The sequence below is a fragment of the Haliotis rubra genome, unplaced genomic scaffold (genome assembly GCF_003918875.1).
Source record: "Haliotis rubra isolate DU_JTF1 unplaced genomic scaffold, ASM391887v1 Scf1781, whole genome shotgun sequence".
Lineage (NCBI taxonomy): Eukaryota > Metazoa > Mollusca > Gastropoda > Lepetellida > Haliotidae > Haliotis > Haliotis rubra.
The window spans coordinates 1-72,089 of record NW_025765760.1 but is presented as its reverse complement, the minus strand read 5'-3'; the positions used below and the strand labels follow the sequence as shown (position 1 = coordinate 72,089).

At 45.7% G+C, this 72,089-nt stretch overlaps 2 protein-coding genes and 1 long non-coding RNA gene across 3 annotated transcripts; all 3 read left to right on the top strand.

Annotated features, from left to right (window-relative positions):
* Nucleotides 1-19,653: 19,653 nt before the first annotated feature.
* On the top strand, nt 19,654-28,529 carry LOC124273234 (ankyrin-2-like). Its single transcript, XM_046708448.1, has 3 exons — nt 19,654-19,732; nt 21,983-23,993; nt 27,154-28,529. Exons 2-3 carry the CDS (start codon nt 22,198-22,200, stop codon nt 27,470-27,472), a joined length of 2,115 nt encoding a protein of 704 aa, XP_046564404.1. The 5' UTR covers nt 19,654-19,732; nt 21,983-22,197; the 3' UTR covers nt 27,473-28,529.
* A 7,272-nt stretch (nt 28,530-35,801) lies between these two features.
* LOC124273233 lies at nt 35,802-57,269 on the top strand. The gene is made up of 3 exons (XR_006897582.1): nt 35,802-35,890; nt 56,681-56,739; nt 56,968-57,269. It is a non-coding gene; the product is annotated as an uncharacterized LOC124273233 (long non-coding RNA).
* Nucleotides 57,270-57,335: 66 nt separating this feature from the next.
* Nucleotides 57,336-61,221, top strand: LOC124273231 (scavenger receptor class F member 1-like). The gene is made up of 3 exons (XM_046708446.1): nt 57,336-57,873; nt 57,993-58,113; nt 60,063-61,221. Exons 1-3 carry the CDS (start codon nt 57,336-57,338, stop codon nt 60,220-60,222), a joined length of 819 nt encoding a protein of 272 aa, XP_046564402.1. The 3' UTR covers nt 60,223-61,221.
* The last annotated feature ends 10,868 nt before the right edge of the window (nt 61,222-72,089 follow it).

The window sequence follows — 72,089 nt, the reverse complement described above, 5'->3', positions numbered from 1 at the left end:
GCAGTAATGAAGATTGCCGGTAAGGCTCATAATGATGTATGTGACACTTGTGCTAAGGGAAAGATGTTCCAGTGGATAGATAGGAAACCTGACAAACGAGCAACTAAGACACTTGAGATGGTTCATTGTGACTTAGCGGGACCCATTGAGCCATCAGCTCGTGGTGGTTTTAGATATGTTCTATCATTTGTGGATGATTACTCAAGTACTGTTACCTTGTATCTCCTGAAACAGAAAAGTGACACACCAGCAGCTACAGAGAAATTTTAGCAGATGTGGCACCATTTGGAAAAGTGGTCACCTTGAGGACTGACAAAGGGACAGATTTCACCAGCGATAAATTAGGAACATTCTCATCAAGAACAAATACGTCACCAGAGGGCAGCACCGTACTCACCCCATCAGAACGGAACAGTAGAAAGGGCATGGCGTTCTCTATTCGACTTGGCGAGATTTCTCATCATTGAAGCCAAGTTACCCAAGACTCTGTGGTCATATGCTATCATGATTTCAGCATACATTCGAAACCGGTGTTACAACAAGAGACTGAACAAGACACCATTTGAGGCTATGACAGGTCAGAAACCAAATCTGTCAAATATGCATGTTTTCGGCAGAGCTTGCTTTGCTTATGTTCAAGGGACGAAGAAACTGGACAATCGCAGCGAAAAAGGTGTTTTCTTTGGATATAATCGTGAAAGCCCAGCCTACCTGGTCTACTTCCCTCAACAGGATGAAGTCAGAAGAATAAGATGTGTGAGATTCACAGAAATATTTGCAGAGACTGTTTATGAACCTGACTATGAGGAAGAACAGGAAATGTACAAGAGACCTGAGGCTGAAGAAACTAAAGAACAGGAGAAAGAAGAAACTCAACATGAAGAGAATAAAGGTCCAACGACAGAAGAAAACCAAAAGCAACAAGAAGTCGAGCCAACGACTGTTGCTTCAATGCCTTCACAGTAGAAGACGATTTTGCTTTAATTATTTGGATTAGATAACTACCTTCAAATTCAGTTACCGCCCTTAGGTATAGAAAATTACTGCTAAGGGGCGTAACTCTTAATGTATAGACAAATACTATGACTTGAATAAGCTACGTATTACAAGCTCCATGCATTGATTTAGGCACCGCACTGGATGTTGGAAAGCGTGCATAGCGATGTGAGGATTACGAATGCCGATTCATTGCTAGAAAATGCAAAAACAAGTTGAAAATATTGGGAAGTTTATGTATGATTGTTATGAGTCACTTTATCTGTATGGTGCGCCAACTGGACCCACCAAGTCAAGGAATTGTGCGTCATTTTGTACTTCTATGCACCAATGCCGCAAGGGCGCGGTCTAAAATAGACTCTAAAATACTTTTGAACTACTGAACTATTGAAGCCAGTTCTGTTTGCAAATCCATCCTATGAACCGAATTGTTTTGAAACTTTCCCTGTTGTCCCTGTAGATTGGGAAAGTTGACTGTGTGATAGCCACTGTCTTTCCATGTCATGCCAAAGTAGAGAGCAGTAAGCCTGACTCTAGAGTATTGTATCCACATTCCGTTATGATAAATAATGTGAACAATTCGCCACCCTAGCTTCATGTCAGAAGTAGAGTCCCATCTATAACTCAAATGTTTCACAGAATGTCTCAAGTTGATGGGCTTGAATTCTACAACCAGTGAAATGCTATCCAAGCATATAAGTGTCACAAATGGAATTTTAGCTGATAAAGATGTATTCCTGACTGTATTCCTAAAGTATTCACATGTCAATGACGTCACTTAAGAACACTTCCGCATCTTGCTACTGATGTGTACATACTAACATAGTTATCACAGCTTGCTTCTTTGATGTTAGGTGTGACTGTTGTTTAGGTTTGATTGGATGTTGGGTACACCTACAGAATACCGGATACCTACCAGTACCAGCCATATTGTTTAGTGTCACGTTGCCCTCACCCTAACCAAAAGTAGACTCCCGTGCTTTCAAAGATTGCGGAAAGTATCCCGTATTCTGTAATCTTACCGGGTATTGATCTGTTAGAAAACATTCAGACTTGGATGTAATAATGGCAATCACATGTATGTGAAGTAAGTCGAACGTCAAAAGTTTGACGAGTGTTGTCATTATTGTTTCCTTCCAATCACCCACACACAACCAATACACAATACTAAATGGGAATTATCCTTTGAAAATATAGTATGTAAACAATCGATGACATGATCGCACATGTCACAATTCAAGTTACTGTAGTGAATGTCGATTTCGTTACATCGGCAATCTCCGGAAACCCTCGGCGGCTTCCGCGAGGGTCGACCTACATCCGGGTGTGCTGACTTTGTGTAACTGAACCAAGAAGATCTGTTGTCACACCATTATAGCCATGGTACTCGGTGGCGCTATGTACCATTAACACGATTTACAATATTAGTTATACATTGGATTTGACAAAATCAACGCTAACCGCAGAATTCATCTGTCTCTTGATCGACATGCACTCTCCAATCATCCACACACAACCCATACACGATACTAAATGGGAATATTCCATGGAAAATATAATATGTAAACAATCGATGACATGATCGCACATGTCACAATTCAATACACTATTATACAGTGACCAAGTTACATTTTCCAGTTTTGACAGAATCACGGGTGCTTTTGCAACATACAGTTGAGCAACAGTAGACAAAAGTTACATACGTTTGCAAAATAATGGAAATAATAGTGGAAGGCAAAATATCAGAAACCAGTGATTACCTTAGCGACAGACTCATCCTAACTGTTCGGGCTCTAATGTTCAAGTTGATACTTGCGCGCCGCCAAAAAACAGTTCATTAAGAGCCGTATCGCCGTATCCAAGGTAATTTCTAAAAGCTGGATTTGTAAGTGAATCGCGGTTATCCATGATTTTTGTAACTTTGCTCAGGAAACTAGACAAGAATACTGTAGTATATTTTAGGTTAATATTTATATATTAACTTTTTAAATAAACCAGACAAAACAACATCTGGTATGGGACTGACAAAATGCACAAATTGATTTATTCTCTCTACATCTACTTACAAGCAGACTCTATTTTGTGTCCTTTGAAATGTATGGACATGTTTCCCATGCTACGACAGAGCGGCTTAGGAAAAACGACTTCTGGTTCCTAGGTTTAGTACTAGACTGGTTTGTCCGCCAAAGAGCGTTTGCGCTCTTCGCCGCAGCCGTTAAGAAGCGAATGGAAGGATACTAGTCTGGTTGAATACTTTCGTTTCTAATTGACATTTTAACATTTACAAACACCCCAAACATTTGTCTATTTATCTTTCGCAATTTAGGATGAAAAAATACTATAAGATTTATGGCACAGTTAATTTTATATCACGGTCGATATTCTGTCTTCGGAACTGTCCGAATGCCCATGGTACGACACAGCGGCTGTCAGTATGACTTCCGGTGGGATGATGGAAATTCAATCCCTTTTCCATTTAAATGCCATTTCAACCTTTGTATGTTACCTAACATACTATGTTAAGTTATTTGACAGTGGGTGAGATAAACTTACAAAGTGGTGTTAAATGCAGTAGTAGTAGGAGTAATAGCGGTTCTGGATCAAGTCCAACAAAAGCCTCTGCAAAGCCTTATTTCCCAAATAAGGCTTTGGTCGGACCCTTAGCTCTTGCTACCATTACCCCTACTGCTTAAAAGTAGTAAAATGTCCCCGGCAGCCACAATTCCCCAAGGGAGAAATAGAAATGTATTGCGCTTCCTCCCAAGGGGAATTGTGTCTCTCACCGTGAGAGAACCTCACATCACACAAAGTTGTGACGGCGGGATACGAACCCCACATGTACAGCTTGCTCAGACTATACATAATCTCACCACTCAACCGACTGAGCTACCGCGGACTTAACTGTAAGTAGGTCAGTTTAACGCGTAGATCACGCGCACCCACGCATCACGTGACACTATGCCGTGTTGACAGGAATCAATAATTCCTGTCTAACGAGTCTTCTGCCTGGCCCATCCCTCAAGTAGTACAAGGTAGGTTCGTCTGTTTTCATGTTCACTTTATTTATGTTGTATAGCTCCACGTGCCGTTATGACACTATGTTACGTTGACCTCGACAAAACAGTTTAATGTGAATCGCCTAGGATCTCTTTGGTGTTCGTAATAAAGGCTTGCCAGGCTTTTTGTATCCCCTGTTCTATGTACTTTTTTTTCTCATCCTCGCTCACTCACTGTGTTCAGCTTTGCTTTGGCCAGAACTCTGATCTCGTCGTGTTTCAACGCTTTACGATGCAGTCTGCGTGATACAAATTTAAGCACCAACCTTAACACCCCTGTCACCCCAGCTGTTATTTCAATACCTAGCACTATAGGTGCAGCCACGATGGTGGCTAACAATCCAACACCTGCTGCCCCTAGTCCCATGCCGGTTACCATAAGGGTAGTATCAGTCCCGTCCACGGCATTGAAAGCTCTATGGTACTTCTTATATAGTGCTTTCTGCGTGTTGCGGTCTTGTTCTAGTTGACGTTTTACATCACATAACTGTCTCAAGCGGAACCTGCTACGGTTTCCAGGGTCTTCGCTACTTCATCTACGCCTGGGTATAGCCCCATTCTGTGCCTATAATATATCTGATAAAATATTTTTTAATTGGGCATCAGTTAATAACCGATCAACGTACTTGAAGTTTATAAGGCCTACGTTCTCAGGTATCTCAATAGAGGAAAGGTCAATAGGTAAAATTGGGGAACTTCTAAATACACAGGAGCTGTAAAAGGGGGGCAGCAACCCCTCACCAGGCCCCGAGTCCTGTCGTATAACGAGACTACAATAGCTGTCTTTAGTGGCCTGAATAGATGGGGTTATTAGCACCCCAGATAAAAGGTACCATGAGGACCCACGGGTATTTTTTAAAAAGAGTGTTATGATTAATGTGGAGCCTGGAGGCATAAGCCTAGGCAATGGTGGTAGGTTAGAGTATATATTAAATGATAACCGTGCATTCCCCCCGGTTGCATCTAACATGTAAACCGGGTGATCTAGGATTTGGGAAATTCTAATTTTTTGAGGGCCGCTGGATATAAACACCCCGATCAAGATACCGCTGTTCTCTATTTCATCGATATCCCTAGATCCATGATTACGAAAAGAAACGTAAGGTGTGGTGAGTGTTATATCAAGCAACCATTTTGGTTCCCTAAAGTGTTTGTGTAGGAGCCAATCGTCTATTTTCATCGGCGTATACACGTTGTCTCTCAAGCGTAGGACGTACGAGGTGCCATTCTCGCCAGGTTGATCGAATCCCTCTACGCCTCCTAGATCCCCGAGGGTGATTTTGGGTAGATGATCGGTCATTGCCGCCCGCCTATACACGTTGTCTTTCAAGTGTAGGACGTATGAGCCACCTTCCTCACCAGGCCGATCGAACCCATCCATGTCCCCAAGGTCGTTAAGCGTGGTGTTGGGTCGATGACTGGTCATTGCTATAATACTATTACGATATAATTTCCAACTAGTGTTCTGGTAATAGTTCAGGGGTATAGCTCAACCCTATAATATATTTTAATTGGGTTTCATTTAACCTTCGATTAATGTACTTAAAGCTGATAATACTTACTTCAGTGTCCGTGTAAAAAAGTGGGGTCTTAGCTCTACGTCCATTAAAGAGACGAACCCCCTCAACACTTGCTAAAGGTTTGCTTCCCGAAACCTTAATAATACGGCAACGTTGGTTATTACATCTGTCTTCCCAACGCATAATCATATCGTCTATAACATTAAAATAATTATCACTAAAACTAAAATGTCCGAGATAGACGTCTATGATGAATGTGAAGTTTTCCGCGACATTTCTAAAAACCTCTTGGTAATCGAGTAATTTGATCTCTGTCTTCACCTTCCCACTGGAAGCTAACATGTTACCCGAGTGGTCTGGTATTGGTACGACTTGTACACTAGATTCCGGAACGAACGATCCTATAATCATGCCGTTGTTCCTAATCTCGGAGATAGTATTATTTTGTTTCAGGGAGATATAAGGTTGGGTGAGGGTTAAGTTGAGTAACCATTCAGGCTCTTTTAAATCTGATAACGACACCCGCCTATACACGTTGTCTTTGAAGTGCAGGATGTATAAGGTGTCTTCCTCACCAGATTGATCGAATCCCTCCGTGTCCCCTAAGTCGTTAAGCGTAGCGTTGGGGTGAAGCCAAGACATTGCTATAATACTATTACGATATAATTTCCAACTGGTTTTCTGATAATAGTTCAGGGGTGCACTTCACCCCCATTAAGTGTATGTTGTCGGGTAGGAAGATCTTGGTTAGTGATATAATGTCTTCCACGATCACGGTGACACCCTGCAGACTGGTTTTGGAGTCGACACCCATCCGCACGTAAACGTTGCAAACGTGATACTGGTGTTGTTTCCCCCACCGGAGTTTGACCCCCTTCACGATTTCGACATCATCCCGCGATGGTTCCCCTAGGTAGACTTGGATGATCAGTGTTGAGTTCGCCGGTAGACTCTCCAGGATGGTGACCACGCCTTCGAATTCAGACACCAACTGCAATACCACGTTTTGCATCCCGGTTTTACCCGATAGCATGTGGGCTGCCATACTGGAGAGTGGGCTGATGACTACGCTACGTCTCTGAGTCGGGACGTAAGCCACAAGCAGGATTCCATTGTTCACGACTTTGTTTAGGTAGTTGTCTTTGTTATCCGTGAACACGTAGAGGGGGAGCCGAGCCTAATGTTGAGAAACCAGTCGACTTTATCGGGTAATAACACCCACTTGTCTTCATCGGTGAAGACGAGCGTATATGGCTTGTTTCGGGCGACGGTAGTGCTCTCAACATCGTCTAAGTCGAACAGTTTGCCCCCGAACGATGGGTATATTATCCAGTTATCATCACCGATGTTGACAAGGGTGTACTTAGTGTTGACGACCGCTCCTGAGGTATCTACCATATCACTTAGATTGCTAGTACCATTGGAGGGGACTTCAACGCGTTTGTAAATGCTGTTTTTCAGTTGCAAGGCGTACAATTTACCATCCACTCCGGGGTCGTCGAATCCGCGTGTGTCCCCGAGGTTGGAGATCCCCACATTGGTGCATTTTTTTCAACTTCATTCCAGGACCTTGTGCGCTGGTCATTTTATGTGCAGCGTTATGCTGAGGTATCCTATATTCACGAGATTATGATTTATATCTAACACCAATATTATCAACTCAGGGATGTTGCCCTGGGTTAACCTCTTATACTGCCTCGGTGAAAACGACTCGGTTCTACCGTCGTTGTATTTCTCCGTTTTCACCGGTACGGCTCTCATTATAGTGGAAGGGTGACCCCCTTGAATGTTGTCCGTTGTGCTAACCTGGCTGAGATGAATGCACAGCTCTCGGTACGGTACTAGGTCGGGTAACTTCATGCCTGTGACGGTAGTTGTTGGTTTTACCTCGTCAGGCTGCATACCGAGTGTCCTCGCCAATGGTCGGCCGAGCCTCAAGGAGTTTCTTCCGTTGTTGATTAACACCACTGTGCCGTTTGAGTCGTTCATCTTGAGTTCGGCTCCCAGGGGTTTGAAGACCTTGTCGCTTAGAGAGCACACGCTGTAGTAGCCGTCAGTTATCTGGTTGCGAGCGCCACCTACGAACAGCTTATTGTTGCTAGCGTTGATGTTAGTCCATCATGGTAGGTAGGTGATATCGCACAGTGCGACTTCGAGTTGACCCGACGTGTTATCGATCGCTTGCGTCAGCTGAACGGCCTCACCGCTAGTTATTCCTGGAAGTGTTATGTACATGTTAGAGTATATAAACTCATTATATAATAGTTTTAAAATGTACTCCTCTGGGGTGTTTTACCCTAAACTGGACGTAGATTTCCCCCACATGAAGATTGTGGTTGACGCTGCTGGGTTGTATTTCAACACCCAGTTTATAGATGTGTTCGAAAAGGTATAAGCTTTCGGTGACTAACGTCAAGGCAGTACACGCTTGGTTCAACAACCCTATGCAGTTCTGGCAGAATCAACTCAACTTCGCCGTGTAGTGTGCTACAACGGGGTGTGGTGTGACATTGACTGACACTAGGCGTGGACCGCTGAGCCAGTCTGTGTTCATGTTTCACGTGTACTACCAGGTCAGACGTATCCTCAAAGAGATCAGCGCTCCGCTCCCACAGGACAAAGCATGGGACGCAGTAAACAACCAGTACGATAGACAGGCCTACGAACGTATTTGTAACGAATTCGAACTAAACCCGAAGACGGATTGGCGTTTGCCGGGGTCGAACCATGGGTTGGGTATTCCATATGATGGGGGGGCGACCCGTGAAAGAAGTCAGTGATGATTTACTGAAACGAGATGTACTACGTCAGGACTTTGCTTTGTTGAGTAATGAATGGAGGGATGACCGTATGAACTTTAAAGGTGGTGTTGCTTTCACCGTCCAGAAAGTGGAGCAGTCAACCGCAGACGGTTGGAAAATGTTCATGCTGGACATGTCGAGAGGGTTCACTCGTGCCGGGGTAATCAGGTTAAACGACTCGATTCGAACGTGCGTGTGGGCGCTGTTGGGTGCGCAGACGCAAACGCGTTCCAACATCCTCGGTAAGGGGACTGCTTACGACGCTCAGAAACAGTTCGTTGTTAACGTTGAGGATGCTATCAATGCTCCAGTTGATCTCCCGAGTGCCATCAAACGCTACCAAGACGTGTTGGAATATGCCAGGTCGAAAGTCGACTACGTGTTCGACATGGGGTTGTACATGGCTCCGAGCGATATGCAACTGAGAGTAAAAAAAGTGGTGGGCTACAACAACGAAATAGTCATAGCCACGGCGGACCAAAAGTTGGGCGTCAACCTCGATGTCAACATCCCCCACGTCCCACCACCCACGACCGGTGAAACGGGTATAGTGGCGCCACCCCCGGAGCCTAGGGTTCAACCAACACCCCTTTGGGGTCACACACACACCCCCACACGTTCAGCATCACATCGATCGTCAAACAGCCCTGGTGGTTGGTGGGGTAGCTTTGGGACTTATTTGGTTAAAAATTCCTTAGCCGCTACGTTCACCAGACCCGCTACGGCGACGATGGCTGCCCACAGGTTTTGACTAAGCCACGTGGCAGTTTTAGCCAAAGCACCCAGCAACCACGAGACGATGCTACCCAGGATGCCGGGCAGGGCTTCGGCAGCCTTACCAGCCAGTTTAGCCAGGGCTTCCCCTAGGGATTTCAGGTGTTTTTTTATCCATGTCTTTGACACCCCACCACTTGGTGTTGCAGGCGTGGGGGTACCCCACCAGTGCCACCACCAGGCGTGATATGATGAACCAATGCAGTCAGGCTTGATATGGTGAAGCCTTGCTCCCGCAGTCAGAATCCTGGCGATGGTGATCCCTTTCTTCATTTAGGACAGGATCCAAATTTCTGTCAGCTGATCTGGGATCGGTCTTCATTTAGGAGGAAGCGGATCGATGGTTTCCGTCCATCTCTCGTCTTCCAAGTTTTATTCTCTCCTCAATACACCGTTTCATATCATCGTCTTCAGTTTCGGTGAGTTTTATTTTCTCGCGAGCGATGCACTCGTCGATTTCGTTCAGTTTCCCCATGCTGTTCACTAGTTCTCCGCGCACATGTTTCAAGGCTTCGTCTAGACCGTACAGTTCCCTCAGGGGAAATTCGAGCCCCGGCAAGGGTTTGTTATGGTACGTAGCCAATATTTTTTCGATACTGTCCGATGTTTCTTTAGCACGTTGGGGTATATCGCCTTCATCGCCTTTGGGCCTGGCTGCTTGCAGATCTTGGACGACCTTCGGGGGAAGCTTAGATCGTGCGCCACCGTAATCTATGAAGCCTAGTTCCTCACGGAGCAGTTGACTCCCACCAGGTCGACTGGTGAGTGTTGACAAAGCATATGGCTTCCCGTCTTTTTTTATGATATCGACCTCCGGGTGAGCCTTCAATCGCAGCGTGCCCTTCTTATCGACGATAAACTTGGAATAGTCCCTCCCCAACGGCATGATGCTGTCTTTATTTTCAACTGCGTTGTAATAATCGTCGACGGCCGACTGTACAAGTTCAGTACTTAAGGGGAAAGAGGTTTCATCCTCGAATGAGGTTTCATCCTGGGCACTATCATCCCACATATCATCCATAGGTATGTACTCGGCCATTATTTAGTATTAAAACTTATATATTTCATTTATATAACAATGTACGGTAGAAAACTAGATCCTTTCAGAAGATCAAGAGAGCCCCTAGGCATCAAAGCCGTGCGCCAGTCGGTGACCATCACCAACAATCCCAGCAAGATAGACCAGAATCAAACGCTGCTGGTTAGATTTCCAAACCTTGGCGTGAATGACCTCATTGTACCAGGCACTGTTCGACTGGCGTTCAACCTCACATTGACCTCCACCAACGACAAACGCGAGCTAGTGCGGAACGTAGGTCGAGCCATCATCAAGAAAACCACCATCAAGATCACCGGTAACGAGGTGCTGAGCATCGACGACAGCGACGTGTTTCACTGCTACAAGGACCTCTGGAAAAGCGAGGGAGAACGCGTCAATGATGTGTATCAGGGCATCAGCAAATCGACCAGGTCGCGCATTGGGTATGCCTTCACGGCAGACCACTTAGACAAGATCACGGACGGTGAAAAGGCAATCGCTCAAGCGTATGGGAACTGGTTCTGCGTGCCGCTCGACTTCGAGTTGCTCACGGAACACGCACCGTTTTACCAGGCCGCGCTGGGTGATAGGCTTGAATACGAGCTCACGTTTAACGACTACAGCAAAGTAGTGCGTACGCCGAACGGCGATGAGGCCAGTTACACCATAGACAACATCTCTCTGGAGTTCGACATGGTCACTAGCCCGGAGCTGGCCAGGCAGGTTCGAAGCCGGTACTCGAGGAATGTGGCCATCCTGTACAATCGCATACTGAGGCATAGATCTATCGTGCGGGATAAGAGCGACACTGTGTGGAATATCAACCTGAACGTGCCGGCGCGATCGATGAAAGGCATCCTGGTCGTCCCCGTGGAGGATTACGAGCCGTTCCGGAGGGACAGCGAAGTTTTTCAACCCCGATTGAAAAGGTGGAAGTGACCATCGAGGGCATGCCCAACCAGCTGTTCAGCCATGGTATGAGGGCATTCCAGCAGTGGGATGAGATAAAAAGCTACCGACCATCAAACATTACATAGCCAAAGACCTGGACCTATCCTCCGTGCATATCGGTGAATACTTGACCAACAAGTACGCCGCTGTGGTTGGACATGCGATCCACGGATGACGATAAACTGCACGGTAGCGGCCGCCGCATAGACAACGGAAGTGAGGGGATAACCATCCAGATTACCAAGAAGGCTCAACCCGCTGGCAAGTTGAAATTATATCTGTACGTTATTATGGACGCGCAACTTAATATAGACAATGGGAGATTCGTGCAAGCCATCTATTGATGCTACTGATTTGCCCGCGACCCACACTGCGCCATAGTGTGCGGGCAGACTGGCTGTGGGAAGACCGTTTTCGTGTTGGATATGTTGGAGGGGTACTACAGGGATGTGTTCGACCACATCGTTATCATGTGCCCTACTCTGAGCATGAATAAAACGTACACGGAAAGACCTTGGGTGATGACGGACCCAGACGTACACAGAGTCGACCCGGGAACACGCCTGCAGGACTGGTTGAAAGCTCTTCACGAGAAATTTAAAGGGGAGTCTACGCTGTTCATACTGGATGACTGCAGCGCTAATCGCGAGATAACAAAAAAGAGAGACATGCTATCGTACCTGGCCTTCTCCGGTCGACACGCAAATCACAGCCTCTGGGTACTGACGCAGAAGTTCAACTCGGTGTTGAAAGACCTCAGGGAGCAGACGCGATGGGTGGCCTTATTTCACTGCAAGGACAGGGATTCGTTCGAAGAGTGTTTGAGAGAGAACGATGTGATGAGCAAATTAGAACGGGAACGTGTGAAGAAACAGCTCGCTGAAACTAAACACGCTAAGCTCGTGCTCAAGACCGACCAACCCGTGGCCTATAGGGTGTTTTAGCTTAGCAATGCTTAGCAATGCTTAGCAAATGCTTAGCAAAGCTTAGCAAAGCTTAGCAATGCTTAGTATAAATACTTAGCATTTAGTTATAGCTATGGTATTTGAAGTGTTCGTCGTGTGCAACTTAACCTTCATTTCTCTGTGTTTCGCCTATATAGTATATTATATAGTTAAAACTAAAACTTACTTATCACATTATAAGATGGAGTGTGAGGAATTGCTAGAGCAACTGTTGGTACCCCAATCACCACAGGTGGACGATGATAAGCGAGAGAAACTGGTGGCGTTGGCTGTTGGTGGCAAAGCCAAACATTACTTTGGGGAGTACACTCCAGATAAAATTCACAAAATGTCAGCCGAAGAAATCGATAAACTGTATGCTAAATACGAGTCCCGTATCAGAGCAGAAATGACAAAACAATAGGATCGGCTATGACCCAGATATACACTGGTATTGCGTCATACTTCCTTCCCATCCCCCAGAGCGCCGACTTTACCTGTGGGAAGACCTCGAGAAAGACCCTTTTATCGAACACGCCTTGAGCTCTATTAGCTGCGAGCTGTACCACAAATACGGTATGTTGTTAGCCCCGGTGACAGCGGCGATTATCACGGCAAAGCATTGTCAATTTGAGAGGAAAAATAATAATAATAGTATAAAGGATGGATGCTGCACAGGAGACCCTTCAGAGGAGACGGTGGAGACCCCACAACTGGAGGAAACCCAACCGAGGAGACCCCACAACTGGAGGTGAACCCTCCCACAGTAACCAGGCAGAAGAATCCTAAGAGAGTAGCTGCCGGTAAAAAACGGTGGTGTAACCAACATAAAATTATCACGGTGACCCACCTGTCTCGACTCTTGTTGGTTGTATGGCTATCTCATGGTTATATACATGACCAAGGAGGGATCCCCTCCACAATTAGAGGTCAACCCACATATCATGCAATAAAATATATATTTTTATATCATATACATAATGTCTGAGGGGAAAACGTTCGTCAACGACGCATACCACGCCACCGTGGTCGCCAGTCTAGCCGTAGGGTACGCTCGGTTGACCAAAATGGTGCTTAAACAACCAACTATAAAGCTAGATTTCAACCTGCAGGATATGGGTATGCTCATAATGAACCTTGGTATGGCGATGGCCACAAAAGACATCCTAGTAAAACAAGGGATAATACCTGAAAATATTATGAAGTAAATATAGGATGGCTACGATAGCTATGATGGTCGGTGGTGCGTTAGTAAATGCCCTAGCATTTTCCGGGAGTAATTTCCTCTTCTCGAAACTACGAGAGTCACACGCGGCTGAAATACAGGAAGAGAGGAAGCGGCACGATCTCGCTATTGAGAAATTACAGGCCGCACAATCCGAGTACGCTAAAAAACGCCTCCAGAGGATCGATTACATTAACGAACAACTCAGGCATGAAAACCATGCCGTTCAAACATTCCACGATGTCGACGACGCAGCGAAAGAATACTACTTATTAACTGGTAAACAGTTGCAACCACTCAATAAACCCACACTCGCTCAGTACTACACACCATCCAAGGGGCAAATGGACCGTGAACTGGTATTCATAGCGCTGGGTATAGCAGCGACTGCGTTGGTTGCAAAACAATTAGACTAAGTACTCATATAAGTATGCTAAACATGAGACCTGCTCCATACCGATGCGAATACATACTTATGGGGAAGAAAGAACCCTGTGGTAAGAAATGTAGGACTGAGGGGTACTGTTGTTTCCACATGGGAAGCCCTAACTACTCGTGTTCTGTGTGTGGTATCAGGGTTAAAGGGCACTACTGCCTATGTAAAGCTCACGGAGCGAACGTAGTCAGACATCACCTCATCTACGAGAATAAAAAGGCCTACATAAAAGAACGTAGGCGACTTCTCAGGATAGACCCCAATTAGACACTGTGCACACCTACGTATAGCTATGTCTGTGGAACTTAAGATCGAATCTCTGGTTAAAAACATACTCAAAGATGAACTGAACGACTGGGGGCGCTTCAGATTTCAGGTAATATTGGAAGTGGCATGGATTAAAGAGGGTGTTAAGTATACTCGCCCCTTCACATGTGAGGGGGACATCACGACTCAACACCAGATAAATTGTTTTACAAGTATACAGGAATACCTTCACAACTTCAAGGAATACTATATCCAACAGTGCGAGTACTGGATTGAAACAGCCTCACTATATTTTTTATCAAGGTTGGAGGAGTTACCTCCCTTTACTGTGGTCCAATTAGACATTGATTCTCTTAGGTGTGTACGCAATTATGACTACTATACGCGAGCTTAAGCACATCGCAAGACAGAGAGGTGTGATCGGGTATTCTCGAATGCGGAAGCCAGCATTGTTGAGATTACTAGGTTTAGAAGCCCCTCCCACGGTAAAACAATTAAAAGCTCAAGCAAAACAGCTTGGGCTCACGGGTTATTCAAACCTGGGGAGAGCCGGGTTAGTCGCATTGTTATCACATGCCCCTGTAGCAAAACCTCCCACTGTAAAACAACTAAAAGCTGAGGCACGCGATTTGGGGTTAGGGGGATATTCCCGTATGAAGAAGCCACAGCTTGTAGAACTATTACGGCAGAATAGAGCTATTGACCTACAGTTCGTGCTCCAGCCTCTGTAGCAACTGATAAGGTCAATCAGTTGATAGGAACTAAACAGTCTGGGATCCAGCCTCTGATCATAAGTTTCAGATCACAGTTAAAATGTCGCTCGATAAGCAAGTTGGGGAGGGGTCACTGAGTACGTTCAGCCTTACTTCAGAGGTAGGCAAGAGGTCGTGACCCATATAGAGACCATAGACGCATCAATCGATACCAGTTTTCAGCAGATACGAGAATACCTAGAACGCTACACACACTTGGGGTCCGGGTGGGCTGTAGATAAAATCGATAATGTCTATCTAGACATAGCTAACTACGTGCCGTTCAGAGGCGGGTCATACCTAGACTTGCCCCCCTACTATAGGAAAAAACAGGCCATGGTAAACGTTAAGAATAGAGGAGACGATTGCCTGAGGGTAGCTACCAGGTCAGCCTTGTTTCCAGCTGACACTCATTCAGACAGGCTTTCTAGCTATCCCCAAGATGATGGGCTCAACTGGGATGGTATAGATGAACCAACCCCCATATCCCAGATCACTAAAGTAGAAAAACAGAATAATCTAGCTTATAACGTCTTTGGGCATGAAGGTAACACAACAATAGTACACAGGGTCAGCCCAGTGTTGGGGGAGAAGGGTCGCCAAGTTATCAATATATTCATGATCCAACGAGGTGAAAAGTATCACTACACGTGGATAAAACATCTCAGCCGGTTGTTGCACGACCAGTCGAAACACGTAGGGAAAAACTTGACTTGCCCGTATGTATGTGAGCATGTTCAAGATCGTGCCTGCACGGTTTCAGCCGAGCTGATGTATTAGAATCCCACCGGGAGGATTGCCAAGGTGTAAGGGCAGACGGCCATACGAGTCGACATGCCTAAGGAAGGTGCCAATATCCTAAAATTCGACAACCACAAGAACCAAATGTCTGTGCCTTATGTCATATACGCCGACTTTGAAGCCTTGGTCAAACCTGTTACAGGTGGGGTTGTTGGGGATACCCCCAATACTCTACCCACAGGTGAGAGCTTCACACTCAAAACACAGGAGCATGAAGCCTGTGGGTTTGGATACGTGGTCGTCCGATGTGACGGGGAAACGAAAGCTCCGGTAGTGTACAGGGGTCCCAACGCGGCTGAAAGGTTTCTAAAGTGTTTGCAGGAGGAAGAAAAAATTATTAGGAACGCACTGTATACAATCGCTCCCATGCGTATGACCCGAGCCGACCGACTAGCTCACGCCTGTAGCACTAACTGTCACGTGTGTGACTCACCACTGAATGGTGATTCCGTGAGAGATCACTGTCACGTAACCGGTAAGTATAGAGGCGCCGCTCACAGCGCGTGTAACCTCAAGCTTAGAATCATCCCTAAGACAATAAACATCCCCGTTGTCTTTCACAACTTGAGAGGGTACGACTCTCACTTAATCATGCAGGCCATCGCGAAAATCGATGGTAATATAACGTGCATCCCCAACAACATGGAGAGATACATCTCCTTCAGCTTAAACGGCCTTAGGTTCATAGATTCAGTACAATTCTTATTGTCGTCACTAGACAGTCTGGTCAAGGCCAACGATACCTTCCCTATTACCGATCGATACACAGACGCCGAGACTAGACCCCTGCTTATGAGGAAGGGTGTGTATCCCTATGAGTACATGGATAGTTGGCCCAAGTTCTCCGAGACTACCCCCATCACAGAATTTTACAGCAATCTGACAGACTCGGAAATATCCCAAGACGATTACTCGCACGCTATTAATGTATGGAATAAACTGGGTTGTAAGAACCTGGGTGACTATCACGACCTGTACTTGAGGACAGATGTACTGCTGTTAGCCGACGTGTTTGAGACGTTTAGGCGGACATGTTTCAAGCAGTATAAACTCAGACCCGCGATGGTATTACACCAGCCCAGGTCTGTCGTGGGATGCCTTGCTTAAAAGACCGGAGTTAAGTTGGAATTGCTTACAGATTACGACATGCACCTATTCATTGAGAAAGGCTTGCGAGGCGGGATCTCCATGGCAACCAAACGATACGCGAAAGCAAATAATCAATACGTGAAGGGCTACGACCCTAGCAAGCCAACCAATCACATTCTCTACCTCGACGCCAATAACCTGTACGGCTGGGCCATGAGCCAGTATCTACCCACAGGGGATTCGAATGGGCGTCACAGGAGGTCGATGTTATGAGCATCGCACCAGATTCGAACAAAGGTTATATCCTCGAGGTTGACTTGGAATACCCCAAGGCATTACACACATCACACAACAGTTACCCCCTGGCCCCCGAACGTATGAGGGTTAACCCAGACTGGATGTCTGAGTACCAACATAACTTGTTAGGTGGGCGTGTGGCAGACGTTGAAAAACTCGTGCCCAACTTAATGAATAAGACCAAGTACATCGTTCACTATCGCAACCTACAGCTGTACCTGTCGTTGGGTATGAGGCTGACCAAAATACACAGGGTGCTCGTGTTCAACCAGAGCCCCTGGATGGAGCCCTACATCAGAATGAACACAGACCTCCGAAACCTTGCCACCAGTGACTTTGAGAAAAACCTATACAAGCTCATGAACAACTCGGTGTTCGGTAAGACTATGGAGAACCTGAGGAAATGCGTGACAGTGAAGCTGGTTCGGTCGAATGAGGAAGACAAGCTCAGGAGACTGATAGCCAGTCCGGCATTCAACCGTAGCAAGATATTCACTGATGACCTAGTTGCCCTACACATGAAGAAAAGCCACATAAAATTCAACCGGCCTGTTTACGTGGGGATGAGCATCCTCGATTTATCCAAACACCTGATGTACGACTTTTACTACAACGAGCTCAAGGAGCAGTACGACGACAGGTGTGAAGTGCTGTACACTGACACGGATTCCCTGCTGATGGAGATTCGAACCGAGGACTTGTACGATGATATGAAAAAACACCTCGATTTGTACGACACCAGTGACTACCCCAAGGACCATTCCCTACACAGCATGGTAAATAAAAAGGTCCTAGGTAAGATGAAGGACGAGTGTGCTGGCACGCCCATAGCCGAGTACATAGGGTTGAGGCCTAAGATGTACTCCATACTGAAAGCCGACAATAGCGAGATCCGGAAGGCTAAGGGTGTTAAGAAGTACGTGGTGAAACAACACATCAAACACGCCAGATTCAAGGAAGCCCTGTTCAAGACCCGTACCTTTAGACATAAAATGAACACACTTAGAAGTGATGGGCATAAGATATACGGACTGACTATAAACAAGAAGTCCCTGTCGGCTATGGATACTAAACGTTGGATAGCTATTGATTGGATAAACACGTACACATACGGGCATGAGAAAATTGAACCAAGAACATAGATGTATATATCGGGACGACATGTCACGGAACCAGAGAAAGTTTGAGGCTATTTACTATAGCCCGCATGGGTACTGGAAAGGAGCTAGCGCTGTAGATAAGCTGGCTAAAATGGCGCGAGTACCGCCGGAGGAGGCCAAAGCGTGGCTTGAAAAAACAAGCACTTTGGCAGATCTATTTGCCGCCACCACGCTACGTGCCTAGAAGGAAGTTCGGTATTAACATACCTAATAGCGTTCACCAGGCAGACCTACTGTTCCTACCCCACGACAAGAGGTACAAGTATGCCTTAACCGTAGTGGACGTGGCCAGTCGCTACAAGGAAGCCGAACCCGTGACCGCGAAAGATTCGGTCCAGGTAGCCAGAGGATTCGAACGCATATACAAACGCAGTCTGCTGACAGAGCTGCAAGTTGACCCCGGGCGGGAGTTCATGGGTGTTGTGTCACAACTGCTAGCCAAACACGATACAAAGGTCAGGCGTGGCACGGCCGGAGACCATCGCAGCCAAGCCATAGTTGAGAGATTTAATAGGACTTTGGCTGAGCGCTTATTCGGCCATCAGTATGCGAGGGAGATGGCCACCCCGGGAAAACGATCGACTGAATGGGTCACGAGGTTAAGGTGGTGTCGGCAATCAACCATGAAGTCACCCGTCTCACCGGCAAGAAACCGGCAGACGCTATCAAACCAAAATCAATAGTGTCAGAGTCGGCCGCTCCATTGCGTGGGAAGGAGAAACAGATACCAGATAGGGCCCTAGTGAGATATCTATACCAGCCGGGGGAACACGAGGGTGATAGCCGTAAGCGAGCCACCGATCCTATATGGTCAGTCAAAACTTACAACATAGATAAAGTGGACATGAAAGCAGACGAGCCGAACTTGTACTACTTGAGGGATGGGCCAGGCAGAGGGTTTGTAAGAGAAGAATTATTGATCGTACCGTACGGCACAGTGTTACCTCCTGTCAACACGGCATAGCCCCCGGTAGCTCAGTCGGTTGAGTGGTGCGACCTCATTATGTATAGTCTGTGCAAGCTGTACATGTGGGGTTCGTATCCCGCCGTCACAACTTTGTGTGATGTGAGGTTCTCTCACGGTGAGAGGACACAATTCCCCTTGGGAGGAAGCGCAATACATTTCTATTTCTCCCTTGGGGAATTGTGGCTGCCGGGGACATTTTACTACTTTTAAGCAGTAGGGGTAATGGTAGCAAGAGCTAAGGGTCCGACCAAAGCCTTATTTGGGAAATAAGGCTTTGCAGAGGCTTTTGTTGGACTTGATCCAGAACCGCTATTACTCCTACTACTGCAGTCAATATTGTCAGTTGTTCTTTCATATGTTAGTAAATTAAAACGCATCCTCATGATACGAAACGCTGGCTTGATATCATTCACTTCCGGTGTACATTGCTGTAAACAAAAACAGACATGCAGAAATTAATTGCTTTTGCGTAATATGTGACACTGGGAAAGTTATCACGACTGTTGCATAATCGAACAGAAGACACTGATCTATTAATCAACAGACTTGGAAGCGACACGTATTGACACGTATTGATTCCGGGACCATGTGAACATCGGGAGTGGCTTCTGACCACCGCTATCAGCAATCGCGAGGGCCAAATCTTGCACCTGGCAGGTACACATTTTATCCTCTAGACTTTAGAAAGTGGCGTTAACTAAAGTTCAGCTATTGTCTTTAATTAAGTCAATGCTGCGTTATACATGTCTGGTAACGAAGCCGTTCACCGGGTAACTCAAGCTCAGGCTGTCGACTGTGGCTCTCGCTTCGCAGATCTCGCGTTCCCGCGTGGATGCTACTGATTATTTGTGTCAAGGGAAGGCTAGGTTAGCAATGTTTCTTTTGGGATCAAACACTCCTTTATGTCAGGGTTAGTACCCACTCCCGATCAAATACCTCTTCTCGATTCATATGGATTTCCATTACTTTCCATTAGATACCCCATTACAAGCAATAATGGTACCCCTTTCCATTCAAATACTCTTTTGATTTTTAGGTTTTGCACTTCTTGTCAATCAACCGCCCCTTTACGGTCATTAGGGTAGGTAGGATACCCCTTTCTGATGGAATGGGCTGTAGTCAAAAGGGCCAAAATTGAAAAAGTCAAAAGGGCCAAAGGAAAGTGAAAAGGGCCATAGATCAAATTCAAAAAACTTAATAAGAACGTACAAACTAATATATATTTTATATGTTGTATGATGTTTTTGTCAATATGTAGCAATAATAGTAATAATATATAGTGTGATCATCATACATTCAGGTGTTATATTATATAAACAGTTGTATGGTTGACTCTGTTAAAACCTCTTGTAACCATTATATAAACAGTTGTATGGTTGATATATACTAGTATACTCATAAAATAAACGCTTTGCCTCTCTGAAATGTTTGCACATAAAACAGACACTTAACCGCTCTAAGATGTTTTAAATAAACAAAACTGAGACACTTTGAGATGTTGAGGATTTAAACTACTGCAACATGTAAGGCCAGACCAATTTTATTTCTTGTTTTATGGATCCGCCGGCCATAATTTTTCAAGAATAAGAAAAAAATAAAAATTAATTTTCCCCGCTTAAAAAATAAAATCCTTATGTTATTATTGGCCAAAAAAGAAAAAAATAATTTGGATTGTTTTTTTGCCCCATATTCACTTCATAACTTGCCAGATGCAAATACAGTGAAGCCCTGTTAGTCCAGACCCGGATTCCGGATGTCTCGCCTCATGTTTAGAAGGAATATTATTTTGACTGGGGATTTTATTTTTATATTTACCCCCTCCTGCCTTTAGGTTTTCAGAGGACAAAACTCCATAAAACATGAAATAAAATTGGTCTGGCCTGATGAATTTCTTCTAATCATACTATTTTCTAAAAGTTTGGCCCTTTGACTTCTTTGGCCCTTTTGACCTGTTCCTGATGAAATAACCTTTTAAGATTCTGAGGGTTTTGTCTACTTGTCAATCAAACACACTATTATGAACTATCTGTTTTTAAAATAATGCAGTTTTAGGGAAATGTGGACAATTCTCATCAAGTTTTGAGTTTCACAGAGAAATTGGCAAGATGCTGTTAAAGGTAAACAATCAGGTGTTGATGATCTGGTAATGAGTGTTAATTAGTTGTGATAACAATTAACACTTTTTGTCCTATGAAAGGATGTAAGCTAACACCTTTCTCTGCAATCAGTATAAACTACAGATTCTAGTACTTTTGTTAGCTTGAGTCCCATCCGGGATTCGAACCCACACCCTCAGAGTCAGTCACCTAATTGCAAGCACACAAAATCAGCTGCCTAACCCACTCAGCCAAGCGACATCCACAAAAATGGAAGTCGGAAAACTGGCATTCTAGACTGCAGACTTTTGTGTACCCCTCTGATAGGTGTAAATTGGCACGGATCCGATGGCCGAACCTATGATTACACAATGCCATTTAGAAAGTGGTCAAATGTAACATGTTATATTCTGTAATTATTCAAGTCTGGACCAGACAATCCAGTGATCAACAGCATTGAACTATAATTACCGGAAATCTTTTACCAGTAATATTACCTGTAATATTACCTGAAATTATTAACCTGTAATATCACCTGAAATTATTAACCTGTAATATTACCTGAAATTGTTTACCTGTAATATTACCTGAAATTATTAACCTGTAATATTACCTGAAATTATTAACCTGTAATATTACCTGAAATTGTTAACCTGTAATATCACCTGAAATCATTTACCTGTAATATTACCTGAAATTATTAACCTGTAATATTACCTGAAATTGTTTACCTGTAATATTACCTGAAATTATTCTGTGATGTAATATCGCTGTAGGTCCTGACTCCTGTTACTTGTTTCACTTGTTCCAGACTGCTGGTGAGATGCAGGTAGCTTGGAGACAATAGTGTGGATGTGCTGTCACAGATGAGGATGCTGCCAGCTGGATACTGGAGACTGAAGCAGCTGCATCTCTTGTGTGTCTTGTGGTGCCCTAGTATCACCATGAAGAGACATTATCCCATAGCTGTTACACAAATTTGTTTAGATTCTTTATGACAACATTTTTAACGAAAATCTATCCCCAATGGCTGAATTAGATCCAACTGCTTTGTGTGTTGACCCTGAAACAGCTCCACCCATTGCCCCACCCACAAACACACAACCCGCTACCCCACCCACAAACACACAACTCACTGCCACGCTCACAAACACACATTCCGTCGCCATGCCAACAAACACTCATCCTGTTGCCATGCCAACAAGCACATCAGAGTGTCAGCTGTGCAGATGTTTTCAAGATGAAGATTTTTGTAAAGCCAGACAGATGGTTAGAGAAAGGAATAAGAAGATATTCGATCCACACAAAAGAACTGTTTACAATCTTGTCCACTTCTACCAGACTTACCTCAATTCTAAATCAGACGGCTTAGATATCCTTAAATCTGATTTGTGGAAAATCCCCTTGATCAGCCAATCAGAAACTAGATTACAATTACTGGACATACTGAGACTATTGCTAGAGGCTGGCCTTGACCCCAATGTCACGACCGGGTCAGAGACGCCACTTATGGCGGCGGTGCGGACTCATGATGAGAGTCTGATACTGATTCTGTTGCAGCATGGCGCTGACCGAAACTTGTGTGATGGTCGTGAGGAAATGAATGCCTTTGCCCTCTCAATCATTCTGAATGATGTGTCCACAGTTGAGCAACTGTTGCATTATGGGTCTAGCATCAACGACGTCTGCTGTGGAACCATGACACCATTGCAGCTGTCGATGAACAAGAGCGTGCACATCTCCAAGCTGCTGTTGCAGAGTGGTGCCGATATTCAACAGGTGCTGACGATGCCGTCTGCCCATGAGGTACAAATCATGGTACCCCCTCTTGTCCAGGCCGTCAGACGTGGGAATATTTATCTTGTGTCTGTCCTCCTTGAGCATGGAGAAGACGTCAACCAGACGTATGGCGATCACACGGAGACTCCGCTCCACCTCGCTGTGAAGAACTCGGACTACGCCATGGTTGAGATACTCATCCAGTATGGAGCCTCCCTGAATAAACTTAGTGGGCGGGGTCACACAGCTCTTGGCTTGAATCTGACGTCTGGCACCACGGGGAACAACAGCATAGCTCGGCTGTTGCTGAAGTCGGGCTGCAGTCGGAGGAGAGAGACCATCATATCCTTGTTCCAGAGGTTCTATCCACCGATATTTGTTGCTTGTTTCATGGGGAATAAAGAAATTGTTGATTTGTTGATTGAAGAAGATGAGGCACTCTGTGATGCCTCTAGGGTAGTGTGTGGAGTTCAGAACTTGACACTGTCAGGAGCTTCTGTAAAGAAGCATGTTAGTGATGAGGAAGAGACTGAAGTTGAGAGAGCCTTTGCTACGAAACATATACAAACAAAATCAAAATTAAAACTGAGGCCCAAATCAACCAATGAACCTCGATCCATGTTGAACTGTACAGCCTCTGATGGTTGCTCTCCAATCGTCATGGCCGCCCTAGGAGGTCATCATGACCTTGTGAAACATCTCCTTCATCTCGGGGCAGATCCTCACATCATCTGCTGCCATGGCAACCTGGCACATGCTGCAGTGCTGAGTTCGTGTGCAGAGAGTATGGACTTGCTGAAGCTGGCGTTGAGTCTGGGCTGCAACTTGAACCAGGTGAACGAGTACGGGAACACACCTCTCCATCTCTCCGCCCGCATCAACCTCCCCGATGTCTGCCAATACCTGGTGGAGCAGGGGGTGCTCCTCAATGTCCGGGACAGGTTCGGGGAGACGGCGCTGTCTGCCAGTGTCTACTTCGGCTGCGAGGACAACTCCCGCATCCTCATCCAGCAAGGCGCCGACCTCAACATCGCCGACTCCAGGTATGATGTTTCGTGATGAAACAGTTGTTCGCCATAACATTATCAAATCAAAATGTATTGCAAGACTAATAGATATTTAATGATATGTACGTATTAGTCTATTCAAATAACATTGATTTCATCTTAGAAATTGTTAGACTTTAGAGTTGAGTTTTTTTAATGGTTTTTTAAATGACCCTGTTTTAGTGCTTATCATAAATCAACCCTTCCAGTGTGGTTGAACAATATTTTTCTCAACCCTCCTACAAAAGGCAAAATACAAAAGAATATTATAGCATAGTTTACCTAAATATGTACATTCTGTAATGACCTTCACTAAATATTTGCGCTATTTTTAATGACATTCTCTAATAGACTGTCCTATTTGTGGCTTTCTCTCTTTCTCACCCCCCAATTCCTCTGACTGACCCTCCCCTGTAATAAATGCTGATCACAAATGCCCTGTTCAGAGTTTTGATCAATGGCTTAAAGAATCCAGTGATCATGGGTTTAGAATCAGGTTCCGTCTATTTGTTTGTTTTTAGTTTGTGTCATTAATCCCCTTAATACCTACCCCTCTTCCTTCTTTCCATCGATGTCAACCGAATGATGCTGTCAGACCTTGTTTGAGTCCTGTTCAGTCCTTTGACTATCTCCTCATTCTTGGTATAGACCCGGGAAGATCCTTGTTAGAACTGGCCTTCGTAAGAGGCGAGTAACAAGATCATGTGGTCAGGCTCACTGTCTTGGTTGACACATGTCATTGTATGCCAAGTGCGTAGATCAGTGCTCATGCTGTTGATAACTGGATTGTCTGGTCCAGACTTGATTATTTACAGACCACCGCCATAAAGCTGGAATATTGCTTGGTGTAGGCTGTGCTCATGGATATAACCAGGTGATACCCATCTACAGTGGGCAGTGCTTCTTGCTTTCCCACCCGTGAAGGTCCGGGTTAGAATGTGCCTTCAGAAACCCATGCTTGTCGTAAGCAGTGGCTAACGGGATCGGGTGGTCAGGCTCTCTGACTTGGTTGACATATGTCATCTGTTCCCAGCTGCGCAGATCGATGCTCATGCTATTGATCACTTGATTATTTACAGACCGCCGCCATATAGCTGGAATATTGCTGAGTGCGGCGTAAAACTAAACTCACTCACTCACTCTTGCTCTCCCCTGAGTTAGGAAGTGTTTTTAACTGAAATATATTTTCAAGCAGTGTTAAGTGTAGTTTGATGTGAACTAGATTTGAGATGCACTTGTTGAGGCAACTGCCTTTGTTGACTCAGAACTATCTAGATCAGTGCTCATGATGTTGATCACTGGATTGTCTGGTTCAGATTGATTATTTACAGACCGCCGTCATATATCCACTGTAATCAAATCGTTACAGAAATGGACATAATAAGCGGATCAAAAACATTTTTTGTGTACAATATGTTGACACATCAATGAATAACTCAAGACAATTTCAAGACAATACGTGAATGTTTGCAGTCTATTCAGACTCTTGACTTAAGTATCTACTGTGACCACCATGAGCGGCAATAACTGCAGCATAGCGTCTGTGCATGGAGTGCACCAATCGATTGGCATTGGCACCTGGAACCACACTCTGAGAAAGCCCTGGCGCAATAAAGCGGCTGTGTTCGGCCATGGTATGACATTATTCAGTCTCCTCTGAATTTCATCCCAAAGATGTTCGATTTGGTTTAAATCAGGACTAAGCGCTGGTCTCTGCATAATGTTGACACTGTTCTGCTGTAGGAAATCCCGTGTAGCTCTGGCGATATGGGCCCGGGCGTTATCTTGCTGGAAAATGTTGTTCCAGTGACGTGTGAAATGTGGTATGATGTAGGGTCTGAGAGCATGGTCAATGTAGCGCACCTCTGTGATGCCGTCTCCTCTCCCTGTACCAAGATTCTGGAACACCACAGGACCCACGCTCCGGTTCAGGCCTATTTCACCCCATACCATGATGCTTGCACCTCCCCATGAGTCCCTTTCCATAACACATTGGTCTGAGTAACGCTGGCTGCATCGTTGCCATAATTTTGCTCTGCCATCTGCAGTTGATACGCAGTACCGACTCTCATCTGTGAACAAAACAGTTCTCCATTGCCTTTATCGCCAGTTTTGGTGTTGTAGGGCAAGCTGTAGACGTTCACGGCGATGACGAGGGGTGAGGATAGGTCCACGGTAAGGTCTATGGCAATGGAGGATCCCACTGTTAAGATGTCGGCGTACGGTATCAGTACTGTTTGGTCTTTCGTGTGTTCCCACTGTCTGGCCTGCTGTTTCGGATGCCTTCATGAAGGGATTCTGTACATCCTGTCGCACAACATGGTGGTCTTGTTGTCTTGTGGTCACCCCTGGTTTGCCAGTAGGAGGGCAATCGTTTGTGGTGTTGGTGGCCCGGAAACATTGCTCCATCCTGTAGATGGTCCGAACGTTGACCTGGAAGTGATTGGCAATGGCTCGCGGCGTCCTGCTGACGTTGTAAAGTGAATGTTTCAACCAGGTTTGGGGGTGCATTTTATAGGGCTGGTCCTTGTGAACAACACGGCAGCATGAGTTGCATGAAAAACATGGAGAACACCGTACCATCGTCGAGATGTGTTTTTGAGACCATTTCTGGGCTCCATTCTGAGTTTGGGAAGGAATGTCTTTGCTTAGGTAAAGTTGGAGATGTTGTCAAAAGTATACAATCAAAACATTAAATGAGTTTACAGTTATCCGTTTCTGCGACGGAAAATTCCAAACTGACATTTCTTTAGCTGCTTAGTACATATGTGCAGAACTGCTGTCTATCCCCCAACGTTAAAAGTGTTAAAATGTGAAATAGTTTTTTCAAGCAGCGTTAGTGAGTGAGTTTGGTTTTACCACGCTTTTGAGCAATATTCCAGTAATAGCAGGGCGGGGGACACCAGAAATGGGCGTCACACATTGTACACATCTGGGGTGGGGTAGCCTAGTGGTTAAAGCTTTGGCTCGTCACACCGAAGACCCGGGTTCGAATCCCCACAGGCGGCGCAAAACCAAATTCAGTCAGTCAGTCAGTCAGTCTTCAGCATGACGAGTGGACGCTTTAACCATTAGGCTACCACAGCATCAAGGTAGTCCACTCAGTGTTTGATGTGAACTAGGCTATATGTGTATTTTTACCCTGTTGATGTTTCAGTGGCACAACAGCCCTGTACTGGTCCATCTTCAACTGTCGCGAGCCGACATTGCGCCTGCTGCTCTGTGCCGGAGCATCCTTTACCCCGGAGCAGTTCACCAAGTACCCCCGGAACCTCAAGGTCATGAGGAACCAGCAGCTGGTGACCTTCATCCAGGAGAGTGTGTGTCAGCCAAGGTCACTTGCTGCCCTGGCTGTGTTCCAGGTCCGTAAGGTCATCTCTGGGGTCATGGAGGGTCGCAGTGTCAAGGACAGTGTCTCACAGCTTCCTGTGCCAGATAAGGTCAAGGACAGTCTCCTGCTTCTCAACATTGTGTGACCTGTGATAGAATGACCTTATCTGTCAACAGCATGTCTCTCAAGCAGCTTCTGGAGGTGTATTGTTTGTTTTCTGACAAAACAGATGAATCTTGGTTGTCTGGAAACTGTTTTTATTTCATATATATACAGGTATTATTTTTGTCAGTATTACTATAATTATTGCTCTTTTTTTTTAATTATCATCATATAATATGTGATCAATTATGTGATTGGTGGCACAGACTTTGCCTTTTGTTCCAGTACACTCAGACAGATAGTCGAGGCTGGGTATTCTCTCGCATTGACAGTATAATTAGTTTCTTGAAGCACCCAGGAAGTGTGCAGTGTGTATGTCCCAGGATCCATCTAGGTGCTCTGACATATGAATATTTAATCTTCTTCCATGATCTTGAAATGTTAAAAAATCAGAATTAAGCATTTCTCCCAGGGATATTGTTATTGCTATTAATAAGGCTGGAGAGCTAATAGCCTGTCACCATGTATATTTATGTATGTGTTTGAATTCTCCTTTAGGAATGATCACTAAAGAAGATTAAATTTAAATAATATTTCATCTTTGGAAAGGTGATTAGGGTTGAGTTAACATTTGCGGATCCAAGGGGAACCCCCTGTTTGAAACTTAATAACCACCACATTAAAGTTGCTGTTTTGCATTGGCAGGGTGGGTGGGTGTTGGTCAGGGGCTTCGAAATCCCCCTTTTGAAACTTCCTGGATTCGCATATGGTTAACATCATGATATTAAAAAAAGAGTTTTGAATGAACACATAACCTTAAATATCAATGTTTTGAATAACATGTCAGTATGCTCTTTACGTGTTAGAAAAAGAAGCTAAATCAGTGATGTCTTTTGCAATATGCTTGCCATATGCACATGGTATGAGGTCCCATGTAAACAGATTTGTTTTTACAACTTTGATTGTAAATGATTGTAAATGATTGTACATTGTTAGCCACATTACAGGAGACAATCGGAGATACGCTGTGTTACACTCAGACTTGGCATTTATGCAGAACCAGTCCGCTGGTGTAGAAGACAATAAATTCCATACCATAACTGTTGGATTGTTTGTGACTGGCTGAGATTCTGTCATGTTCAGTGTATCCTGTCAACATGTGAGGGTACATTGCCGAGATTTTGTCATGTTCAGTGTATCCTGTCAACATGTGAAGGTACATTGCCGAGATTCTGTCATGTTCAGTGTATCCTGTCAACATGTGAAGGTACATTCCCGAGATTCTGTCATGTTCAGTGTATCCTGTCAACATGTGAAGGTACATTGCCGAGATTCTGTCATGTTCAGTGTATCTTGTCAACATGTGAAGGTTCATTCCCGAGATTCTGTCATGTTCAGTGTATCCTGTCAATATGTGAAGGTACATTGCTGAGATTCTGTCATGTTCAGTGTATCCTGTCAACATGTGAAGGTACATTCCCGAGATTCTGTCGTGTTCAGTGTATCCTGTCAACATGTGAAGGTACATTGCCGAGATTCTGTCATGTTCAGTGTATCCTGTCAACATGTGAAGGTACATTGCCGAGATTCTGTCATGTTCAGTGTATCCTGTCAACATGTGAGGGTACATTGCCGAGATTATGTCATGTTCAGTGTATCCTGTCAACATGTGAAGGTACATTGCCGAGATTCTGTCATGTTCAGTGTATCCTGTCAACATGTGAGGGTACATTGCTGAGATTCTGTCATGTTCAGTGTATCCTGTCAACATGTGAAGGTACATTGCCGAGATTATGTCATGTTCAGTGTATCCTGTCAACATGTGAAGGTACATTGCCGAGATTCTGTCATGTTCAGTGTATCCTGTCAACATGTGAAGGTACATTGCCGAGATTCTGTCATGTTCAGTGTATCCTGTCAACATGTGAGGGTACATTCCCGAGATTCTGTCATGTTCAGTGTATCCTGTCAACATGTGAAGGTACATTCCCGAGATTCTGTCATGTTCAGTGTATCCTGTCAACATGTGAAGGTACATTGCCGAGATTCTGTCATGTTCAGTGTATCCTGTCAACATGTGAGGGTACATTCCCGAGATTCTGTCATGTTCAGTGTATCCTGTCAACATGTGAAGGTACATTCCCGAGATTCTGTCATGTTCAGTGTATCCTGTCAACATGTGAAGGTACATTGCCGAGATTCTGTCATGTTCAGTGTATCCTGTCAACATGTGAAGGTACATTCTGATGTTGCCATTGCATGTGTATCCCATCTACAGTTTGTATCTTGAGTTTATGAATTATGATACCAATGTTCAGATGTTTACACAATGTTCTAAATGAAATCAATATTTAAGGAATGGCTGTATGTTTGTGCTGCCTGCTATGAATTACTGTAGTGTTCTTATCGGTTGCAGAAATCAGGTCGCAGAACACAAGATACAGTGTTCATACTGTTATTTGTTATCTCAAATTAAAAAAACCCAGTATGTTAAACAGTAAATCTGTATGCAGAAGAATTCTCTGTGAGACCAGCCAGCTACACGGAAATATTGAGATTGTTTGCATTAAGTGCTGGATTAGGTTTTGTTCTTAGAGAATTTTTACTGATGAACAATCGAAGTATAGTGGGTGGACACCACGGCATACAACAGATAAAACATTTCAGAATAATAAAACATTCCTGACAATGAATTATTATCGCAGCACAATGATTTGAATAGCCACTGATAAATTGACAAACAATGTAACAAACTTCCAACATTAAAACATAGTCGCAAGCAGCGACGTTGGGCTCCATGGACCTTCCTCAATTTTTCCTTTTTCTTTCTTTGCAAGATTTGCAGCCAAACGATTATAAAGACTTATAAATGCCTAATGAAATAGTACTAAGTACTATTTTTCGTTTCTACTATTTAGGATGTCAGTGAGGAAGTTTTAGGGGAAATAATTCTATTTGCCCAATTGACAACTGGCGCAAACTCAACCGCCACTATCTACAACTGTTACCTGGAGAAACGATTGTGCGAAACAATCATGACAAGACCTCAGGTCGCTGCCATCAAAGCCCGCCTTCATAAAACCTATGCAGATTACTCTACAATTGTCTTGAGATTAAAAAGATAACTAAGGTTAGATAACTGCAAGATTAGGTCAGGTTCTTTTTGTACCCTTCTGATGTGTAAATTGGCATGGCTCCCATTAGCAAATGCTACTGACAATACTCAATGCATAAACTGCAGAAGACTGAAATGTCACCAAACGTGCATTGCCTTTTTGGCATTGAAAAAACATTTTTTTTTAAAAATAATATGGATCCAACCACCAATCGGTGCAACATGCACAAATATGATCAGCAAACTGTTGAGGTACATATTGCCAATTTTCATTTTGCTGTGTAGAGAACCGATGAAGATGGTTTTTACTTGTCCCTCCGTTGTCTTTGGAGCTATACGACTGCAAATGGTACTATACTGAGTCAAAAAAGAAACTTCACATTCTTTCTTCAGGGCACTATAAAATAACGAGATGGTAAGATGGTTAAATTGTTATTATTTCATTGCTGAGATCTGTGTGATGTAAAATTGTTATTATTTCATTGCGGAGATCTGTGTGATGTACTCGATACACTGACAGTGCCATAATCAGTTCCATTAGGCTACACCGCCATTCCAAAACATGGGTATACAGAATGTCAAGTCACAATATGGACGTCGAGAATGGAAATTGGCAGCCCGCAACCGATTTCGAATGGTCTGTGAGGGTCAGTGGACCTCGAAACATGTCAGCCCTGGTTCGTGTAGCCGGCAGAAATCTGTCACGTAGGTGACGTAGGACGATTTGACGGTCTTCTGCTCGTGACGTCACACGTGGACGACCCGACCTTGGGCTATCAGAAGTGGTGCCAGTTTGTTGTAGACGACCTCGCAAGTCATACACAGTACGACGGCTGCATCCCATTGCTCTTGCGACGTCAATAACTGATCTTCCCGCTTGCAACATGCCAACGGCACGTTCACGCTGCACATTTGACAATCGTGGCATTTCAAGTACCGTTAGAACTGTGGTTTAAAAGTGTTTTTTCGATTCTTGAGGCCAATGCAAACACGTGCATATGACGAAAACTTCGATGCGAAGATCACGTGATCGACTGCACGTGCAAAACCTGATTTGGCACTAATGTCATTTGCACGACGAATTGATGGGTTTGAGTGGGTTTTGCTAACGTTTTTCTAGAGTCGAAAGATAGGGATCCCATTTCGGATACATAGATGTATCATCAGGGAAAAATTATTCATTATTTTTCAAATTACATTTTGTGAAGTTTCTTTTTTGACTCAGTATATAAACGGAACAGATAGCTTACATGCACAGGCTAATTTTGTTCGAAATCAGACAGCTGCTTTCAGAGTTACAGGTGTTTGAAGTGTATGTGGGTGCTAGAAATCACCAAAAACACCTCCATCACACGCGAGCGGATCTCTGAAATACAGTCAAGGTCAGGTGTTGATGCGCCTAGTAAATAGTTACGGAGGAGGAGGTCCCTCTTGAACTGTCTGTATCTGTTGTACCTGTCAAAACAATTAGTGTTCTAGACTTGACAGGACCTGAGCTATCAGATGCACCCACTCAACATTTTATACCGTTTTTGAATGTGTTTTTTTCAGTTTTCACATGGTAGTTTTACTATTGATGAAAATCGTTAAGAAGTCTGTGATTTTTTTTAAAGAGAACTTTGCCTCAGAAGTAGCACTCAGTATGGCGGCCATCGAAGGTACATGTGGTCACTTTTTGTGCTCGGTGTGTAGAGTACTTCCTGGACTTAAAGTATTGAAATTTTGGAAGCTCTGCAGATGATAGTTCGATCTCAGCACATTTTGGGAGGAAACTACTCAGAAAACTTAAATGACATGGCTAAAACCTTGTAGCTGTTAAACAGGGCATGTTTGCGACTCCAGGCAAAATGTTTGGGAGTTCTATTACCCATCTGCAAAGGAAATTTGGAAGTCTTTGAAACCATTGGTTCTGAAGATATTTGCTGTCAAGATTCGCACTTTTCGAATTAATATTGACTTATCTGTGGTCAGTGTAGCCTTGAGAGAAAGACTTCAGTTATAATTTACCTTTTCTTTTGGCATATGTATGTGATTAGTACCAAGAAGGATGTCAAAACACTAATGCATCTTCAAATGCATCAGTAGAGCACCAGTGTCATCATGGCCAAGCTTGAAGGTTTCTGAAAATCATGGAGTACTGAAGAATTCAGGAGGATGGCTTCAATTATATCAAACAGCCTTATCGTGAGATGACAAATGGGCACTTGTAATTGTTCAACTGAGAGCTGGAATAGTCAACAATGTCATCCAACTTTTCAAAGTTCTCTTTAGTTTCATAATACAATATGCACTGGAAAAACAGTGTTCGAATGTACGCGTCCACACCACATACCAGTGTTATGACAGTGTTCCCCAGTGTGCTGGGAAGTGTACATTACGTTCCCGATCTACCATCACCGCTTGTACTTCTGTCTAAACGTACACTCTTCACAAGCCATACTGTGATCAAAGATGAAAGCCTTGAAGTGTTTCCCTCACACAGTATGGATGTATCGGTACATGATCCTTTCATCTTTACACCATCAGAGCTCATACAAATATTTCCCACACTGTGTGCCCTGCACGAACATCGTTCTTTCAGATCTCCCATTAAGCCAATGGTCATTCAAGTGCTTCAAAGGTCAAAGAAAATATGGCCAAGGACAAAGACAAAGGGACTGAAACCTAAGGACTCCTGAACTGAATACACCACAGCAAACAATACCAAACTGATGTGTTGAACCCGATCCTGACTCTCCACACCAAACGTCGTCATCATTTTCATAGGTCTGAAGATATCTCTCCTGAGCCCCTGGGAGTCAGGAGTATTTGCACTGGACTTAACCAGAGTAATCCTTAACTGATGTACAGCCTGCTGGAATACACCTCACTTGATATGACTCGATGTTTAGCCTAACCATGGCTGAGACCTTGAAACAAAGCCTCCAGAAATATGTGTGTCCTAATGTTCCTGTCCAAGCAGAGGACCAACGCAACCCATGTTGACTGTTGAAAGGCTCCTGGGAAGCTTGGATTTTCTGATTTGGTTTGATAACCTGTTTAGGTTTGACACAAAAATGCACATCACAAACAAATCTGAATGACCTGCTAAAGGAGTTTCATGCCAACTCAAAACATGTTTTCCACAGAAAGGTGGAAGAGTAATGTGATGAAACAACCTCCATTCATTAGGTTCTGGCATTTACTTACCAAGATGACATCCGTGAAGTGAGAGCATACTGGAACCATGGCAGCTTACAGAGTGGCCTGTGAAATAATTGGAGTTGTGGGTCCTTCACCTTGTAATCCAGTTAAGTTCCTCCTTCCTAGGTTGAGTCTCCAGTACCAGCTGTCAGAGGTCTTCTCCCTCAACAAGATGGACGGGTCAAGAAAATAATGCATAAAAATACTAGGCAAATCAGGACTAAAATCATTCTCAGAATAATATTCTTGCTTATCCTTAGCTCGAATTGTGAGTGAGTGAGTTAATATTTAACGTCACATCGGCAATGTTTCAGCCATATCGTGACGAGAACAGTTTTGACGTTGATAAAAAATATGTGTATGCCGCAGGAACTACAAAGTCCATTCTGACTAAAGTATTTTATTGCGTGAATGACCTGTGGATCACAACAACATGTTAAAGTTGTTGCCTGACATGGTGTGTGCTGGGCCTCTGACGCATGTAGTTTTTATAGAGAGCAGACATGTGACCTGCCTCTGCAACATTTGCAGGGACTGCATGTGACATATCCCAGGATGTTCCAGTCAGACCACAAGTAAGGTGGGCTGTTTACACCATCATCAGTGAGAGTGCTGGAAAGTATGGCGCAGTGTTAGTGACAGATTTTAGCCTGTGACATGTATATTATATAACATGTCGTCGAAGGACAGTAAAACAACAACATTATCGCAGTTAGATTTAAAACTGGCATGTTAAGTTAAAACAAATAGCATTTTTTTTGACAATGTAAATAAAACAATATATAAATAAACAGGCTATAGATCACCAACTTTTGATATAGCACAAATAACAACACACAATAATGAAATACCTGAGAGTTCCTGCAAGATTTTCAGTACTTTCCAAAGTGCAAGGCTCATAAACAACATCAGGAACAACCAAATATTTGTCATTTACCAGTAAGGAAATCTACACCTTGAACAGGGAGAGTTTCCAGTCACCATCACAACCAATCCAGACACCACATCTGTCTACAAATTCCTGAAATTGAGAGACACGCTAGTAAACCGTCTAAACTTTCTAAACAGAATTCCATCAATGATCTTAAAATAAATACCGATGACTCTCCTTTGTAAGTGACAAAGTATTATCCTGTAGGAAAACTTAAAGAGCACCTGTGATGCAGATACAACTTCAACAACAACAAGTAGCAACTCCTCTCTCACAACAACAGACTTTGATGCCTGCCCTACAAACCTGCAGCGTCAGCTGTCTGATACTCAGAACTCCTGTCATAAGCAAGGCAGATGAATGTCCAAAGTTTCAACCCTAAATCCAATTTGCAACAACATTGTCCATTACTCCTGAAGCCATTTTGAATTGTTGGCAACCTTTTCAAACTGTGATAAAACCTTTTCAAAATCACATTCATATTAATTTTGACAAATAACTCTGTGAGGTATAAATTTCAATCGCCGAGCCTGGAAATTCTGTTTCGTGTTGATTTCCAAACTGTGGAGACAAATGAATTTAAAGTGAAACCACCGAAAAAGAATGAGATGTTATAAATTAACAATTGCATTTAAAATTGCGTAAGTTAACGAATTAACCTACTTCACTCGTTCACTTTATATGGACAGTCGCGTTGGGACAGTGGGCACGTTGCCAGTTTACTGTTGTCATATCGGTGTGGCAGATGTTGTATGATTCACATGAATGAGGATATTGGTTGATCAGCTCAACCTTTAACTATACATCCAACAGCCAATACTTATTGTTGCTTCATTATATTTGACTAGTATAAACAACAAAGTTATATGGCAAAAGACCACAGATTGTGACTCGATAGAAGACCATTACAATCTTAAAAAAGCTCCGCCAACTGATATCACGGGACTATTTTATTTTATATTTCAACAAATGCATACTACATTTCAACAACAGGAAAATGAAAACAGAACATGACTGTATGCAACATCGTGCTACAGTCCAGGTTAAAAAACAAAGTTCAAATAATAGCCACCAGAATTATTTCCTCAAAAGTTTTTTTGACGAATTCATAGACTGGTTTCAGTTTTCAACCTTGGCCCGTGATCCGTAGTCCAACCTCCTGGTTTGTTGGTGACAGATGAACACGAACGCCTTAGCCTACACAAGACCGTCTGGGCGTTTCTTCTCGAGAGGTACGTGTTTTTAGTTTCCCGACTATGGAAAATAGCCATTGGTCTTTTATTATATATATAAACTTAATATTTCAATGTTACACTTTTATGACGAAACAGATCTGTGAAGATCCTGTTAGAATTGATCTTCAGTAACCCATGCTTGTCATAAGAGGCGACTAACGGGATGGGGTGGTCAGGCTTGCTGACTTGATTGACACATGTCATCGTATTCGAGTTGCGTAGACCGATGCTCATGCTATTGTTCACCGGATTGTCTGGTCCAGACTCGATTATTTGCAGATCACCGCTATATAGCTGGAATATTGCTGAGTGCAGCGGTAAACAGTAAACCAATCAAACAACAAAATTATGTCGAACTTAATTCAAAATGGGCACCTATGGGAATCTATTGAAGATATATTGGATCTTTTTTTTAAGCAAGCAAATGCATCATGATGTCTGATCCAGTCCGCAGCAGTCTATGTATGCTGCAGGGCTAAATGAATGGTTAGGGTCCTATGATCACTCACTAGATTGTGTCTTAATGGTATCTGTTTGGAAGGTTGAGTGTATCCAGCTAAAATCCAAATCATATATAGGCAGCAGCACAGTGGTATGTGTCTATATACTAATTTATGGATTTATTACTTATTTATTTCAAATAATTTGTGTCATTATCAGTTCTAATGTATAGTCAACGGTAATTAGTATCTTACATAAATTTATATATTGCTGTGAGCGGCGGTGAACATCAAACAACCAATGTTATAAAACTGAAAGACATGTCAAACAATTTGTAGTAAAACTCAGGTACATTATAAATGAAAGCTTTTATTTAAATGACATTTTCCACTTAAATAACACTTTGGAATCTTACAGGTGCTTATCTAAGTTCTCCCTATAATAAACATCTGAAGAAACGTTTTTTTTAAACCCTTTGGTTTAAATACACGTTTCGTCCTCAACCATTGTAGTTTGTCTTAGAATGGAACTCGTGGTAGCCACAAGAACATCAATGTTAGCTGACAGTTGGAAACCTGTGAGGTATAATTAGACTCTATGTGAATCACATCTGTTGCAATGCATGTTATGACCTTGTAGTATCCTGATATTTGCCCTGGTCAAAAGGCCGCTATATATTTCAAGCATATACTGTATATGTCTGTATGAATGTCTATACAAGCGAAGAAAATAACCATACTAAATCTATAAATATAACTACTTTTAAATTAGATGATGTTCATGAAAACATCATATCATATGGACAGACTCTTACAATACCATATGCCAACATTTTTATCCTATGCAAGGAAGTCCTTTTAGTTTCACCTATCGAACAGTTACGAGGACCTGCGTCGGCTCACGGACTACTTCGAAACTTTTAAAAATACGACGCACAAGTTATGTCAAACTTCCCAGAAAGATGATACGACATTGAAGTTTATTTGTTCAGGTGCTTTCTTGACATCCCTAAACACGTTTGATTAATGATTCAGTTGTGACACGGGTTTCAAATCGATATAATAATGTATAGTCCGTTTGAGTTCAAATGAGAATGACAAATAATTAAAAAACTTGAAATTTGGATAAGTGCACAAAACATATATAAGACACATGGACCTAAAACCTTTGTACACAACAGGATCTGAAATCCGATCGATCACGGAAACAGTTCTTAAAGGAACCATCGTGACAAACGGCTGATGGAACAGCACCTGATGAGCTGGGGTCATCTCACCTGACAGTGTTGAAATGTCTGCTGGTGCTGTTCCACCAGCCATTTGTCACCCCACGGTGTGAAGCTTGAAAATAGCACAATTTTACATGATGGTTTCTTAAACAAGGGAAGTGCAGCATCTAGATCTTTAGCCAGTCTGTTGATGACATCGTATGTATTTTCCCCCCGATATTTTAAGAATTCCCAACACACGAACCCTTTTTCCATCAACTGTACCGATATGCATCTCGTCTATCTAAGTGCCTAATTCATTTTAATTAAGTGGTAATTACGTAGTTTATACATTGTTTCTAACAAACACAATGAACCTAATGTGTTTTCAGTTTATACAACTTTTTCGACACCAGCAAAATGTATTGGAAACGCTTTTCAGTTGAGTTTTCTGTTAAAAATAAGAATCAGTACATGGTTTCCCTAAATTATGATTAAACATATAATCATTTTTCAACTTTGCTTCCCTCTGTGTTTCTGAAAGATGTACTTTCAAACAAATGAATATTTCCTTTGGTGGCGGCGCGTCATCAGCATGTAGTGGCCTGAGGGAGATTAGACATAGCTGGTAGTAATCAGGATGATGTATATTAAATTAGAATCGGCAGTGGTATAAGTGTCATAAATGATTAATACGAATATATTTCTGATGTACTATGTTGTACAACTCATAAAACATACTCCAGAACTAGAAAGCATTTTGTCAAGAATTTTTGTCCAGACAGTTGTTGGTATTCAAGGAAATTATTCTCTAGCGCCCTTAACGAGGTGTGGAGACCAATTATGTCCTGATCTTACTTCCCAAACATTCTTATTACTCTTGATGAATGATCCTTGTAGTGTCTGCTAATTAAACCTCGTACGACTAACGCTGTTCCTTCAATATCATTGTGGCACTTGTCCAGGAAGGCATAGTAAGGGTCGAGGTCAATTACAAGGGTAATTAACCATTTAGAACGGGTAGTCGTAATGTCATTAAGTTTCTGGACTATTACATTTTCAAACATCATCGTACCACTGGCTATACCAATTAATAAGAATAAGAGAACACCCATCCTGTGTTCTGGAACACACGATAGATACATTTCAGAATATCGTTATTGCCATGTAGTTATAATGTACTCTCCCAAAAATGAAACGCATTATGAAAATAGCAATTTCATGTAGCAATGAATTAAAACGTGATTTATTTTACAAAAGGTTTTGCTCTGTTTATGAGTCGAATGGTGTTTATTTTTGAAACATTACAACAAAACGCACCATCCGTAAAATACCCGTATTTAACAGCATGATTTTCAATTTCGGCGTGTAGTGTCACAGAATACACAATTCACATGCAATGCACGTGAAAGTTTGGGATCAGATAGTCTCAATGATGGGTATTAAAGGTTGATCGCTGTCTGTCGATTATTCACTGTATTTGGAATATTGTTTACGAACGCAAAATGCCACGTCTAAGTGAAGCCAACCGTCATATCGCCATTGGTTTGCTTGAAGCTGGCCAGTCTCAACGTGCAGTTGCCCGACGCATGAATGTTCACCAAAGCACCATTTCACGGCTCTGGGAGAGATATCGCCGGCAGAATGCGGTAGCAGATGCCCTTTGTAGTGGACGACCTCGAGCGACCACTGCGGCGCAGGATCGCTACATCCGGGTACATCACCTGCGTCATCGAACAGCTACGGCGACCAGTACTGCTCGACAAATACCCGGATTGAGGAGGCTTTCTGCACAGGTTTACTTGCCAGAAGACCTTATTTTGGTCCTGTGCTTCGACAACAACATCGTCGACATCGAGTTCAATGGTGCACCAACGTTCAGGCCGGAAATCTACCGAATTGGCGTAGAATCTGGTTCAGCGATGAATCACGATTTCTATTGGAACGACGCGATGGAAGAATTCGGGTGTACAGACGTCGACGTGAACGTTTCGCCGACGCTTGCATTCCCGAGGTGGACAGATTCGGCCGGGGACAGTGTTATGATGTTGGGAGCGATCACCTGCCGTATGAGAAGTGATTTGGTGATGATCCAGGGCAACCTGACAGCTCAACGGTACTGTGACGAAATCCTACGCCCACACCTCCTTCCAATCATTGATCGCCAGAGGGAGTTGTTTCAACAGGACAATGCCAGGCCCCACACAGCACGTCACACTAGAGACTTCCTCCAGAACCACAACATCAATGTGCTCCCCTGGCCCTCAAGATCACCGGACTTAAACCCGATCGAACATCTGTGAGATGCCATGGACAGACGGGTGCGACGCCGTAACTGACTGAATGACTGACTGTTTGGTTTTATGCCGCTTTTAGCGGGGGACACCACAAATGGGCTTCACGCATTGTACCCATGTGGGGATTTGAACCCACATGGACAGATGGGTACGACGCCGTAACTGACTGACTGACTGACTGAGATAGTAGTATAGGTAATGAGAGTCCTGGATCAGTTCCAACAAAAGCCTCTGTAAAAGCCTTATTTCACAGACAGAGGCTTTGGTTGGATGCTACTATTACCCCTACTACGAACACCCCAATGAGTGAATTGTATCATCTATGCCGTGTTGACTGGAGGTAATGCTGTATCATACGGTATGATTAATAGTTCTTCTCTTACAAACCCTCTGCCCGGCCCATCCATCAAGAAGTACAAGTTAGGTTCGTCGGCTTTGATGTCAACTTTATCTATGTTGTAAGTTTTGACTGACCATATCGGATCGGTGGCCCGCTTGCGACTATCGCCCTCATGTTCTCCCGGTTGGTATAGATACCTCACGAGCGCTCGGTCGGGTACTAGCTTCTCCTTACCAACCCGTGATGGAGCAGCCGGTTCGGCCATCACTGATTTTAATTTGATAGCGTCTGCTGGTTTCTTGCCAGTGAGTCGCGTGATTTCGTGGTTGATTGCCGACACCACCTTAGGGAGCCGTTCAACCCATTCCGTCGATCGTTTTCCTGGGTTGGTCATCTCTCTAGCGTACTGGTGCCCAAATAAACGTTCAGCCAAAGTCCTATTAAATCTTTCAACTATGGCTTGACTGCGATGAGCCCCGACAGTACCACGCCTAACCCTTGTATCGTGCTTAGCCAGCAACTGCGATACGACACCCATGAACTCCCGGCCAGGGTCAACTTGGAGCTCTGATGGCCACGTCAGTGGACTGCACTTGTATATACGATCAATGGCTTGAGCCACCTGATTCGAATCTTTCGCGGTTAAGGGCTCCGCTTCCTTATACCGGCTGGCTACATCCACGATAGTCAGGGCATACTTGTAGGTTTTACGTCTCACCCTGTCGTGGGGTAGGAATAGGAGGTCTGCCTGGTGAACACTATTGGGTATGTTAATACCAAACTTCCTTCTAGGCACGTAGCGTGGTGGCGGCAAATAGATCTGCCAAAGTGCTTGTTTTTCAAGCCACGCTTTGACCTCCTCCGGGGGTACTCGCGCCATTTTAGCTAGCTTATCTACAGCGCTAGCTCCTTTCCAGTACCCACGCGGGCTATAGTAAATAGCCTCAAACTTTCTCTGGTTCCGTGACATGTCGCCCCGACAGGGTATATATATACCTATGTTCTTGGTTTAATTTTTTCATGTCCATACGCGTACGTGTTTATCCCATCAATGGCTATCCAACGTTTAGTGTCCATAGGTGATAGAGACGTCTTGTTTATAGTCAGTCCGTATATCCTATGGCCATCACTTCTAAGTGTGTTCATTTTATGTTTAAAGGTATGGGTCTTGAACAGAGCTTGTTTGAAGAGGACGTGCTTGATGTGTTGTTTAACCACGTACTTCTTAACACCCTTAGCCTTCCGGATTTCACCATTGTCGGCCTTCAGTATGGAGTACATTTTAGGCCTCAACCCTATGTACTCGGCTATGGCCGTGCCAGCACACTCGTCCTTCATCTTACCTAAGACTTTTTTATTTACCGTACTGTGTATGGTATGGGCGTTAGGGTAATCGCTGGTGTCATACAAATCGAGGTGTTTTTTCATGTCCTTGTACACGTCCTTGGTTCGAATCTCCATCAGCAGGGAATCTGTGTCAGTGTACAGAACTTCACACCTGTCGCCGTACTGTTTCTTAAGCTCATTATAGTAAAAGTCATACATCAGGTGTTTGGATAAATCGAGGATGCTCATCCCCACGTAAACAGGCCGGTTGAATTTTATGTGATTTTTCTTCATGTGTAGGGCAACTAAATCATCGGTGAATATCTTGCTACAGTTGAATGCCGGACTGGCTATCAGTTTCCTTAGCTTGTCTTCCTCATTCGACCGAACCAGCTTTACGTCCACCCGTTTTCTCAGGTTCTCCATCGTCTTACCAAACACCGAGTTGTTCATAAGCTTGTAGAGGTTTTTCTCTCAAAGTCACTGGTGGCCAGCTTTCGCAGGTCCGTGTTCATTCTGATGTAAGGCTCCATCCAAGGACTTTGGTCAAACTTCAGCACTCTGTGTATTTTGGTCAGCTTCATACCCAACGACAGGTATAGCTGTAGGTTGCGATAGTGAACGATGTACTTGGTCTTATTCATTAAGTTAGGCACGAGTTTTTCAACGCCCGTCACCCGCCTACCTAACAAGTTATGTTGATACTCAGACATCCAGTCTGGGTTAACCCTCATACGTTCGGGGGCTAGGGGGGTAACTGTTGTGTGATGTGTGTAATGCCTTGGGATACTCCAAATCAACCTCGAGGATATAACCTTTGTTCGAATCCGGCGCGATGCTCATAATATCGAAATCGGACGATACCCGACCCCATTCGAATCCCCCTATGGGTAGATACTGACTCATAGCCCATCCGTACAGGTTATTTGCGTCGAGGTAGAGAATGTGATTAGTTGGTTTGCTAGGGTCGTAGCCCTTCACGTATTGATTATTTGCTTTAGCGTATCGTTTGGTTGCCATGGAGATCCCACCTCGCAAACCTTTCTCAATGAATAGGTGCATGTCGTAATCAGTAAGCAATTCCAACTTAACTCCAGTCTTTTTAAGCAAGGCATCCCACGACAGACCTGGGCTGGTGTAATACCATGCTGGATCTAGTTTATACTGCTTGATACATGTCCGCCTAAATGTCTCAAATACGTCGGCTAATAGCAGTACATCCATCTTCAAGTACAGATCGTGATAGTCACCCAGGTTCTCACAACCAAGTTTATTCCATACATTAATAGCGTGCGAGTAATCGTCTTGGGATATTTCCGAGTCGGTCAGATTGCTGTAAAATTCTCTGATGGGGGGTAGTCTGGTCTCGGCGAACTTAGTCCAACTATCCATGTACTCATAGGGATACACACCCTTCCTCATAAGCAGGGATCTAGTCTCGGCGTCTGTGTATCGATCGGTAATAGGGAATGTATCGTTGGCCTTGATCAGGCTGGCTAGTGACGACAATAGAAATTGACACGAGTCAATGAACCTAAGACCGTCTAAGCTGAAAGAGAGGTATCTCTCCATGTTGTTGGGAATGCACGTTATATTACCATCGATTTTCGCGATGGCCTGCATGATCAAGTGTGAGTCGTACCCTCTCAAGTTGTGAAAGACAACGGGGATGTTTATTGTCTTATGGTTGATTCTAAGTTTAAGGTTACACGCGTTGTGAGCGGCGCCTCTATACTTACCGGTTATGTGACAGTGATCTCTCACCGAATCACCGTTCAGTGGTGAGTCACACACGTGACAGTTAGTGCTACGGGAGTGAGCTAACCAGTCGACTCGGGTCATACGCAAGGGAGCGGCTCTAAATAACTTGTGCCTAATAATTTTTTCTTCTTCCTGCAAACACTTTAGAAACCTTTCAGCCGCGTCAGGACCCCTGTATACTACGGGAGATTTCGTTTCCCCATCACAACGGACGACTATGTATCCAAATCCACAGGCTTCATGCTCTTGTGTTTTGAGTGTGTTTGGTAGAGTATTGGGAGTCCCGCCGGTAATTGGTTTGACCAAGGCTTCAAAGTCGGCGTATATGATATAAGGCACGGACATTTGGTGCTTGTGGTTGCCGAATTTTAGGATATTGTCACCTTCCTCGGGCATGTCGACGCGTATGGCCGTCTACCCCACACCTTGGCAATCCTCCTGGTGGGATTCTAATAAATCAGCTCGTGTGAAGCCGTGTAGGCATCGCATACAAAAGTGTTTTTTCCCATTGTGTTTCGACTGGTCGTGTAACAACCGACTGAAATGTTTTATCCACGTGTAGTGATACTTTTCACCTCGTTGGATCATGAATATATTGATAACACGTTTCCCCAACGATGGGCTGAGCCTGTGTATTATTGTTGTGTTGCCTTCGTGTCCAAAGACATTTATAGCTAGATTATTCTGTTTTTCTATTTTAGTGATCTGAGATATGGGGGTTGGTTCATCTATACCATCCCAGTTGAGTCCATCATCTTGGGGATAGCTAGAAAGCCTGTTCGAATTAGTGTCAGCTGGAAACAAGGCTGATCTGATAGCTAATCTCAAGCAATCGTTTCCTCTATTCTTGACATTGACTATGGCATGTTTTTTCTTATAGTATGGAGGCAAGTCTAGGTATGACCCGCCTCTGAACGGCACGTAGTTAGCTATGTCTAGATAGACATTATCGATTTTATCTACAGCCCACCCGGACCCCAAGTGTGTGTAGCGTTCTAGGTATTCCTGTATCTGTTGAAAACTAGTATCGATCGATGCGTCTATAGTCTCTATCTGGGTCACGACCTCTTGTTTACCCCGGAAGTAAGGCTGAACGTACTCAGTAACGTCCCCTACGTTCTTCTCGAGTGACATTTTAACTGTGATTTGAAATTTGATACTTCCCAGACTGGCTAGTTCCTGTTTTATTTTATCATCTATCAGTGGCTTAATATCTGCGACATCTATGTTCCTATTAACATGCATGCGCCAGCCTCTTAAATACTTACCTACAGCGCGCTCAGTGTGTACAAACTGTATAGTAGTCATAATTGTGTACACACATAAGAACTAATGTCTAATTGGGCCGCCGTAAAGGTAAAAAATAATAAGGCGTTATCAGAGAGTTATATATCCTCTCCGTCGCCCCAATCAACTATTCTTAGATGGGCTGTTTCAACCCAGTACTCGCATTGTTGGATATAGTATTCCTTGAAATTGATCATGTATTCCTGTATACTTGTAAAACAATTTATCTGGTGTTGATTCGTGATGTTCCTCCCACATACGAAGGGATGAGTATACTTAACACCCTCTTTAATCCATGCCATTTCCAATATTACCTGAAATCTGAAGCGTCCCCGTAAGTTCAGTTTATCTTTGAGTATGTTTTTTACCCGAGATTCGATGTCGGGTATACTTTCACTGGGGTCAATTTCCACAAACATAGCTATACGTAAGTGTGTAATAATCTCTAATTGGGGCACTGGCAAAGGGAGGTAACTCCTCCCGCCTTACACTGTTATCTTGAGAAGCCGCCTACGTTCTTTTATGTATTCCTTTTTATTCTCGTAGATTAGGTGATGCCTGACTACGTTCGCTCCGTGAGTTTTACATAAACAGTAGTGTCCTTTGACCCCTATACCACACACAGAACACGAGTAGTTAGGACTTCCCATGTGGAAACAACAGTACCCATGAGTACCGCATTCCCTACCACATGTCTCGGTCTTCCCCATAAGTATATATTCGCATCGATACATGTTTAGCATACTTATATGTGTATTAGTCTAATTGTTTTGCAACCAAAGCAGTCGCCGCTATACCCAGCGCTATGAAGGTCAGTTCACGGTCCATTTGTCCCTTGGATGGTGTGTAGTACTGAGCGAGTGTTGGCTTCTGTAGTGGCTCCAATCGTTTACCAGTTAATAAGTAGTATTGTTTCGCTGCGTCGTCGACATCGTGGAATGTTTGAACGGCATGGTTTTCACGCCTGAGTTGTTCGTTAATGTAATCGATCCGCTGGAGGCGTTGTTTAGCGTACTCGGTCTGTGCTGCCTGTAATCGTTCTACAGCGAGATCATGCCGTTTTCTCTCTGCCTGTATTTCAGCCGCGTGTGACTCTCGTAGTTTTGAAAAGAGGAAATTACTCCCGGAAAATGCTAGAGCATTCACTAACGCACCACCGACCATCATAGCAATCGTGACCATCCTATATTTACTTCATAATATTTTCAGGTATTATCCCTTGTTTTACTAGGATGTCTTTTGTGGCCATCGCCATACCAATGTCCATTATAAGCATACCCATATCCTGCAGGTTGAAATCTAGCTTAATAGTTGGTTGTTTAAGCACCATTTTGGTCAACCGAGCGTACCCTACGGCTAGACTGGCGACCACGGTGGCGTGGTATGCGTCGTTGACGAACGTTTTCCCTTCCGACATTATGTATATGATATAAAAATATATATTTTATTGCATGATATGCGGGTTGACTTCTAATTGTGGGACCGGATCCCTCGGTCGTGTATATAACCACGAGATAGCCACGACAGCAGTTGCACATACAACCAACAAGAGTCGCTCCGGTTTGATAATTTTATGTTGGTTACACCACCGTTTTTTACCGGCAGCTACTCTCTTAGGATTCTTCTGCCTGGTTACTGTAGGAACCTCCAACTTGGGGGTCTCCTCCAGTTGTGGTGTCTCCTCCTGTGCAGCATCCATCTATACTATTATTATTATTTTTCCTCTCAAATTGACAATGCTTTGCCGTGATAATCGCCGCCGTAACCGGGGCTAACAACATACCGTATTTGTGATACAACTCGCAGCTAATAGAGCTTAAAGCGTGTTCGATAAAAGGGTCTTTCTCTAAGTCTTCCCACAAGTAAAGTCGGCGCTCCGGAGGGATGGGAAGGAAGTACGACGCAATGCTAGTGTATATCTGAGTCATAGCCGATCCTATTGTTTTTGTCATTTCTGCACCTAGTCTACCCTCGTATCTAGCGTACAGTTTATCGATTTCTTCGGCTGTCATTTTGTGAATTTTATCGGGAGTGTAATCCCCAAAGTAATGTTTAGCTTTGCCACCAACAACCAAAGCCACCAGTTTCTCTCGCTTATCATCGTCAACTTGGGGTACCAATAATTGTTCGAGCAGTTCATCGCACTCCATCTTATAATGTAAGAAGTAAGATTTAATTTTAACAATATAATACCCGATGCAGACGAAACACAGAGAAATGAAAGTTAAATTACACCCGACAAACACTTCAAATACCATAACTATAACTAAATACTAAGTATTTGCTAAGCATTGCTAAGCATTGCTAAGCATTGCTAAGAATTTACTAAGCATTGCTAAGCATTGCTAAGCTAAAACACACTATAGGCTACTGGTTGGTCTGTCTTAAGCACGAGCTTAGCGTGTTTAGTTTCAGCTAGCTGTTTCTTCACCCGTTCCCGTTCTAATTTGCTCATCACATCGTTCTCTCGCAAACACTCTTCGAACGAATCCCTGTCCTTGCAGTGAAATAAGGCAACCCATCGCGTCTGCTCTCGGAGGTCTTTCAACACCGAGTTGAATTTCTGCGTCAGTACCCATACGCTGTGATTTGCGTGTCGGCCGGAGAAGGCCAGGTACGATAGCATGTCTCTCTTTTTTGTTATCTCGCGATTAGCGCTGCAGTCATCCAGTATAAATAGTGTTGGCTCCCCTTTAAATTTATCGTGAAGAGCTTTCAACCAATCCTGCAGGCGTGTTCCCGGATCGACTCTGTGTACGTCCGGGTCCGTCATAACCCAAGGTCTTTCCGTGTACGTTTTATTCATACTGAGAGTAGGGCACATGATAACGATGTTGTCGAACACATCCCTGTAGTACCCCTCCAACATATCCAACACGAAAACGGTCTTACCACAGCCAGTCTGCCCACACACTATTGCGCAGTGTGGGTCGCGGGGTAAATTAATAGATGGCTTGCCGCCAGGCAAATCAGTAGATGGCTTGCACGAATCTCCCATTGTCTATATTAAGTTGCGCGTCCATAATAACGTACAGATATAATTTCAACTTGCCAGCGGGTTGAGCCTTCTTAGTAATCTGGATAGTAATCCCTTCGCTACCATTGTCTATTCTACGGCCGCTACCGTGCAGTTTATCGTCATCCGTGGATCGCATGTCCAACCACAGCGCGTACTTGTTGGTTAAGTATTCACCGATTTGCACGGAGGATAGGTCCAGGTCTTTGGCTATATATGGATGTTTGCTCGGCATCTTTTTTATCTCATCCCACTGTTGGTACGCCCGCATACCATGACTAAACAGCTGGTTGGGTACGCCCTCTATAGTCACTTCCACCTTTTCGATCTCGGGATTGAAAAACTTCTCGCTATCCCTCCGGAACGGCTCGTAATCCTCCACAGGGACGACCAGGATGCCTTTCATCGATCATGCCGGCACGTTCAGGTTGATATTCCACACAGTATCGCTCTTATCCCGCACGATAGATCTATGTCTTAGTACGCGATCGTACAGGATGGCCACATTACCCGAGTACTGGCTTCGAACCTGCCTTGCCAGCTCCGGACTAGTGACCATGTCGAACTCTAGAGAGATGTTGTCTATGGTATAACTAGCCTCATCACCGTTCGGCGTACGCACTACTTTGCTGTAGTCATTAAACGTGAGCTCATATTCCAGCCTATCACCCAGCTGCCTGGTAAACGGGCGCTGTGTTCCGTGGTAACTCGAAGTCGAGCGTGCACGCAGAACCTGTTTCCGTGACGCTTTGAGCGATGGCTTTTTCACCGTCCGATAGCTTGTCTAGCTGATCTTGCGCGAAGGCATACCCAATGCGCCGATCTGGTCGATTTGCTTATACCCTGATACACGTCGTTGACACGCTTCTCCTCGCTTTCCAGAGGTCCTTGTAGCAGTGAAAGACGTCGCTGTCGTCGATGCTAAGCACCTCGTTGCCGGTAATCTTGATGGTCGTTTTCTTGATAATAGCTCGACCTACATTCCGCACTAGCTCGCGTTTGTCGTTGTCGGAGGTTACCGTGATGTTGAACGCTAGTCGAACCGTGCCTGGTACGATTAGGTCATTCGTGCCAAGGTTTGGAAATCTAACCAGCAGCGTTTGATTCTGATCTATCTTGCTGGGATTGTTGGTGATGGTCACAGACTGCCGCACGGCTTTGACGCCTAGTGGCTCTCTTGATCTTCGAAAAGGATCTAGTTTTCTAACGTACATTGTTATATAAATGAAATATATAAGTTTTAATACTAAATAATGGCCGAGTACATACCTATGGAGGATATGTGGGATGATAGTGCTCAGGCATTCGACGAGCCATTAAGTGCTGAACTCGTACAGCCAACTGTCAACGATTATTACAACGCAGTTGAAAATAGAGAAGACATCAAACCGTTGGGGAGGGACTATTCCAAGTTTACAGTCGATAATAAGGGCACGTTGCGATTGAAGGCTTACCCGGAGATCGATCTCATGAATAAGCGCACGAGAGAACCGCTTGCCTTATCAACACTCACCAGTCGTCATGGTAGTAACTTTATCCGTGATGAACTAGGCTTCGTAGATTACGGCGGCGCGCGGACTAAACTTCCCCCGAAGACTGTCCAAGATCTGCAAGCAGCCAGAGCCAATACTGGGAACGCTAAAGAAACGTCAGACAGTATCGAAAAAATATTGGCTATGTATCATGACAAACCCTTGCCGGGTCTCGAATTTCCTCTGAGAGAACAGCGAGGCCTAGATGAAGCCTTAAAACATGTACGCGGAGAACTCGTTAACAACATGGGTAAACTGAACGAAGTCGACGAGCGCATCGCTCGAGAGAAAATAAAACTCACCGAAACTGAAGACGATGATATGAAACATCGTATCGAAGAGAGAATAAAAAACTTAGAAGACGAGAGACGGACTCGGTTGGAGTCCGCTTCCTCGAACCGGGAAGTCCTACGATCTCAGATCAGTCGTGTACGAGAAACCATCGATCGAGTCCTCCACCAAGACACCACGCTAGCTGACAGGATCCGAATCCTGTTCCGTGAACAAGGCATCACCATCGTCAGCATTGTTACTGCATTGGGCTTCATCATATCAACCCTGGTAGTGTCACTGACGCCTGCCGGCGGGGGTACTACCGGCACTCCAACAGGTGGTGTCAGAGACTGGATTAAAAAACTAGGGGAAGCCCTGGCTAAACTGGCTGGTAAGGCCGCCGAAGCCCTGCCTGGCATCCTGGGTAGCATCGTCTCGTGGTTGCTGAGTGTTTTAGCTAAAACTGCTACGTGGCTCAGTCAAAACCTGTGGGCAGCTATCGTCGCCGTAGCTGGTTTGGTGTACGTAGCGGCTAAGAAATTTTTTAACCAAATAAGACCCAAAGCCACCCCTCCAACCACCATTGCTGTTTTACTATCGATGTGCTGCTGAACAGGCTGTGTTTGTGGGTGTGTTGGTTGAACCCTAGACTCAGGGGGTGGTGCCACTATACCCGTTTCACCGGTCGTGGATGGCTTGATGTGGGGGATGTTAACATCGAGATTGATGCCTAACTTTTGATCTGCCGTGGCTATGACTATTTCGTTGTTGTAGCCCACCACTTTTTTTTTTACTCTCAGTTGCATATCACTCGGAGCCATGTACAGTCCGACGTCGAACACGTAGTCCACTTTCGACCTGGCATATTCCAACACGTTTTGGTAGCGTTTGATGGCACTCGGTAGATCAACTGGAGCATTGATAGCATCCTCTACGTTGACAACGAATTGTTTCTGTGCGTCATAAGCAGTCCCTTTGCCTAGGATATTTGAACGCGTTTGCGTCTGCGCACCCAACAGTGCCCACACGTACGTTCGAATCGAGTCGTTTAACCTGATTACACCGGCACGAGTATACCCTTTCGACGTGTCCAACATGAATTTTTCCCAATCACCCCCCTGCTCGAACCTCCAGACTCGGTAATCCTTGCTGTCGTCGAATGCCATGTAACGGTCATCCCACTCGTTGGTTGTGATATGATACGACTTGTATCCCCAATCTTGCAACTTCTTGCTGGCTTCCACGAGGGGCATGTTGTGGACGATGGGAATACCCAACCTGTGGTTCGGTCCCGGGCAAACGCCAATCTGTTTTAGTGTCGATTCCGAATTCGTTGCAAATACGTTCGTAGGCCCGTCTATCGTACTGGTTGTTTACTGCATTCCACGCTTTTTCCTGTGAGAGTGGAGCGCTGATCTCTTTAAGGATACGCCTGACCTGGTAGTACACGTGAAACGTGAACACAGACTGACTCAGCGGTCCACGCCGAGTGTCGGTCAATACCACACCACACCCCGTTGTAGCGCATCACACTGCGAAGTTGAGTTGATTCTGCCAGAACTGCATCGGATTGTTGAACCAAGCGTGCACTGTCTTAGTGTTAGTCACCAAAAACTTATACCGGTCGAACACATCTATGAACTGGGCGTCGAAATACAGCCCATCAGCGACCACGATCTTCATGTTTTAAAACTATTATATAATGAGTTTATATACTCTATTATGTACATAACACCCCAGGAATAACTAGCGGCGAGGCCGTTCAGCTGACGCACGCGATCGATAATACGTCGGGTCAACTCGAAGTAGCACTGTGCGATATAACCTACCTACCGCGATGGACTAACATCAACGCTAGCAACAATAAACTGTTCGTCGGTGGTAATCGCAACCAGATAATTGATGGTTACTACAGCGTGTGCTCTCTAAGCGACGAGGTATTCAAACCACTGGGAGCCGAACTCAAGATGAACGACTCAAACGGCACAGTGGTGTTAATCAACAACGGAAGAAACTCCTTGCGGCTAGGCCGACCATTGGCTAGAACACTCGGAATACAGCCTGATGAGGTAAAACCAACGACTACAGTCACAGGCGCGAAGTTACCCGACTTAGTACCGTACCGAGAGCTGTGCATTCATCTCAACCAGGTTAGCACAACGGACAATATTCAAGGAGGCCACCCTTCCACTATACTTAGAGCAGTGCCGGTTAAAACTGAGAAATACAACGACGGCAGAACCGAGTCGTTTTCAACGTGGCAGTATAAGAGGTTAACCCAAGGTAATATCCCTGAATTGATAATATCGGTGTTAGATATAAATCATAATCTCGTGAATATAGGATACCTTAGCGTAACACTGCACATAAAATGACCAGCGCACAAGGTCCCGGAATGAAGTTGAAAAAATGCATCAATGTGGGGATCTCCGACCTCGGAGACACACGCGGATTCGACGACCCCGGAGTAGATGGTAAATTGTACGCCTTGCAACTAAAAAACAGCATTTACAAACGCGTTGAAGTTCCCTCCGGTGGTACTAGCAACCTAAGTGATATAGTAGATACCACAAGAACGGCAGTCAACACTAAGTATACCCTTGTCAACACCGGCGATGATAACTGGATAATATACCCATCGTTCGGAGGCAAACTGTTCGACTTAGACGATGTTGAGAGCAACGTGACGGCTATCACCAAAAATAAACCATATACGCTCGTCTTCACTGATGATGACAAGTGGGTGTTATTACCCGATAAAGCTGACTGGCTTCTCAATATTAAGCTCGGCTCCCCCTACGTGTTTACGGATAATAAAGACAACTACCTAAACAAAGTCGTGAACAACGGAACCCTGCTCGTGGCTTACGTTCCCGCTCAGAGGCGTAGCGTAATCATCAGCCCAGTCGCCAGTACGCCATCCCACATGCTATCGAGTAAACCGAGCATGCAAAACGTTGTATTGCAGTTGGTGTCTGAATTCGAAGGCGTGGTCAAGATCCTGGAGAGTATACCGGCGAACTCAACACTGGTCATCCAAGTATACCTAGGAGAACCATTGCGGAATGATGTAGAGATCGTCAAGGGGGTCAAACTCCCCAAACAACAACAGTATCACGTTTGTAACGTTTACGTGCAGGTGGGTGTCAACTCAAAAACCAGTCTGCAGGGAGTCAACGTGATCGTGGAAGACACGATATCACTAACCAAGATATTCCTACCCGACAATATACATTTTATGGGGGTGTACTTCACCCCGGAACTATTATCAGAAAACCAGTTGGAAATTATATCGTAATAGTATTATAGCAATGTCTTGGCTTCATCCCAACACTACTCTTTACAATCTAGGGGACACGGAGGGATTCGATCAACCTGGTGAGGAAGACGACTTGTACATCCTGCACTTGAAAGACAACGTGTATAGGAGGGTGTCGTTATCAGATTTTAAAGAGCCTGAATGGTTAGTCAACTTAACTCTCACCGCACCTTATATCTCCTTGAAACAAAATAATACTATCTCCGAGATAAGGAACAACGGCATGATTATAGGATCGTTCGTTCCGGAATCTAGTGTACAAGTCGTACCAATACCAGACCACTCGGGCAACATGTTAGCTTCCAGTGGGAAGGTAAAGACAGAGATAAAATTACTCGATCACCAAGAGGTCTTTAGAAATGTCGCGGAAAACTTCACATTCATCATAGACCTTTATCTCGGAGATACCTCGTATCCTGGGCATCGTAACATTATAGACGATATGATTATACGGTGGAAAGACAAGGCTAGTAACCAACGTTGCCGTATTATTAAAGTATCGGGAAATGACCCTGTACCAAGTCTTGATGGGGTTCGTCTCTTTAATGGGCGTAGAGCTAAGACCCCGCTTTTTTACACGCACGCTGATCTAAGTATTATCGGCTTTAAGTACATTAATCGAAGGTTAAATAAAACCCAATTAAAATACGTTATGGGGTTGGACTATATCCCTGAACTAGTACCAGAACACTAGTTACCCAATTAAAAAATATTTTATCAAATATATTATAGACACACAGAATGGGACTATACCCAGGCATAGATGAAGTAGCGAAGACCTTAGAAACTGTAGACGGGTTTCGCTTGAGACAGTTATGTGATGTAAAACGTCAATTAGAACAAGACCGCGACAAGCGTAAAGCATTATAAAAGAAATACCATAGAGCTTTCAATGCCGTGGACGGGGCTGACACTGCCCTTATGACAACCAGCATGGGACTAGGGGTGGCAGGTGTTGGGTTGTTAGCTACCATCGTGGCCGCACCTATAGTGATGGGACTCGAAATAACGGCTGGAGTGTCAGGGGTGTTAGGGTTGATACTTAAGCTTGTATCACGCAGACTGCATCGTAAGGCATTAAAGCATGATGAGATCAGGGTTCTGGCTGAAGCAAAGCTTAACACGGTGAGTGAGCGTATTTCCACTGCACTCACTGACAGTAAGATCTCGGAGGAGGAGTTTCGTTCAATTCTCTCTGAACTCGCAAAATATGATAAAATGAAACAAGAGATTCGATCCAAGTCTCGTAAATCTGCTGCTATCAGTGAGGACGAGAAAAAAAAGTACATAGAACAAGGGGTGAAAAAAGCCCAGCAAGCTTTTATTACGAACACCAAAGAGATCCTAGGCGATTCACATTAAACTGTTTCATCGAGGTCAACGTGACATAGCGGCATATAGAGATATACAAAATGAAAGCCGACGAACCTAACTTGTACTACTTAATGGATGGGCCGGGCAGAGGGTTTGTAAGAGAAGAATTATTAATCATACCGTATGATACAGTATTACCTCCAGTCAACACGGCATAGATGATACAATTCACTCATTGGGGTGTTCGTAGTAGGGGTAATAGTAGCATCCAACCAAAGCCTCTGTCTGTGAAATAAGGCTTTTACAGAGGCTTTTGTTGGAACTGGTCCTACCAAAGCCTCTGTCTGTGAAATAAGGCTTTTACAGAGGCTTTTGTTGGAAGTGATCCAGGACTCTCATTACCTATACTACCTCACATTAAACTGTTTCATCGAGGTCAACGTGACATAGCGGCATATAGAGATATACAAAATGAAAGCCGACGAGCCTACCTTATACTACTTGATGGATGGGCCCGGCAGAGGGTTTGTAAAAGAAGAATTATTGATCGTACCGTACGGCACAGAGTTCTCCTCGAAAATAATCCTGCGTCTCTGGGGGCAATCTATTTTCATGTGCCCTGGTTTGTTGCACAGCCAGCAAATGAATGTTAATGCACCACCGTTAATGCACCACCGCATTAACATGGCCTCCCTGCCTACAATGCCTAGCCTTATGCCCTTGTCTGTCACACCTTTAGCAACGTTCAGGCCTAAAATAGCGAACGTCCATGTGTGCTTCCTTTCTCCTGCGAGCAAATTCTCCCCTATCTTGTGAGAAAGATTTTCTACGGTTATTCTACCCTACGGTACCCTGTGGAAGTTGATTTCCCAATTCGAAACTGGCCCTAATGTTTTGTTGCTGAGGTAACAGCAGTGGCCAAATTTGCGGGGCTCCCTTTCATTATCTTCTTTTTCAGATAGTCAAATGCCAGTCAGTAAAGAACCCAACTAATTGCCTCTCGATTGCTAATCCATCCCCATCTCGCCCCAGCCCTGCATAAGACGAGATGTCCCCGCATCCAAGCTGGCGGAGGTGTGCCCTCGACTGCTGCTGAGACTGTGTCTACTTAAGGTTCAGAGTCCTGGGTTATGTTTGCTTCATGTGCCCTTGACCAGTCAACAAGGGGTCAGGCTTAAGTCATCGTTTCTCCCCGATTATCTTGTGGTCACTCGGTGGGTAAACAACTCCTTTGTCGTCCTGCTTGCTCTGCGTTTCAAGAGGATACTCAAGAACCCTTTCAAGAGCCCTTCCCCGGTGATTCTGTGGTCACTCGGTGGTAAATCACTTGGTGGGTAAACAACTTGTTTGTCGCCCTGTCCCTGACCGCTGCTGTCACTGACCACATGGTCCACTGGTTTGACTTTGTTACACTGTTTCCAATGAGTGTATTATTGAAAGTGGTTGGTGGGGTGGTCCAAGCATCATGGTGCTGGGTGCAATCGGTCTGAACCAGTTAGTTGACACTGTGGTGTTCCAGAATCTCGGTCCAGGATGAGGAAGTGACGTGACAGCTGTTCGCTATATTGACCAAGTCATAAGACCCTACGTTGTACCATATTTTGGACGTTGCAGAAATCACAAATTCCAGCAAGACAACACTCGTGTCCACACTGCCAGAGCAACATTGGACTTTCTAAGACAACATGGCATCCAAACCCTACAATAGCCTGCACTTAGTCCGGATTTAAGTCCAATAGAACACCTTTGGGACGAGACTGAATGACCTCCAACCAAGGCCAACAACTGCGGCAGGACTCGATCAAGCATTTTGCAGAGTATGGACCCAAGTGCTCATGGCCTTATTCAACCGGCTAATTCATTCCATGTACAGACGATGCAGCGCTTTCATTGATGCCCATGGAGGCCCCACACAATAGTGACTTTGGGTATCTTAATGGTACCATTTTTGGTGATTTTGTTTGTGTGAACGCTCAATGTTATTCCCGAAAATGTGTTAACCATTATGATCAAGTTTGAACTCAGTCCTCCTTTGTGATTATTAATTAGAGTGATTAAAATGTGTGCTTTAATAAACCGCTATCGGTGCGACATTTCTTTTGTGGTTTAGTATACATACACTATAGGAAAGTGGCTAAAGAGTGGTTTACTGACTGTGTGTTTGTATGTTTCTGTGTGTGTTTGTGTGTATTTGTGTGTATATGTGTATGTGTTTGTGGTTTGTGTATGTGTGTGTATGTATGTGTATGTGTATCTGTTTGGGTGTACATAAGTGTGTGTTTGTGTATGTGTGTATGTTCGTATGTGTGTGTATTTGTGTATGTGTGTGATTGTATGTGTGTATATGTGTGTGTTTGTATGTATGTGTATGTTTGTGTGTGTTATGTGTGTATGTCTAAGCTCCATAACACTTAGTCATCACCGAGCCTATCTGAATTACCGTACCTATTTAATACCGAGCACCATACAGGGCAGGCACACAAATACTGTCTTCTATTTAGATAAAATTCTTGTAGCTGTGTGTCCCCCTGCTCAGGATAAAAGAAATGAATAATGTGAACGCTAAACAATGAGATTAGCAATAAGCTGAAACCATTGTGTTCTTTATTGACACCCTCCGACAAATGTATCTGCGATTCTATGTAGGGTTGTTTACTGTTATATTTCTTTTCAGGATAATCATGAGTGTATTGCTGATTCTGTGGATTGCATCTTTGGTTATTTCCACTGAAGGTAAAACACCACAATATATTCAGATTCAACTAATTCGGATTGTCATATACAACACCATCTGATCTCAATGCGTCATATTTGCCGTGTTACCAAGAATGTTCTATATCCATGTAGACGGTTAGATAATGGGGCACATAGTACATAAGGATTATTACAAGCATTGCTTACACGTAAATATATGCTTACATGTCGATATAAAGAAATAATTTCATTTTTGGTCATTTTCAGGCGAACAGTGCAAGAACAACCAGCACTGTTCAGACTGTAACAAAACCAGTGGACATTGCCTCACAGACTGTGACACCGGGTATTTTGATCGGACATGCACGTCAGCGTGCAGCAGGACCTGCAGAAACCACTCATGTCGGTTGTCAGCCTCTGGTATAGGTGATTGTACTGATGGGTGTGTCCCCGGATATCACGGCCCAGAGTGCAACATACCATGTGACAGTCCAGGAGGTAGCTGTACAGCATGTCCAGGTGGTTGTGATGTTGGATATTGTCAGCTGGGCTCATCCTGTGTGTCTGGATGTGTAGAGTCCTACTGCGGGATTGACTGTAAGTCGTGCTCCAGTCGATGTAAGTCCTGCAACAGGATGACAGGATCAGGCAAAGAGTGTGACCGTGAATACTTTGGTCCAAACTGTGGGTATTCCTGTGATCACTGCCTGGGATCCTGTGAACATGGGTGCACACGGGGTTGTCTTCCTGGATTGTATGGCACGTTCTGTGACAAGACGTGCAGTGATAAGTGTGGACCAGATCCCAACATCTCTACTGACAAACCTCTACTGGCGCCAAACACTGGAGTACGTGACTGTCACAGAGACAGTGGGGACTGTATCCACGGGTGTGACGAGGGATGGTATGGCCGACAGTGCTCTTCTCTGTGTAGTTCTAACTGTAGAAACTCGAAGTGTCAGTCAGACACCGGGTCGTGTACAGATGGGTGTGCACGTGGCTTCTATGGAGAACGCTGTCATCTCACGTGTAACGTGTGTCTTGGTGGTGTCTGCGATCAGAAGACTGGCGTCTGCTCCAAAGGCTGCCACCTGACCGGACGAAGATGTGACTCAACCTGCACATCCAACTGCTCCATGGAGGAATGCCAGAGACTGGAACAGTGTAACCATGGTAACTACAGCAATGTAATGCTTCTTGGTTTACCAGTGGTCCAAATCTGTAATCAGTTCAGTTTATTGCTTAACTATGTTATATAAAACACGAATCTGAGTATGTTCTTATACTTACAGAGGCCTTACGCCGTATACAAATAGTCACCCTGGCGACCTCGATACTGTTTGGGGTTGTTGGTGCCATTCTGGTGGCGGTGATGTGTTGCCGTAGACGTGTGGGCATGGCAAGGATGCAAAGGTGAGGGGACTCAACAGTTGATATATTCTTAACCAAATCAGATGCCCCTGAATGATACCGTAGTATCCGCTCTCAAACAGACACTGACACATGGGGTGGACAGACCCGGAAGTAGTACAGTTGTATCATGCAGACCTATAGCTAATAGCTACCGTGTATATTATTGACAGTATAGCTTCCGGGTTGTGCAGAAACTGTATGTATTGATGACGCTCTAATTTCTGGTAATGTAGCTACTGTGTGTGTCATCTAACGGTATAGCTTCTGGATTTTGCAGAAGCTGTATGAATTGATGACGCTATAATTGCTGGTGATGTAGCTACTATGTGTATCATTGACGGTGTAGCTTCCGTATTATGCAGAAACTGCTTGTATGTATGACGCTACATTTGCTGGTGATGTAGCTACTATGTGTATAATTGACGGTATAGCTTCCGAGTTATGCAGAAACTCCTTGTATCCATGACGCTACATTTGCTGGTGATGTAGCTACTATGTGTATAATTGACGGTATAGCTTATGGGTTATGCAGAAACTGCTTGTATCCATGGCGCTACATTTGCTGGTGATGTAGCTACTATGTGTATATTGACGGTATAGCTTCCGTATTATGCAGAAACTGCTTGTATCCATGACGCTACATTTGCTAGTGATGTAGCTATTATGTGTATAATTGACGGTATAGCTTCCGTATTATGCAGAAACTGCTTGTATTCATGACGCTACATTTGCTGGTGATGTAGCTACTATGTGTATAATTGACGGTATAGCTTATGGGTTATGCAGAAACTGCTTGTATCCATGGCGCTACATTTGCTGGTGATGTAGCTACTATGTGTATATTGACGGTATAGCTTCCGTATTATGCAGAAACTGCTTGTATCCATGGCGCTACATTTGCTAGTGATGTAGCTATTATGTGTATTATTGACGGTATAGCTTCCGTATTATGCAGAAACTGCTTGTATCCATGACGCTACATTTGCTGGTGATGTAGCTATTATGTGTATAATTGACGGTATAGCTTCCGGGTTATGCAGAAACTGCTTGTATCCATGATGCTATACTTGCTGGTGATGTAGCTATTATGTGTATTATTGACGGTATAGCTATATATACTGGAGGGCAAAGGAAACGTCGTAATATTGGAAATGACATTTAAGTATGAATGGAGTATTTGAACCTACTTTTTAAAAACTATACACCGAAAGTCAGGTTTGAGGAAAACATGAATCGTGGTCATATGGTCTGTATTGCCCAATAAAGTATTGTTGGAGATTGAAGTTTGAAATGTATTTGTTTGTCGAACGGTGAAAATCCAGATGCACGTGGATCATGCATGCATTCAGGCATAAATTGCCGGCATGAATGGCAATCGTTCACTTGTTCATTTTTCTGAACACAGCAGCAAAACCGTGTGTGTGTGTGTGTGTGTGTGTGTGTGTGTGTGTGTGTGTGTGTGTGTGTGTGTGTGTGTGTGTGTGTGTGTGTGTGTGTGTGTTTGTTCCCCTACGTTTGTTTGAAGATTATACATATTTATGACGTTGGGGCTTCCATGTTATAGAGCTACTGTCTATCTATAGGTATATCCTCCGGGTGTAGCTACAGTATATATCCATGGCGTTATACTTTATTGATTGTATAGCAAGCATATGTACTAGTCACATATAGACTTTTTTACGTAGGTAAAATCATGCTATCGGATGTTTGTTACACACGGTACATTGGACATTTCACTGTAACATTCCAGGGACCAAATGCATGTTTGTGTCGTAACATGTTCTATGTTATAACTGCTAGACTGAATCCTCTAGTGTGTCTCACACATTTAGGCTGGGCAGTTTATTCAAATGTAAATATTTAGAAGTGTAAGAATTAAATGTTGACTAGAATGGCGGTGCAGGCTCAAAACAGTGAATCTGAACTCCAAATGTTCTTCGTTTCTTCAGAGAAAGTCCCCATGATGGAGAGCCGGGCTGTCCCAATGATGGAGAGCTGGACTATCAACAGGAGACTAAGATGGACACACTGGACACCTGTCAGATGTCGGACAAGATATATCATGAAATAAATGTGAAGGACATGGGACCAGAGATAGTGTTTCTGTAGGAACGTGTACAGCATTAGATAGTAATGAAGGACATGGGTCCAGAGATAGTGTTTCTGTAGGAACGTGTACAGCATTAGATAGCAATGAAGGACATGGGTCCAGAGATAGTAATTCTGTAGGAACGTGTACAGCATTAGATAGCAATGAAGGACATGGGTCCAGAGATAGTGTTTCTGTAGGAACGTGTACCGCATTAGATAGCAATGAAGGACATGGGTCCAGAGATAGTGTTTCTGTAGGAACGTGTACAGCATTAGATAGCAATGAAGGACATGGGTCCAGAGATAGTGTTTCTGTAGGAACGTGTACAGCATTAGATAGCAATGAAGGACATAGGTCCAGAGATAGTGTTTCTGTAGGAACGTGTACCGCATTAGGTAGCAATGAAGGACATGGGTCCAGAGATAGTGTTTCTGTAGGAACGTGTACCGCATTAGATAGTAATGAAGGACATGGGTCCAGAGATAGTGTTTCTGTTGGCGGTCTCTGCAACCCTTGCTTTGCTTCTTAATACCATTGAGTTTAACACATGATACTGTACGTACTGGCGTAATCCTGGCGCCATTGGCTCAAACCTGTTTAATCTTAATCATCACCTTCCTTTATCTGCATAACTTTGTATTAATGTACGGTGCTGAGTTGCGCCCCTTACTGTATTAGGATTCTGGTATCTTTTGTTCGAACCCCAGTCAGTTCACTCAGATAATGATCCAGTTGCTTTCAGCATCGTACCCGTGTTTGGGGGTTTCGTAACGGTTGTATATAAATGTATATAAGTGAAGGAAAGTCAACTGATGACCACTTCTCAACTTTGTAATTAACAACTTTAACAAGAGCAGAGTGACATTAGGCCACCCACTTTAAGTCAGTGAACTCAAGATTTGAAACCTGTACGTTATATGCTATAATTCCCAAACATTAGACTATATACTCGGCAATATATTTAGAAACATAGACATGTCAATAGTTTGGTTGTTTATAAACGCTTGCCTTTTGAATTTCTGTGTTTTCGTAAAATATGTTAGGTGTTTTCGGTTTCAACATCCGTAACCTCCACCTAACATGGAGTGTCATGCAGAGAATATTAAAAGCACTGGACCTCGCACTGGACCTCCCAGTGGACCTCCCACTGGACCTCACACTAGTGCACACACTGGACCTCCCACTGGACTCTCACACTGGACCTCGCACTGACGTTTTACTGGACCTCTTACTGCAATATCACGGCCTCGGACTCTAATGGACCTCACACTTGACCTCTGGACCTCACACTGGACCTTCGGCGCGACGACCAACACTACTGGACCTCTTACTGGACTTCTCCCACTGCCCACCTCCCACTGGACCTCACACTAGACCTCCCACTGGACCTCCCACTGGACCTCACACTGGACCTCACACTGGACCTCCCACTGGACCTCCCACTGGACCTCCCACTGGACCTCCCACTGGACCTCCCACTGGACCTCCACTGGACCTCACACTGGACTGGACCTCCACTGACCTCCCACTGGACCTCCCACTGGACCTCCACACACCTCCACTGGACCTCCCACTGGACCTCCCACTGGACCCCCACACTGGGACCTCACACTGACCTCCCACTGGACCTCCCACTGGACCTCCCACTGGACCTCCCACTGGACCTCCCACTGGACCTCACTGGACCTCCCACTGGACCTCCCACTGGACCTCCACTGGACACACTGGACCTCCCACTGGACCTCCACTGGACCTCCACACTGGACCACTGGACCTCACACTGGACCTCACACTGGACCTCCTCACTGGACCTCCCTGGACTGGACCTCCCACTGGACCTCCCACTGGACCTCCCACTGTGGACCTCCACTGGACCTCACACTGGACCTCCACTGGACTGGACCTCCCACTTGACCTCCACTGGACCTCCCACTGGACCTCCCACACTTGACCTCCACACTGGACCTCACACTGGACCTCCACTGGACCTCCCACTGGACCTCCCACTGGACCTCCTACTGGACCTCCCACTGGACCTCACCACTGGACCTCCCACTGGACCCTCCCACCGACCTCTGCACTGGACTTCCACTGGACCTCACACTGGACCTCCACTGGACCTCCCACTGGACCTCACACTGGACCTCACACTGGACCTCCCACTGGACCTCCCACTGGACCTCACACTGGACCTCCCACTGGACCTCCCACTGGACCTCCCACTGGACCTCCCACTTGGACCTCCCACTGACCTCACACTGGACCTCCACTGACCTGGACCTCCCACTGGACCTCCCACTGGACCTCACACTGGACCTCCCACTGGACCCTCACACTGGACCTCCCACTGGACCTCCCACACTAGACCTCCTCACTGGACCTCCCACACTGGACCTCCTGGACCTGACCTCTCTCCCACTCACTGGACCTCCCACTGGACCTCCCACTGACCTCCTCACACTGGACTCCCACTCTGACCTCACACTGGACCTCCCACTGGACCTCCCACTGGACCTCACACTGGACCTCCCACTGGACCTCACACTGGACCTCCCACTGGACCTCCTCACTCCTAGACCTCCCACTAGACCTCCCACTGGACCTCCTGGACCTCACACTCTCACACTGGACCTCCACACTGGACCTCACACTGGACCTCCCACTGACCTCCACTGGACCTCCCACTGGACCTCCCACTGGACCTCCCACTGGACCTCCCACTGGACCTCCACTGGACCTCCCACTGGACCTCCACACTGGACCTCCCACTGACCTCCTGACTTCCACTGGACCTCCCACTGGACCTCCCACTGGACCTCCCACTGGACCTCCCACTGGACCCCTCACACTGGACCTCCCACTCTTGACCTCACACTGACCCTCCCACTGGACCTCCCACTGGACCTCTCCCACTGGACCTCCCACTGGACCTCACACTGGACCTCCACACTGGACCTCCCACTGGACCTCCCACTGGACCTCCACACTGGACCTCCCACTGGACCTCACACTGGACCTCCTCACTGGACCTCTCACTGGACCTCCTCACTGGACCTCCCACTGGACCTCCCACTGGACCTCCCACTGACCTCCCACTGGACCTCCTCCCACTGACCTCCCACTGGACCTCCTCACTGGACCTCACACTGACCCTCACACTGGACCTCCACTGGACCTCCTCTGACCTCCCACTGGACCTCACACTGGACCTCACACTGGACCTCCCACCTCACCTCCTCTCACTGGACCTCACACTGGACCTCCCACTGACCTCCCACTGGACCTCACACTGGACCTCACACTGACCTCCCTCTGACCTCCCACTGGACCTCCCACTGGACCTCCCACTGGACCTCCCACTGGACCTCACACTGGACCTCCCACTGGACCTCTGGACCTCCACTGGACTCCACTCTCACTGGACCCTCTCACACTGGACCTCCTGGACTCCCACTGACCTCCCACTCTGACCTCTCACTGGACCTTACTGGACCTCACACTGGACCTCCTGGACACTTGACCTCACACTGGACCTCACTGGACCTCCACACTGGACCTCCCACTGGACCTCCCTGGACCTCCACTGGACCTCCCACTGACCTCCCACTGGACCTCCACACTGGACCTCACACTGGACCCTCCCACTGACCTCCTGGGTACTGGACCTCCTCTGGACACTCACACTGGACCTCCTGGACTCACTGGACCTCCCACTGGACCTCCCACTGGACCTCACTGAGACCTCCACTGGACCTCACACTGACCTCCCACTGGACCTCCAGCTGGACCTCACACTGAGACCTCCTCCACTGGACCTCCCACTGGACCTCCCACACTGGACCTCCCACTGACCTCCACTGACCTCTGGACCTCCCACTGGACCTCACACTGGACCTCCCACTGGACCTCCCACTGGACCTCCACTGGACCTCACACTGGACCTCCCACTCTGGACCTCCCACTGACCCTCCCACTGGGACCTCCCACTGGACCTCACACTGACCTCCCACTGGACCTCCCACTGGACCTCCCACTGGACCTCACACTGGACCTCACACTGGACCTCACACTGGACCTCCCACTGGACCTCCCACTGACCTCCCACTGGACCTCCCACACTGGACCTCCACTGGACCTCCCACTGGACCTCCCACTGGACCTCCAACTGGACCTCCCACTGGACCTCACTTCTGACCTCCTACACTGGACCTCCCACTGGACCTCCCACTGACCTCACTGGACCTCCACACTCTGACCTCACACTGGACCTCACACTGGACCTCCACTCTGACCTCTCACTGGACCTCCCACACTCTGACCTCCCACTGGACCTCCCTGGACCTCACACTGGACCTGGACCTCACTGACCTCCCACTGGACCTCCCACTGGACCTCCACTGGACCTCCCACTGGACCTCCTCACACCTCCTGGACCTCACACTGGACCTCCCACTGACCTCCCACTGACCCTCACTGGACCTCACAGACCTCCCACTTGACCCTCCACTGGACCTCCACACTGGACCTCCCACTGGACCTCCCACTGACCCCACACTTGACTGACCTCCACTGGACCCTCTGGACACACTGACCCTCCCACTGGACCTCACACTGGACCTCACACTGGACCTCACACTGGACCTCTGACCTCCACCTCCCACTGGACCTCCACTGGACCTCCCACTGACCTCACTGGACCTCCCACTGGACCTCACACTGGACCTCCACTGGACCTCCTCCTCCCACTGGACCTCTCACACTGGACCTCCCACTGGACCTCCCACTGGACCTCCCACTGGACCTCCCACTGGACCTCCCACTAGACCTCACACTAGACCTCCCACTGGACCTCCCACTGGACCTCCCACTGGACCTCCCACTGGACCTCACACTGGACCTCCCACTGGACCTCCCACTGACCTCCCACTGGACCTCACACTGGACTCCACACCTCCCACTGGACCTCCCACTGGACCTCCCACTGGACCTCCCACTTGACCTCACACTGGACCTCCCACTGGACCTCACACTGGACCTCACACTGGACCTCACACTGGACCCACTGGACTCCACTAGACCTCCCACACTGGACCTCACACTGGACCTCACACTGGACCTCACTGGACACACTGGACCTCCACTGGACCTCCTACTTCCCCTGGACCTCACTGGACCTCACTGGAGCCTCACACTGGACCTCACACTGGACCTCTCACTGGACCTCTCACACTGGACCCTGAACCTCCCCTGGACCTCCACTGGACCTCCCACTGGACCTCCTCCACTGGACCCCTCCACTGACCTCACACTGGACCTCACACTGGACCTCCCACTCTGGACCTCCTACTGGACCTCCCACTGGACCTCACTGGACCTCACACTGGACCTCACACTCCTCACTGGACCTCACACTGGACCTCCCACTGGACTCTCCACACTGGACCTCACTGGACCTCCCTGGACTCCCACTGGACCTCCCACTGGACCTCCCACTGGACCTCCCACTGGACCCCACACTGGACCTCCCTCTGGACCTCCCTCTGGACTCCCACTGGACCTCACCCTGACCTCCCTGGACCTCCACTGGACCTCCCACTGGACCTCCCACTGGACCTCACCTCCTCACTGGACCTCACACTGGACCTCACACTGGACCTCACACTGGACCTCCCACTGACCTCACACTGGACCTCCACTGGACCTCCCACTGGACCCTCACACTGGACCTCCACTGGACTGGACTCACTGGACCTCTCACTGGACCTCCCACTGGACCTCCCACTGGACCTCCTCCACACTGGACCTCACACTCTGAGACTCCACTGGACCTCCTCACTGACCTCCACACTGGACCTCCCACTGGACCTCGCACTGAACCTCACACTGGACCTCACACTGACCTCCCACTCCACTGGACCTCCTACCCACTGGACCCCCACACTGGACCTCACACTGGACCTCCCACTGGACCTCCACACTGGACCTCACACTGGACCTCACACTGGACCTCACCACTGGACCTCACACTGGACCTCCCACTGGACCTCCTGGACCTCACTGGACCTCCCACTGACCTCTCACTGGACCTCCCACTGGACCTCCCTGGACCTCCCACTGGACCTCCTCCCACTGGACCTCACACTGGACCTCCCACTTGACCCTCACACTGGACCTCCCACTGGACCTCCACTACTGACCTCCCACTGGACCTCACACTGGACCTCCCCCACTGGACCTCCCACTGGACCTCCACACTGACCTCCTATGCACTGGACTCCACTGGACCTCCCACTGGACCTCCCACTGGACCTCCCACTGGACCTCCTACTGGACCTCCCACTGGACCTCCCACTGGACCTCCCACTGGACTGGACTGGACCTCCTCACACTGGACCTCACACTGGACCTCTCACACTGGACCTCCACTCGACTCCCACTGGACCTCCTCAGACTCTGGACCTCCTGGACCTCACACTGGACCTCCTGGACCTCCACTTGACCTCCACTGGACCTCCTCTGGACCTCCGCACTGGACCTCCCACCTCACTGGACCTCCCACTGGACCTCCCACTGGACCTCACACTGGACCTCCCACTGGACCCTCCCACTGGACCTCACACTGGACCTCCCACTGCACTGAACCTCACACTGGGACCTCCTCACACTGGACCTCCCACTGGACCTCCCACTGGACCTCCCACTCTGGACCTCCACTGGACCTCACACTGGACCTCCACTGGACCTCACACTGGACCTCACACTGGACCTCCTGGCACTGAACCTCCCACTCCCACCTCCCACTGGACCTCACACTAGACCTCCACTGGACCCTCACACTGGACTCTCCCACTGGACCTCCCTGGACTTCCCACTGGACCTCCCACTGGACCTCACACTGGACCTCCTACACTGGACCTCACACTGACCTCCCACTGGACCTCCTACACACTGGACCTCCCACTGGACCTCACACTGGACCTCTCCTGACTGGACCTCCCACTGGACCTCACTGGACCTCACTCTGGACCTCACACTGGACCTCACACTGGACCTCACACTGGACCTCACACTGGACCCCCTGGACCTCACTGGACCTCACACTGACCTCCCACTGGACCTCACACTGGACCTCCCACTGGACCTCACACTGGACCTCCCACTGGACCTCACACTGGACCTCACACTGACCTCCACTGGACACTGGACCTCACACTGGACCTCACATTGGACCTCCCTGGGCCTCTTGAGACCTCCTACTGACACTGACCTCCCACTGGACCTCCTCACACTGGACCTCCTACTCTGGACCTCACACTGGACCTCCCACTGGACCTCACTCTGGACCTCCTGGGTCACACTGGACCTCCCTCACTGGACCTCACACTGGACCTCACTCTGACCTCCTCTGGACCTCACTGGACCTCCCACTGGACCTCACACTGGACCTCACGCACTGGACCTCTCACTGGACCTCACCACTCACTATACCTCACACTGGACCTCTCAATGGTCCTCACTGGACCTCGCTCTGGATCTCACACTGGACCTCACACTGGACCTCACTGGACCTCTCACACTGGACCTCTGCTCTGGATCTCACACTGGACCTCCCACTGGACCTCCCACTGGGTTAGCCCACTGGAGCTCGTCACGCCGAAGACCTGGGTTCGATTCCCCACATGGGCACAATGTGTGAAGCCCATTTTGGTGTCCCTCGCCGTGATATTGCTGGAATATTGCTAAAAGCGGCGTAAAACTAAACTCAGTCAGTCAGTCACACTAGACCTCACACTAGACCTCCCTCTGCATCTCACTCTGGACCTCGCTCTGGATCTCACACTGGACCTCGCTCTGGATCTCACACTGGCACCTCACACTGACACTATCAAGGATACTCTCGTGATACACAACAGCAGAACAAACCTCAAAGCTTCTGGGCATTACATTTTTATCAATTGTAATTTGAAATGAAGATAATTTGGCAAAGTCAAAAAGAGTCTATTTCAACATCACAGCCGTTTGCATGACCAGGATATGAATGTTGTCATCCTCCCATCTGTAGGTGATGTCAGGGACAAATGATTATGTTGGGAGGAGGCCCCTGTTCCTGGAACCAGTGCTTCAACTCCCAGATTCCCGTTCTCCACCGACACTGGGTGTCAAACCACAGTCGCCTCTTCCGAAAAGCAAACCGATGCTGTGACTCATTCTACACCAGGGGCCTAGGTCCCATCCACAAAACGTTCGTAGCGCTACGACATTCGTAAGCTATACGATAAACTTTAGAGTTACGACAGGTCGTAACGTTAATAACGCTTTGTGGATTGGGACCCAGTCTCGCAAAGTGACCGTAAGACGATCGTATCTACCTTAAAGTCGCTTTGCGGAAATGTTCCCTGGTGCGCATTATGTACTGTGTAATAACTGATCACAACTGGCACTGGACCTTGCCACGAGTCGTTGTTGCGGACAAAGGGTTGATGTTTGTATGCTTACAGTCCAACTGTGTGATGTAGGGCGAACACATTACACAGACTCTGAGAGAGACTTCCAGGGGATGGCGGCGAAGTCAGGCTGACCATTGGGTAGTTGACCATTGGGTCTGTGCACGTTCTCTACCCTGTCTGTCGACACCCCTGCTGTCTTTCGCTGTCCTGCCCGCTTTTAAAGGTAGATGAACGACCAACAATCTGCTTAGGTCGGCAATTCTCATGGACAGACCACTATGAATGCACAATGTCATTTAGAAAGCGGTCAAATGTAACGTATGTTACACTATTAACACACAGTCTCAGTATAGTACAGATTCTGGTACTTTTGGTGGGTTGAGTCCCATACCCTCAGAGTCAGCCCACAAACCGCTCAGCCACCGCGGCTTCCACTAGAGAGAGAGGTGGGGGGGGTTGGGGTTGGGGAGGGAGGGAGAGAGAGAGGGAGAGAGAGAGAGAGGGAGAGTGAAAGAGAGGAGAGTGCGAGAGAGCGGAGAGGGAGAGAGAGACAATAAGGAGGGAGGAGAGAGAGGAGAGAAGGGTGTGTGGGGTGGTGGTGGGGCTGGGGGTGGTTGGGTTAGGAAGGGAACGAGGGGGAAAGAGAGAGACAGTGCTTGTATTGCAAATAGTTATATATTCAGATCGAGGACGAAATATTACGCACTTTCAACTTCAGTAAAAATTAGCAGGTCATCTCAGGGTAGCTGTTTTAACATGGAGAAGGTCAAATGGTGGTGTACGTCGAGTTCAAGTTTAGTGCACTGAAACGGCATGTGCGTGGTGTGAGTGTGTGCCCGTGCGCGTGCGTGCGTGCGTGAGTGTGTTTGTTCGCTCGTGCCTGTTTCCAAAAAGCGCAAACACAGCTGAAAATATTTTGAGAAATGCATGCATATTCGTTTTATCTGAGGTTTGTGTACAAAAGCGATCTATGTAAATGCTAGACAGATTCACATTACCTTGCTGAGATATTAGTGTTAAAACACGCACGCTGAAAGCAGTGCATTAGGAAGAGTATTATTTCAATATAACGCGTAAACAAGCTATCAACCCAGGCAACTACACTGTGATATATCCTCTGCTTTAGATGCGTTCACTGTGTACCATGAGACGTACCATGCCCACCATGCCTGTGAATACGTGCTTTACTACTCTTCACTCCCACCCGCGACCAGCCACACAGCTGGTCCAGGATAGTTTTGTTACTATTACATGTACTGATTGGGTTGATGCTGAAAATGATTGCTTTATTTGAAGGACACCTACTTCTATAAGTGCTGACATGCTACCTTCCCGGGTAGCTGTGAACTCACAGGTCACGGTGACCCGGCACAGATATTAAAAACCGTTATTGATCGGCAAGCCGCAGCAAGCCTTTGTTGTCTTATTCATGTCACCTGGCTGGAACCGGTTTAAATAGAGGATTGTTGGAATGCCAAAGTGTCAGAGAGTACCTGTCACGAAGAACGTCCCGGGGATTTATGTGCGATACAACAAGCGTTTAGGATTGTTTCGATAGGAGGACGGCTACTCGCATTCGACTAATGATATGACAGAAGTCCAGGTAATTCTTACTGATCTAGCAAATGTGGTGGTGTTGGACAAATCTCGTTTGTCTACCTCTAATGTTTAACACTGTGTATTTATCCCTCAAGTGTGCATGGAATTGTTAGAGTTGTATAAAATGAAGATTATCAGCTGCGGGTGTTTCTCTATCGTAATTATCATATATGAACAATACAGATTATGTTATTGACGTCTTTGACGAGCATAATACGTATTTTATATCTACAAACACACTCGCACACACAGAGACTCATATACACAGGGAGATACAGAAAAACACGCACAGACACACAGACACACAGACACACACTCACGTACACAAACCCAAAACAACTCCCTCTCTCTTTCTTCTCTCTCTCTCACTCTCTCTTTCTAACTCCATCTATCTATCTATCTCTCTCTCTTTCTCACTCTCTCTCTCTCTATATATATATATCTTTCTATCTATCTCTTTTTCTCTCTATCTGTCTCGTTTCATCTCTATCTCACTCTATCTCTCTCCCTCACACACACACTCCGACACAGACATACACAGATAGAGCCATACAAAGACGCACACATTTACACACAGAAACATACATACTGGCTATCACACAGATACATAGAGAGACACACACACTCTCTGTCACAGACACACAGAGATAGGGCCACACAAAGACGCACACGTTAACAGACACAGGCACACACACACACTGTCTCGCACACAAAGTCTCGCACAACATAGAGACACGCATACGACATACAGAGACACACACATACACACACACGCACACTAACATAGAGACACACATACTCACACATATACAGAGCACACACTCTCACACACAGACACACATACTCACACATATACAGAACACACACTCTCACACACAGAGACACACTTACATGCGTACACATACACAGAACAAAACGTTTTGAATGTGGTGTAGCAAGGAGTGTGGAATCCCTAGTAACATGGCTGGAATCGGGTGCTTGTATCATTATCTTGTGTATGTTGTTTCGTTACATGTGAAATGAAATTAATTTCCTTTTCAATTTTTTATCGACTAAGAATTGGACTTCAGCAACCCATGCTTGTTGTAAGAGGCGAATAACGGGTGGTCAGGCTCGCTGAGTTGATTGACACATCTCATCATATGCAAATTGCTTTGATCGATGATGATGTAGATCACTGGATAGTCTGGTCCAGTGTGTGTGGGGTGGTGGTGGTGGTGGTGGGTGGGGGTTGTGATGAGCAACCCTACCCCTACCTACTGGATCCGCCTATAGTCTACAGTGGGTCGCATGCATTAACTGTTTGTAATTTAGAGTGAGTGAGTGGATGGGTGAGTGAGAATGTTGTTTACGCCGCCTTTAGCAATATTCCAGCAATATCACGGCGGAGGACACCATATATGAGCTTCACACAATTGTACTCATGTGGGGATTCGAACCCGGGTCTCCAACGTGACGAGCGAACGCTTTAACCACTAAGCTACCCCATTGGCCCTTGTAAATAAGAAAGTATTGGCAGGTGTTGAAGTTCGTATCACATGATATCTGTACTTGCATGTCGAAGACCCGGGTTCGATTCCTCACATGGGTACCATTAATGAAGCCTATTTCTCGTGTCCCCCGATGTGATATTGCTGGAATATTGCTAAAAGAATCGTAAAGCATACTCACTCATTCATACTTACTCACACTTACTCTAAGGGTACGAGTCTATTTGGAAGTTGTAGACTTTGGACCAAAGAAAGCTAATGCTGATAAACACAATTGTTGGAGACAGATATTGTATTCATAGCTGTTGAGTGTTGTCACTGTCGTCCCCACCTGAAACCGACACCTGC

Excerpts from the sequence above, each read along its gene's own strand:
- LOC124273234 (XM_046708448.1), top strand. The coding sequence starts at position 22,198 with ATGGCTGAATTAGATCCAACTGCTTTGTGTGTTGACCCTGAAACAGCT. Across the intron at positions 23,994-27,153 it reads CTCAACATCGCCGACTCCAG|TGGCACAACAGCCCTGTACT; the intron begins GTATGATGTTTC and ends TTGATGTTTCAG.
- LOC124273231 (XM_046708446.1), top strand. The coding sequence starts at position 57,336 with ATGACAGGATCAGGCAAAGAGTGTGACCGTGAATACTTTGGTCCAAAC. Across the intron at positions 57,874-57,992 it reads ACTGGAACAGTGTAACCATG|AGGCCTTACGCCGTATACAA; the intron begins GTAACTACAGCA and ends TTATACTTACAG. Across the intron at positions 58,114-60,062 it reads GGCATGGCAAGGATGCAAAG|AGAAAGTCCCCATGATGGAG; the intron begins GTGAGGGGACTC and ends TCGTTTCTTCAG.